The sequence below is a fragment of the Mytilus californianus genome, unplaced genomic scaffold, assembly GCF_021869535.1.
Source record: "Mytilus californianus isolate M0D057914Y unplaced genomic scaffold, xbMytCali1.0.p SCAF_7, whole genome shotgun sequence".
Taxonomy (NCBI): Eukaryota; Metazoa; Mollusca; class Bivalvia; order Mytilida; family Mytilidae; genus Mytilus; species Mytilus californianus.
In genome coordinates this window covers 85,326,843-85,387,469 of record NW_026262723.1, presented here as the reverse complement: position 1 = coordinate 85,387,469, position 60,627 = coordinate 85,326,843, and the positions used below count along the sequence as shown (strand labels likewise).

General features: G+C 32.0%; 1 protein-coding gene across 5 annotated transcripts; it reads right to left on the bottom strand.

Moving 5' to 3' along the window:
• Positions 1-5,365: 5,365 nt before the first annotated feature.
• Positions 5,366-39,456, bottom strand: LOC127707697 (uncharacterized). Of its 5 annotated transcripts, XM_052212365.1 has the most exons (16): positions 39,294-39,456; positions 32,892-33,111; positions 24,918-25,010; positions 22,785-22,919; positions 22,289-22,402; positions 21,785-21,864; positions 20,206-20,311; positions 19,821-19,973; positions 19,331-19,483; positions 18,269-18,428; positions 14,841-16,724; positions 13,829-13,942; positions 12,955-13,273; positions 11,785-12,686; positions 10,148-10,176; positions 5,366-7,481 (listed from the first exon to the last, which is right to left on the bottom strand). In XM_052212365.1, exons 2-16 carry the CDS (start codon positions 33,042-33,044, stop codon positions 6,906-6,908), a joined length of 4,971 nt encoding a protein of 1,656 aa, XP_052068325.1. In that variant the 5' UTR covers positions 33,045-33,111; positions 39,294-39,456; the 3' UTR covers positions 5,366-6,905. The 5 variants fall into 5 exon arrangements, with proteins under 5 accessions (XP_052068325.1, XP_052068327.1, XP_052068326.1 ...); XM_052212367.1 differs by lacking the exon at positions 10,148-10,176 and having other exon boundaries at positions 12,110-12,686; XM_052212366.1 differs by lacking the exons at positions 32,892-33,111; positions 39,294-39,456 and adding an exon at positions 25,113-25,220.
• Positions 39,457-60,627: the final 21,171 nt, after the last annotated feature.

The following is a 60,627-nucleotide window of genomic DNA, read 5'->3' as shown; positions in this document are numbered from 1 at the left end:
CATTTGTTCCGCCGGAACAAATTTCATAGGATGTTCCACCGGACTTTATATCACAGAAAATATGTTCCAGCACTGTAAAATTTGTTCCGGAACTAATTTTATGACCAAATGTGAAATAAGTTCCGGAACAAAAATCATAGCTCTATGAATTTTGTTCCAATTAATATTAAGAGTTTTAAAAAGTTAAATAAGTTCCTGTGATATTTGTTTTAAACGAACGTGTACATATTTCATCGAAATCAATGAATAAGTTCATTAAACCTATTTTCACAGAAAATAAGTACCTTTGCAACAAATTGCAAGCGAAACATTTTCTTGTTACATTTAGATTATAATGCAAGCTGAGTGCTGTACTGAGTGTGCTTGCATGGAATACATTTGCAATTGAAGGCATGACTGTAACTAAAGGATGAAGATAAGAAATAAAAGCGATTGTAATGTATCATAATTTGTATTTATGTTTTATGTGGTATTCCTCCTTGGTTTTTGTTAACTGTCATGGCCCCGTGTTCTAGTCATACATGTAATTAGGTCATATTACAGTTTCAAAAGAGTGTGTCTTTTGTTTCTACATGTCTTTTGATATAACTGATCAGTCACTTTGTCCTTTTCAAATAAGTACATATGTTCATCTTTAACTATACTTTTTTTCTGAGTGATTGATTTTTCTTATTCTACTCTTTTCTGGCTGAAAAGTGTCATTTTGATATTTTTTACGGAGTATACAATTAAACATTTGCTATACTCGACAGGATCCGAATTGGATGATTCACACTTTTTACTTTTTTTATTATTGATATAATACTTATTTTTATAATGCACTTGAATGATAACTTTAAACTCACTGATGACAAATGCTCAGTATATAAGATAACTTGTTTAACCAATGGAACATATTTCACAGACAAGGAACTTATTTCACCAGGTGAGGAACAAATCTCACAAACCCAGAACTTATATCACCAGATAAGGAACAAATCTCATAAACCCGGAACTTATTTCACCAGGTAAGGAACAAATTTCACCAACCGGTACTTATTTCACCAGGTAAAGTGTGGAACTTGTTTTATAGAGATGGAACAAATTATATAGATATCATCTGTGAAAAAAGTTCTCCCAGAACATATTTCCTGTGATATTAGTTCCACTGCAACTTTTTTCACAGGTACAAATTTTGGCTCACAGTTATCCTACATCATTTATAGACCAAGCATGGAAATTAACTACATTTAATAGATTTCTATCCTACAGCATTTACAGCTTAAGTATGAAATTTGAAAACAACTAATCCTACATCATCCATAAAGACAATTTAAGGAACATGGCCTCCTCATTTAATTTGTTACCCAGCAGCATTAAAAAAACAAGCACCACATCTCTTTTTTGGTTTTCCTACAGCATTCATAGACCTAGCATGAAACGAGACCACAACCATTATGTTGTTATCCTGCAGCATCCATAGACTAACTATGAAACCTGATCACAACCATTATGTTGTTATCCTGCAGCATCCATAGACTAACTATGAAACCTGATCACAACCATTATGTTGTTATCCTTCAGTATTCATCGACCAATCATGAAACATGACCCAGCCATTATGTTGTTATCCTGCAGTATTATAGACCAAGCATGAACCTGATCACAATCATTATGTTGTTATCCTGCACCATTTTTATTTTTTTATTTTTGTTAGTTGCTATTGGCTTTGAACTAGCTGTCAGTAACTGCGAGTACTCTCAGATCTGTACTTCGTGTCTTTTTTTTATGTTAGGGACGTATAAATACCCTGCCTCATCCAGTCTGTGTTTGTGTTAGATGTTTTTCTGCATTGTATCGATCTGACAAGTTAAGCCCTTATCAACTGATTTGTCTAGTTTGTTCTTATGTTATGCTGGAACACCACTGTCCCAGGTTAGAGGAGGGTTGAGCGCTCACAAACTTGTTTAACCCCCCTCACATACTTTATGTGTCTGTCCCAAGTCAGAAGCCTGTAGTTCAGTGGTTGTTGTTGGTTCATGTCCGTCATATTTGTTTTTTCGTAAATTGTTTTGTTATAAATTAGGCCGTTGGTTTCTCAATTGAAATGTTTCAAATTTTTCATGTCAGGGCCTTTTATAGCCTTCTATATGGTATGGGTTTTCTCATTGTTGAAGGCTGTACAGTTGCCTATAATTGCTTACATCCACTTCATTTGAACTTTGGTGGATAGTTGTCTCATTGGCAATAATACCACATCTCCTTATTTTTATATAGACCAATCGTGGAACCTGATCCCATCTGTTATATGTTGTTATCCTGCAGGATTCATAGACCAATCATGAAACCTGACCACAATCATTATGTTGATATCCTGCACCTTTCATAGACCAATCATGAAACCTGATCCCATCTGTTACACGTTGTTATCCTGCAACATTCATAGACCAATCATGAAACCTGACCACAATCAGTATGTTGTTATCCTGCACCTTTCATAGACCAATCATGAAACCTGACCACAATCATTATGTTGTTATCCTGCACCATTCATAGACCAATCATGAAACCTGACCACAATCATTATGTTGTTATCCTGCACCTTTCATAGACCAATCATGAAACCTGACCACAATCATTATGTTGTTATCCTGCATCATTCATAGACCAATCATGAAACATGACCCAGCCATTATGTTGTTATCTTGCAGCATTCATAGACGAATCATGAAACCTAAACCCCATCTGTTCTTTGTTGTGTACCTTCAGCATTCATACACAAAGCATGAAACCTGATCACAACTGTTATCTTGTTATCCTGCAGCATTCATTGACCAATCATGAAACCTGATCCCATCTGTTACACGTTGTTATCCTGCAACATTCATAGACCAATCATGAAACCTGACCACAATCAGTATGTTGTTATCCTGCACCTTTCATAGACCAATCATGAAACCTGACCACAATCATTATGTTGTTATCCTGCACCATTCATAAACCAATCATGAAACATGACCCAGCCATTATGTTGTTATCCTGCAGCATTCATAGACGAATCATGAAACCTGACCCCATCTGTTCTGTGTTGTTGACCTTCAGCATTCATACACCAAGCATGAAACCTGATTATATCTGTTATATGTTGTTAACCTGCAGCATTCATACACCAAGCATGAAACCTGATCACAACTGTTATCTTGTTATCCTGCAGCATTTATTGACCAATCATGAAACCTGATCCCATCTGTTATATGTTGTTAACCTGCAGTATTCATACACCAAGCATGAAACCTGATTACAACTGTTATCTTGTTATCCTACAGCATTCATTGACCAATCATGAAACCTGATCCCATCTGTTATATGTTGTTAACCTGCAGCATTCATATTCCAAGCATGAAACCTGATTACAACTGTTATCTTGTTATCCTGCAGCATTTATTGACCAATCATGAAACCTGATCCCATCTGTTATATGTTGTTAACCTGCAGCATTCATACACCAAGCATGAAACCTGATCACAACTGTTAGTTATCCTACAGCATTCATTGACCAATCATGTAACCTGATCCCATCTTTTATATGTTGTTAACCTGCAGCATTCATTCACCAAGCATGGAACCTGATCACAACTGTTATCTTGTTATCCTACAGCATTCATTGACCAATCATGAAACCTGATCCCATCTGTTATATGTTGTTAACCTGCAGCATTCATACACCAAGCATGAAACCTGATCACAACTGTTAGTTATCCTACAGCATTCATTGACCAATCATGTAACCTGATCCCATCTTTTATATGTTGTTAACCTGCAGCATTCATTCACCAAGCATGGAACCTGATCACAACTGTTATCTTGTTATCCTACAGCATTCATTGACCAATCATGAAACCTGATCCCATCTGTTATATGTTGTTAACCTGCAGCATTCATACACCAAGCATGAAACCCGATCACAACTGTTATCTTGTTATCCTGCAGCATTCATTGACCAATCATGAAACCTGATCCCGTCTGTTATATGTTGTTATCATGCAGCATTCATAGACCAAGCATGAAACCTGACATTTTCGGCTGCTTTGATGTCCTTGTGTCGAACACTGAATGTCTGACTTATAGGCAGGTATCAACAGGATCTCAACTTTTCTTCCAGTGACAAATGATTATTGTAAAAGTCAATACGATACATTAATTTTAAGTCCATTTTCTTAGACATGTTATTTGTGGTGTCCGAGTGAAGGGCATAAGTGGCTCTCTTAAAGGCCAGACCAGTAACTAAATCCTGTTTTATATTTCAGAGCAATTATGATAATATCTTGAACATTTTATTGACTTCTGGAGGTGGTTTGTGAGAAATTCCCAATCTGTAAAGGAATTTCTATGCTTAATGAAGGTACAAAGAGCAGTGAATAGTTAAGGTGTCGGACTTAAGGTTGAGTTAACCCTAGATGTCTTTTAGTTTTTTGTGGTGTTGGGTTGCTGTCTCATTGACATTTATCCAACATTTCTTTTTTTTAATATCACATTAATTGCTACCAAGCTATATTAGAAGACCAAGCTTGAAATAATCAAATATGTTATCATCCTACTGTTTTTCAAGATTAACATAGAAACAAAACACATGATGTTACCTTGCTACAGTCATGTTTTCTTATATGCAAATAAGGAGATATTGTATGATTGCCAATGAGACATTAATCAACCAGAGACCAAAGGATTACTATGTTTACAACCATAGGGCACTGTACAGCCTTCAACAATGAGCAAGGCCCATCACCATATATAGTTCTGACATGACAAAATGTAAAACAATTCAAAAGAGAAAACCAACAACGTGATTAATACTATAATAGATAAATGAAAAACAAATAAGGCAGACAGCAACCAACAGCAACTCCTGAGTTACAGGCTCTTGAGTTACAGGCTCCTGAGTTACAGGCTCCTGAGCTACAGGCTCCTGAGCTACAGTCTCCTGAGTTACAGGCTCCTGAGCTACAGGCTCCTGAGCTACAGGCTCCTGAGTTACAGGCTCCTGAGTTACTGGCTCCTGAGTTACAGGCTCCTGAGTTACAGGCTCCTGAGCTACAGTCTCCTGAGTTACAGGCTCCTGAGTTACAGGCTCCTGAGTTACAGGCTCCTGAGATACAGTCTCCTGAGTTACAGGCTCCTGAGTTACAGGCTCCTGAGCTACAGGCTCCTGAGTTACAGGCTCCTGAGTAACTGGCTCCTGAGTTACAGGCTCCTGACTTGGGATATGTGTATTTATCTTCTTTCTTCTTGAATGTATATCATATTGGGTTTTTTTCTGTTTGTTTTGCATATATTTAAACTTTGTACTTTGCTGAATTCGTGTTAATAATGAAATAGAACAAGCAAGTTTCATAATTTGTTTTTATTTTGATACAAATGATATGTATTCTATTGATGATAAAGAGTTTAACTCTGTATTCAATGGAACAATGTTAACATAAAAGAAGTTTTTTATAAACATGATTATCTAGGTCTACTATCTATATATACAAACCATTAACATTTACATTTAATTTCTTGTTATAAATTTCTTTTAAAATGAGATCACAATTGGGTAACAAATGAAAAACTGGCAGTTTCATAAAACATGTTAACAAATTCACAATCTTAACAATTTAAAACAACTTTATAAAAATGCATGATTTTTAACAACATTAAATGCATGAAAAAATAAAAATTCTTTGAAAGTCTTATTAATATTCCTAAAAGTTATGTTGCACATATGAAATGTACATTTTTGAAAGTTATGTCCAAAATAATTCTTAAAATGTTTTTATGAATATGACCTTTAATTTTATCCATAGGTAAGCCAAAGCTTTATTTTTCACATTTGAAAAAAAAACTGTATATTTTCTATACCACTAACCTTTCCCAAAATGGACGGAATCCATCCTATAACTACAAAATAAGTGTTGAGAAAATATTTCTAAATTGCATATTCATTTTTTTAATTTCATTAGTTGTCTTTCCAAGAAACCGAAATACTAGAGAAGAAGTTTCGAAACGAAAGTGAAAAAGACAACCTTGGTTTGATGGGAATCAATATCCCATTATCTAATCTAAATATCAAATTTACCTTTTACAGAGATATATCAATACAAAAAGAAGGAAATGTTTGACTAGATCTAAATGTAATGTAAGTTTATGGGGATTGTCTCCCTTTCATATTAAACACAAATTGAGACAGTCAATAAAAATCTATGAAAATATTTTCATCTCATAAAAATTTGACATTATCCATAACAATAAACAACAACATAAATGGTACTTGTCTGGCAGTATTAGCTTGGATAATGATATAGGAATGAAATTAAACCATTTTTGAAAGAAGGGCTGTTACAACAAATCTTCATATCTACAATAATAATTTATAAAAATTTGTAATTCTAAAAATACTTTGTTTCAAACTTCTTATGCCAAAAAAAAAAAACAAAAAAAAAACTTAATTTATCACAGAAACATAAATAAATAAGAAACATGTTCATATTAAGAGCTGAACTGTGTTTCTTGTTTTTTTCTTGGATAAAATATATTAAACTAAAATAAAGTAGTTTTGCTTAAATCTTTCTAAAATAATATATCTAAAAAAGGGAAAACATTTATCAGCAGTAAAAAAGGAAAAAAATTCTACCAAAACAGTAGATAAAACATCTATTGCTAGAATTCAATATACATAGAAGGTGAAATTAGCACTATGAGCAAAGCTGCCTTCAAGAAAAAAAAAATTACTTGAAAATTCTACAATTCACATTTGTAGAATAAATAAATAAAATTACTTTTATTTACAATATCCAATAACAAAAATAAATGTCTATTTTATTTGTAGTCTCTCAATAAATATTTCATACATGAAATAATGCTGATTTGATGTCACTGAAATCGTTTTGTCAGCATTCACTTGGTTGAAACCGACTCATATATAACTGACATTTTGCACAAAACTGAGATCCTTGTCCACAACCATGTTTGTTACATAGACAACAACAACTCTGACCAGGATGTATATCTGCCGGGGACTCAGTTGAGTTAGAGTCATCATCGTCTAACTCATTGTCTGAATAAGCACCACGCTGATATTTATATTTTTCATCCGAATCACTCACATACCCTGAACACAAATCAGTGTCTGTTATATAATCTGTGGCAGAAACCATGGCAATATTTTCTGAAAATGTCACTGATTTCCTTGGGCGACTTGCTTTACATTTCTTTCTTTTCGATAAAACCGATTTAGGTTTTGAATCCATTCTTAGAAAGTCTGATTCTGATTTACTTCTGTGTCTATTGTCCAGATTTGAGTTCATCGGTGGCAGTTGTGTAGTGGTTTTTGACTTACGACCAGATCTATCAAAGCGTGATGCAAGAGCCTTTACACTTGGACGAACATCTTCATTGTCTGACATTTGTTCTGGCAAGTTTTGAACACGTTGGTTAAACTGCTGTAATGGTAATTCCATCGATTTCTGAAATTAACAAAGATTTTTTTCCATTAACTTGTGATAATTAACCACATATTGCAGTCATAAAAGACAAAATTAAAAATAGAGATTTGACAAAAAAATGATTTCAAATTTTCTAAACTCACAAGTTACTGTTAGCAAGTGGGAAATTAGTGAAACAAGTTCTCTTGAACATTAGTGAATGACTAAATCACTTTTTATTAACAAATGATAAGACAGAAAATTAAATGGCTTCTAAGAAATATCAAAATAGAAATGTTAAATATATTAAATAAATGTTATGAAACATATAAAAGGCAAAATAGACTGAAGCTCTAGGCACTACTGCCAAACACTGATACCATCACCATCTGCTGTGACACATGTGAAGGGAGATAACCCCTTGCCAACATACAAACAATATGCTGTGCTCATATATACATGTATACAGTAAGTAAGACCAGAAAACAAAGTACAATGATGATCCAACTGTAAGATGTTGGTTATATATGGAAAGGTATGATTTCATTAGTTGATGTATATTATTTGTACATAGATATGCACTGAACTTGTGCAATGAATCTGACAAGTTCACATTTATTGCTTTTATTAATGAGGGAAATAAATTTTTTGAAGTAAAATTTCAAGGAATACAGAAAAAATGTATTAAAAATCAATTTCTGTGCATACTGATAAATTTTAGAAATATTTTAAAAGTAATTAACATTGGAATAATTGGAGACTGATTTTTATATTTATAACCTGAAAGAGGTATTTTTAAAAACATCAGAATTGGATTGAATAAGATTTCATAGAGTCAAAACCTCCAACTTCTATGACATTCTATTAATTTAATTCTCAATCAGCTGATAATTTTTTATCTCAAGTCTTCCTTATTTTAGAAACTGAGAGTGATCTTTTTATATAAAATAAACAGAAAATTCCCTCTAAAACATTTGCATGTAGCACAATGTATCATTAGTGGTTTGATGATACATCAAAATGTTCATATTATAGATTTTCATCAGATAAAATAAGTCAACTGTTACTTTTACTTTAATTGATACTAAAAAAGTCATTTCTTTTATTAATTCTTTGATCTCAATCAATCAAAGCATGACTGTTTATAAAAATAGTGGATATAATCTAAGTGCAATGCAGCCTTAAGACAAACTGAGGAATTATTAAAATGGATATGACTTTGCATTATTTTTTTTCTTCATCTCATTAAACTTTTTATCATGGGAGTTCATTTTATACATCACAAATTAAGAGAACCTACCAAGTTGTTAGCAATCAGCAGCTACCACTAAAGCTTACTGGATGACAAAGCAGCTTTCATCTTAATACAAATATTTGTATTTATTTATTTGATGGTATTTATTTACTAGTAACACACTCAGAGATGTAAGTAATATGATGATGACAATGCAGTTCTGACAAACCTACATAACTATTTCCAGAGTAAACTAAATATGTCCTTTAAATTCAAAAGCATCTATAGGTCATGGTGAATGGTTTCAGATTTACCTATTTTGAGACTGAAAATTACAATATCGAAATTAATCTTTTTAATGTTTTTTAACCTATTGCAGGAACTGAAGCATTACCTGCCAACAGCAATACTATATTTATTATATATATGCATTTGGATGAAAGAAAGAATAGATTTGTGTGTTTATTTATTTGCAAAATGGTGCGACATCCCAGACTATTGATAAAGTCTCAAATTACAGATGCAGTATTACGTCAAACAATCGATCTATTGTGAGAACAAAACCGTTAATCTGTTTTTGGCGTCAGCCAGTTTTAAATTAACAAGAGGTTACAAGTCACGGTAAAAAGAAGTTTGTTTTCCTACTAGGAGTCTGTAGTTTCATTTTACACAATAAAAAAAGTATGTTTACATTGTAAATGAAATAATAATTTGATAAAAGTGTTTTCATGGTTTTTGATAAAAGTTAGAAATCAATAAAAACACTGATTACAGATAAAATTAAAAAAAAAAATTCTCATCGAAATTATTTAACTGAAGATTTACAAGATTCAAAAGGAAAAGGTTATACCTTCTTTACTTTATTATTAAATTATCCAATTTTATAAGTGGATTTAGATTTTAGTTCCCAGTCCCTCTTTTATTACTTCACAATAGTAGATTAATTATTTTTCATATAAAAATTATTTAAATGTTCTGAAATAATTTTTAGCATTTTATAACCCTTTAATTTTGAAGGTTCTACGATTTTATTTTTACCTTAAGTTCAAAGGGATGATGATCAAGGTTGAACACCTGTGTGTCATTACCCTCATATCACTAATGGATATTTTATTACTTATCAAAAGATATACAACTCTTTCAAAAGTTTATCACATCATTTAGCAAATCATATTTGAAATATTTCTGCTTATTTCACAAACATGTTTACCTTTTCTGACGTTTTCAATTTGAGTGTTGACAGTTGAACATTCAGCTACTGCTTGAAATTCATAGCCAGATTTACATATTTTTAAATGGGACAAAAGTGCTAAAACTTAAATGTGACTTCAACTATTTCATTTCCCTTCACCAGTCTGCCAATCCCTAAAGCAACACAAATCCTTAACCCTCACAAATCACAACATCAAGTAGTGGACAAAGCTAGACCAATGTATTGTACAAAGGGGAAATAACTCATAAACTGGATACTTACAGGTGTGTTAGTACATCCTCTAGAGTTATCTTGGTTAGGGAGATAATAAAAACAATATTAGGATATATTACTAGCCATGTCATAGTTACATAGCGTTATCTTGGTTAGGGAGAAAAGAAAAACAATATTAGGATATATAAATAACCATGTCATAGTTACATAAAGCAAAACCAAATTAGATTAGGGTATTCACTTTTACAGCTTAAATTATTTTCATAAAAAAAAAAAATCCTTAGGGTAATAACTTTTACTGCTTAAATTATTTTTATGAAAAAAAAACATTCCTTAGGGTAATCACTTTTACTGCTTACATTATCTGTATGAAAAAAATATTCAGATTTTCTTATTAATTAATTTTATTCTTACATGATCTATTTTTGATTCCCCTTTTAATATATAACTTAAATTTATGTAAATATTTTAATGTATAAAAAATTTATGTGAGGGACAAATACAAAAAAGAATATTATATGATGTACAGGTAAGTATAAAGTTTGCCGACATAAAGGTAAATATTTTTTCTATGTGGAAATGAGGTCACAAGATGAATACATTGGCGTTTGTTTGTACAGTGAAGTTACTCATCTGTAAAGATCTTTAAAACCGTCCCCAGGACAGTATATATTCACGATGTTATTAAAATGATGGGTTTTCATCCATTTCAAAAATATTTATTTAAAACTACGATCAAAAGTGATTAGAACGTTTAAATCTAAAATGAAAAAGAAGTAGAGATTTACCCCCACTAAATTATTTTCTTAAGAAATTTTCAACATGCTAAGTCATACTACACTCTGTTGATTAGAAAATTAAATAATTTACTGGGTCCAAAATACGTAATGTCGACATGATTTAATGACCTTCAAAATTTATACTGCAACAAAAGATTTGTATTGAGTGCTTTGGTTAAAGAATTATGGTAAAACCGATTAGGAAGCTATCTAAATTGAACAGTTCTAACAAGTTTGTGCACACTTTATGGAAAGTCTTTTGAAATTAAAAAAACAGATAACTATAGAACAAAAAACTCTGGCCTAAAAGAACTTTACTTAATCTCAATTTTGAAATCAAAGTATTATTTGAACATTGATTTTTACAGAAGAAAGATAATAATTAATTCAAAGCGTTATCTATTTTTTTTTCTTCATTTTAACCCTTACTTATTTGTTAGAGGTTGTTATAAAAATGATTAAGAAATATCCCCATTCTGAAGTAGCAATGACAAATTAGTAGGTGTTTATATGTGAAGTATCTTTAAGTAGCAAGCACAAAAGCTCTAGCATTAATGATTATGAAAGAAATGATGAAAAGTATAATTATATTTATCTGATTAAAAAAAAATCATATCTGACATGTCTTAACTTTATCTTAACCAATTGAAGGTATTGAAAGGAATTAAAAATAAAATAGATACAACCAGTTGGTTACAAAGCCAATTCATTATTCTAAATGTCTTTTTCTAAAGCTTACAAATTTTTTGTAGCACTGTGAAATTTTTAATTATCTGACAAAATAAAAAGTTTGACAAATTATCTTTTCCAAGGAGTTAACAAACAGAAATAAGTAAAAGAAGCAGAACCTTTTTTTTCTTTTTTGCAGACCAACTGTTTGTACTGAAGATGGGGAAGGGTTAGTACCTGCTATATTAGACTGTATATATGAGCGAGCTATTGTCTGGTTTTGCTGACAAGCATAACGATCTAAAGTGGCAGCAGCATTCACAGCACTATTGCCACTACTACTTAAACCAGCAAAACTGGCATGTCTCATCACGCTGGCCTTTTTAATTTTATTACATGTAACAGCAGATGGTGATGATGTGTTTTCCACTTTTCCCATCATGCCTTGCCCTTGGTTGGTTGGTTGACCTCCAGATGAAGGCTCAACAACTATTCCTGGTTTGGGCGGCACAATTGGTTGTGACTTGGCAGATAACGCTGGTGTTATCCTAGTTCTACAAACCTCAGGTAATGGTTTCCCGTGAACATGTTGTTGATGCTGGGATACCATTCCTCCATTAGACTGCTGGTTTCCTTGGCGCTGAACCATGCTATTATGTGGTAATTGTCTGATTTCAGCTTTGTTCATTTTGACTTGTTGATGAGATGGAATCTGCATACGATACTGATCTGATGCTTGACTACTGGAGTCTGAATCACGACATTCTGATGATGGTGTACTTGATCTTGATGAAGGTTGATGAATACTTGGAGAATTAGTTCTTTGCTGTCTATTCAAACAGTTTTTAAACAGTTCAGAGTTCTGACTATTTTGATTCTTCATAGCAAGTTGTCTTCCCTTTCTGGGTAATGTAGCATACATATCAACATTGCTAGTATCGACACTACTACAAGTCCTTTCATTCAAACTATGACTAGAATTAGAATGTAACAACTTTTGACCATCAATTTCATTGTTAACTTTGTCTTTTCTATAGTTTTTATTTTCAATTACACTGTCAATTGAATCTCGAGAACTTGATCGTGAGTGAACAACATTTTGTGAACTTTGTTGTGGAGGGTGTTGAATGTTTGATGAACTGAAATATACAAAAAAACAGAATGTTTTAAAAGCAGTGCAAAACCAATAAAATTGAACAACCATATAAAATAATTACATGTACATTAATTTGAATAGCCTTCATGTCACTATAGTTTTTATCTGTTTCCGTGCCTTGTTTAAGTTATGCATTTTCAATTGTGACATTTATATGCAATTGATGTAGTATTCATAACAGGTTTTTGACAAGAATGCTTTGAATGTTTTTTTTTTAGATTAATTAATTATTTTAATTTGTCTTTCCTTACCTATTTGGTAAACCACATGGGGAAGATCTAGCGCTGTCAGAGCTGTTCGTCGATGAATTGGATTCTTGTCGAAACATATTTTTCTTCTGCAAGCTGCGTAGCTTCAGAATACAAGAATTGTGTTTCATTTGTGCAAACTGATAGGACTGGTGGGAAATATTGGTCATCTTCATGGCTTGTTTCAGGCAGTCAATGGCCGAATTACAGTATTGAATGGCCTGGTGACAGTTGCTGTCTGTCTCATACAACATACATTGATCCATGTAGTCCTCAGACTTGTGGCACAGAGATGCAAATTCTTCAATGCTAAAAGAAACCACTGGAAAGAAAGATGGAAAAAACGTTCTTCAGATGCAAAATTTATTGTATATGAGTAACTATTGTATTAACCCTTCTATACAACTGAGTTACGATTTTGTTGCAAGAATAATGTTATAACTGATCACCAATTTTCTGGATATTTTTTTTTATGGCAATAATAACTTATGAATAATGAAAAAGATAAAAACTTGTTTCAGTTACAATACTATAGCATTGTTTAATATCAGTTTTAGTTAGTATCCCGTGTATTAATCAGACATATAATATACTCATATTTGAAAGCAGAAACATTGAAAACTATATATACTCAAATTTGTCAGATGGATAATATGTACCTCCCAGCATATTTTTCCCAATAAATGATAAACAGTTAAAAAGGAGGAATTTCTAAATTCTGTAAACGGAAACAAATCATATGGTGTATAAAATTCAGGGAAAAAATCCCTTAATGCACTTGACAAAACCAAAAACAAAGATCTAGCTTTTTTATGCTGTTCTTCATGTCAAAGACACAGGCGCACTAAGTTATCAACCAAAATGCTGGTATATATACCTTCATCATAACCAGGTGGTCCGCTCTGTATGAACATCTGGTTATCACAGTTTTTTGAATTACGTTCTTGGTTATTAGGATCCAAATTTTGGTGCATCGGATGTCCCATGGTATCTAAAAAAAATTGTTATTTCTCTTTATTAAAGCTAAGAAGAAAGATTGAAACATTTCAATTGACCGAATATAAATCATGATCAATAAATATGTAATGATTGTCAATAAAAATGTACTACATTATCAGCTATAATCATCTTAATATAGTTCTCCTACTATTATAGTCTTTGATTAAAGTTTTTATTACTACGGTACATGTGTTGCCCTATACACTCCTTCCTATAATCTTCTTATTGACTTAATCTTTTTATAACCGAACAACTTTTTTCAATGAACACTTTGACAAAGACACTTTGGAAATATACAACCTACACATATTATGAAAGGCTTAAGACATGTATCATATTAAATATGACCATGGAAGTTTAAAACGCAATTAAAATACCTGGTTTGTTTCTATTTAATAGTATTTAAATTATACCATTCTATAATTTATAAGGTACACACCAGTTATCAAATGACAGTTAAAATACATACAATAAATGTAGATAATTTTGATCAATTAATTTGTGGTCTGTCATGGCACAATGCCAACACCAGCTGGTTTTTAATAATTATCATCATAAATTATAATTCTATACATGTAAATTATTGGTTATGATAGATTTATTTCCAAAACATGGCTAATTACAGTCAAAATTTTAAATAAATTATAGGGTGTGTTTCTATTATAGGCTAATTTAAAAGCATGTTCATAGAGAAGAAATTGTTTTGATTTCTATCAAATTTGTATACTCCAATTTCATTTTTAGAGTAGTCATTTATTGTAAAATTTGCCAATTATATTCTCACAAATTGAGTACCCATAGTTAAAATTATGAGACTCAATCAAAGGTAAGTTCAATACATAAGCTGAATAATATAATCTCTATCCATGCTTAATAATATAATCTCTAACCTTTAGACTGATGTGACTTGACAATGGCAGGATCATACAACTGTTTTCTGTCACCAGATTGTTCATATCCTCTCTGATAATGCTGATTCTGCTGTTGCTGGTTTCCATGGAAACTATTAGTTTGGTACCCAACAGTGTACTTCTGATCAAAGCGTTGGTTTTCTCCATAGCCAGGATCAATAAATTTCTTTATGTTTTCTGCCACAGCTTGCTGATTGAATGTTTTAGGAGGAATCATACTTTTACTGAGGAAGTATTGCGTGTAAGGATCTAAGGTAGTGCTGCCAGTTGAACTGGAACTATTTCTGTCACTCCCACTATACCCTGAATCTTGTCGTGATTCCAAAGACAGTCTGTCAAAAGGAATGTTTCCTTCTTTTGAACTTAAGCTACAATTGTCTGATTCAAAACTTGTATTGCTGGCTGTACTTGCATTACTTGATATGCTTGCGCAGCTCATGTTACTATTGGTTGATCCTTGTCGTGATAATTTCTGATACGATAAAATATTTTCTACAGTTTTTCTGTTTATATAACTCTCATGATTTGGGGACGAATTGCTCAGTTTACTACCCTTTTTCTCAGGTAATGGGGGAGGCTGTTGTCCTCTACTATTCATACTCTTCTTTTTCTGTGCTGCAACAGTATTAATTTTCTTCTCTGGTTTTGCAGGTTTTGGTGGTTTATCCTCTGGAAGCCTCTGATTGGATGAAACAGATGGTTGATTTCTATATTGAGACACTGATTGGTTATTGCTGCCCTGTTGCCAAGATGACAATGAATGTTTTGAATTATCTGAAATTTGACTGGCTAATGAATTTTGTCTGGAATGTACATCATCAGGCACAATAGTATTACTAGAACTTTCCCTACTATGTGATACCTGCTGTGAATACCCAACAGTATGATACATATTGTTCATTTCTTGTCCTGATGTTGGACGATTGTGTGGCGGATAGCCATCATTGCTCTTTAATGAATTTTGACGAGAATGCTGACTTTGAGATTGCACTGAAGAATTAGATTTTTTGTTTCGTGGAAGTGTAGCAAGTCCTGATTGCACAGGTGTATGTGAAGAATTTTCTAAGTTTTCATACGCATGTGAATTGCTTGGTCTAGGTTTCATGACTACATGCTGTCGAATGTCAATATTATCAGCAGATATATTAGCTGGACCTGATTCAAGATCATAGTTGTGACAAGACTGACTTCTACTGATTTTAGGTGGAAGCTGGGGTGGAAGAAGTGGTGGAGTTTGTGGTGAATCAGAATCGGAAGACTGAGATTCCCTCCGTGAAGGATCCAAACTTCTAATGACATCGGCTCTCACTTTATCTTTTCCTTTCTTGAAGCTTTCTTTTCTCTGACAGTCATTTACTCGAGAAAAGTTAACTTGAATTGGAAGATTGTTTGGTTTGGGTGCTGTGATTGTGGGTCTTCTGTACTGATCACTCGTTGATAAGGTGTAATCATAACCATCTACAGCATCTTGATTAGATTTCTGTTGGAATTGCTGCTTTTCAGCATTTGAAGGTTCATAAAAACAGTGTTTGAGCATTCCCTGTCTTTGTGACATGTCAGTCTGTCCTCCACCTGGGACAGATTGTTTGATTGGATTGATTCCTTTAGGCACAGCGTACTCGGAAGAATACTGCCGGTTTTTATCAGTCTTGCCAGTAACAGCTATTAAAAAGCTAGACTGACGATGGTGATCAATGTTCATTTTTTGGGGTCCATTAAGATCTGGGGATAATTCGTCAGGACCTGGAGTTATTGCTCTCCTTCCATTTGAATGACTCATTTCAATTTTATCAGGATTAGGAGTTAAAGATCGTCTGGATGCTTTTTGTCCATCATTTTCTTGTCTTTTCTTCTCTTGGACACCTATTAATAAAAGACAAAGACAACATAAAGCTTTTTATGTTGTATAGCTATCCCTCAAACCACATGCATGTATATTGTATGAATACTTAAAAGCTTGAATAGGCTATTGAAAAGCCACAAAAGAGACCATCTTACTTGTTATACTAGGGAAACAATGTTTCCTATCAAGTAACAGATTTGTCATAAAGACATAAAATCATGATTTATTGTGTTTGCTCTACATTGTGTTTACTGATGATTTTAAACACCTGACTAAGATCAGGTAATCAATACCTTTTTCACCTTTTTTGTTTGCCTGAATAATACCTTTATTGTTTTAACGTTAAATTGTACCTTCTTAAACCTTAAGTAGTCATCAACTTTTGCTTTAGTTATGACTAATGGTTTTCATCATGGTCATATCTATACAAAAAGTTTTGGATACCAAAAGTACAAATTAAACACTACTACTATACATTTTATATGACCTACAATTGACACTTCGTAATTTTATTTTTCAATTGCTAAAATGAACAAAAAAGACCATAAAAGTAAATATAATTTAATCATGAAAAATATATCAAGATAATTTATCAAAATTTTGAGAAATGTATCAAGGTCCCTGAAGCATGTACAAATCTTGTCACGAATTTCTATGGTGTGTCATCACAAATTTGTCTTTGTTCAGTACACGAAATCTGATACCTCTAGTTATCTCAAAAACCTTATCGAATTACAACTTTGAACCTACAAAACTACAATTTTAACCAAAATCTTTTTTTCTTGCCATCCTCTGTTGTTTATGATCTTCCAGTGTCAATTTTGACAGTCATATCAAGTTCTGGAACAGAACACTGATTTTACCTGAGTTTTTTAGAAGCAAACACCTGTCCCACGGGACATCAAAGTAGTGAGAAAATGAAGTAAAGAACTCCAAGTGGTGTTTGATGATATATAGAAAACATATGGGGTACAGAATTGTGTGGTTTAAAGTCTTATCAATTTAAATCTGCATTCAATGTCAAAATTAGTCCACACTGCAAACCCAAGAAACTGATGACCTAATGTTAATTTTAACTTCATGACAAATCTTAAAGTGTTAATTCTATAATCCAATTATGAATGAAGGAATTATGTGTTTTACCAGTTAAGCCAATTATAAATTTTGAATTTATGCCCACATAATTTGATTGTTCTGTGCCAAAAATATATTATGGAAACCCATTGTATAATTTCCTTGGTAGAAAAGACATAAACAAGTATTCAATAGTAATGATTATTAGCCTCAACATGCAGAGGTCATGTCCAGGAGTACATCGTAAACACTGTATTACAATAGGCAATCTAAATATGATAATGATCACTTTTAAACAAAAGACAAAATATTTCTTAAATATTGTTAGACAATAGTATTATTTAAGCTGTACATGACAGTTATGAGTTATGCTTTCAAATTATGCTTAAGAATTTACTGACACGCTACGAACTTATGAAATTCTACCCAGTCCAATAGACAAGATAATATCTGTTACTTCTTGTTAAGTTGCAAATAAGACGTAACTGACCTTTTGAAGGCGTTGTAGCATAACCAGGGGCCATAACTCTTTTCTTTGGAGCTGTTTCAGTAGCAATTGGACTAGCGTTGTGATTGGAATAGAGTAACAATAAGGGTTGGTATCTTCCCTTAGAACATTTGTCAACCACATTTTCCCATCTTGGACCAATCTGAAATTTCCAATAAAACAATAAAATCAGACACCATGACAAACAATGTAAATATAACACCACAAGTATGTGACCTTTTTACTTAGGTAGGAGTGGATCATGCATGGATTGATTACAAATATGTATATAAACTTTTAAAAAGACAGTCATTAAAGTATGATTTGGTGATAATTGAATTACTAAAAATGTATTTAAATTATTACATGTAGCCACAAGCAATTATCATATTACTTCTGTACATTAAAAACACTAATAAACTTTTCATTCAATTTGAAAACTGGTGAATGAAAATGGACAAGATAGAAATATGTTGAGATCAACTGAGAGATGTTTATCTAGATTATATAGTCACTTCAGGACAATGTCCATGTTATATATACAATTCATTCTTTTAAGTCACACATTGAAGTAGTGAAAGTCATGAAAATATTGTTAAGAGCGTAAATGGATTAAAGTCAGATTATAAAGCCACTACAGGACAGTGTCCAGTGTTTGCCCCATGTCATTCACAAATTTTGGAAATTTGACAAGTTTATAGAATTCATTAAGAAAAATCTCTTACATTTTGAAAACAAGTCAACTTTCCAAACTGAAAAAAGGCTTATGAGAACAAGTTTTAATGAGTATAAATCTTCGTACAAAACTTAATTTTTAATAATCTAAGCTACATTTCAGACCAACTTCTGTTGTCCCTGGTATATCTTAAACCAAATATACCATATGAAATAGTGCATACTCTGCATATTATTATAATTGTTGTAACAAATAGAACCAACTCAAATATAAATATGTATATTATCTTGTTTTATTTTTGGCAATCATATTTTGATTCACACTGCTGTGAAATTATAAACAAGATTCTAACGAAATAGAAATAAAGGTATTCAAATAGTATTATTTACCTCAGTTACAGTGGCATCATCAAAATAAATCCACACATTTAACTTTGTGTGGTAAACAATTGTGGAGTAATGTTTACCATAGTAACAAACTAAGGCAGACAACTGCAGTTTAGGGAGTTTGGAAGCATCTTTACATACAACAGAATGGAACATCTGAAAGAAAACAACAAATTATAAGTTTTGCTTTTTTCTTACATACTCTGAAAATTTTAAAAATATGACATCTAAGTGCAAAATAAAGTTTTAATACATGAATTTAGTGATATCAAAAATGAAAAATTCTATTTCAACATGAAATGAAAGTTAATAACTTTTTTCAAATTTCTATTAATTTGCATCTACATTTGTTTATTTACAGAATAATTTATTCACTTCAAAAGTGATTTTCTAATATCAAATTTGTCAAATATGTCTGTAGAAAATTTGTTTCCGTTATACTTTTAAAAAAAAACATTTTAAAAAAGCAACATAAAAAAACTAGAATACGTACATCCTGAAGCAAAATAGTTGTACCAATGCTTTTAGCTACTTCACGGATAAGTTTCTCATCAGGTCTGTCTGAATCCCAAACAAGACCAATACTGACAACATCTGGAGTGTTCAATAAAGTTCTTCTTATTTGTACTCTTTTACCACAGTTCCCCTGTTAAAAATAAATCATTTCAATTAACAATACATTACTTTGTTTAATTTGATATCATGAAAAAGGAATAACACTTTCAAAGTCTTATAACTGTGGTAACAATCAATGCATCATTATTCTTTTTTCTGGTCGAAATCACAAATATTGCTTTAAATAAATATTGATATTCTAATCAATAAGTCATGAAGGCAATAATCATCTGCAGATGTTTTAAGATGTTTAATTTTCTTACAGGGCAATCTCTAATATCTCCTGATGTCCCAGCATTCCTTAACAATAACCCGAACCGATCTGGATGAAGTACATCTCCTGTCTCTTGCATTGAACGACAATGGGATCTGAAATGATTAATGCATAAATAAGTGGAAGTTTAAAAAATATATATTTTAAAGACACTACATATTCTATTGACAATGCAAACTCATTGTTTTATATTCAAACTTTGTATAATAAATATGTGTAACTATTGTTACTGTAACCCTCCCTATGGTGCCTTATTAGTTCATACCTGCTGATTTCAGGTAAAACCTCCCTATGGTGCCATATTAGTTCATACCTGCTGATTTCAGGTAAAACCTCCCTATGGTGCCTTATTAGTTCATACCTGCTGATTTCAGGTAAAACTTCCCTATGGTGCCTTATTAGTTCATACCTGCTGATTTCAGGTAAAACCTCCCTATGGTGCCTTATTAGTTCATACCTGCTGATTTCAGGTAAAACCTCCCTATGGTGCCTTATTAGTTCATACCTGCTGATTTCAGGTAAAACCTCCCTATGGTGCCTTATTAGTTCATACCTGCTGATTTCAGGTAAAGACATTTAAACATTATGCAAGTGACAAAGTGGAAATATATTTCCGGTGACAAAGATGGTGGCTTATCAATAGGAAAGTCGGTAAACCTCAATCAATAACAAAAAATAGGAGAAATTAACAAAAAGCCCTGATAAAAAAAGATTAATGTCTGATAATGGCTAAAAAAGATTCAAAGACCTTGCCGCTTACATTAAAGTTTTATAAAAAGTCTAAAATGAGATGAGTCACAATATATCATCATTAGAACTGTGATCGGCAGGTAATGTATTGGTAGCTAGAGCTATCATGCAGACAAGTACCGATTTGTACTGTAACGGCATCATTAGTAAAGTTAATTCATCTACTTATAAGTCCATAGAGAATGATTTATGCTTTGTTGGCTTTTCTGTTCATGAAATTAAAATGATCCATCACTGATTATTGTCACGGGGAAAATTAAAATCCCTCTTGACTTTATCATGTCATACCAATCATGTCAAACTATATTTGTCTAAAAGTGACTTATTTTCTGTTTAAAGTTAAATAAGGCAATCTTATTTTAAACTATTTGGTAAAAAGCATATCAAATTCAGCTTTCTTAGAAAAAAAACTACTTGTTTATCAATTTTTTTTCTAAGAAAATTGTAACTTATAATATTAGAATAAGTACATGTACAAACCTTCTATTTTCATTAAGCTTACAGAAAACAAAAGAACAGAATATATTACAAATTTTAATCATGCAAGATGCAGTGTGCATTCATATATATTAAAGTAGACCTATTCTCACACGTTCTCACATGTGAATATCACTTATTTTATTACATTCAAATAATTCTACATAAAAGATTTAGAATAAACAACCACACAACTGTATGCATACATTTGTACACTTTACTTTAGTCCCCTTTGTAGTTTAATAAAACTTATATTTCCTTCTATTTTTGGCAACTTTTTAAGTTTTGCATTTATTCAACTCTTTTTGATGTTCAGGATAAAGTTCTCCTGTTATACTTACAAAAGGGAAGTCGTTGAGATGTAATGTACAAGTTCATGGAAGGTTAAAGGATCAGAACTGGCTCCACAGATACAAACAAGCTGTCAAAGAATTAATTTAATATTATAACTCAGATTAAAAGCAACACAAAGTCTAATAATTTAATTTAGAATTATTTAAGTGTTAAAAATTCAAGGCTGTTCAAATTAATTTTGCTTTGCAGGTAGAATGAGTAATTTTATGCTTGGATTCAATCTGTAATTGATTCAGAATCTGAAGGCCTTGTTCAAAAACTTCTTATCACAATTGGCAAACAAATTGTTTGATATTACAGCAATTAACTTGATACAATGAAATAATATTCCAATTCTTTTCCTATTAAGTCAGACCATTTGCATTTTAGTCTATTGATTTCAGTTAGCACTAATGACCTGTTTCAATAATTGTCTGACCATAATCAATAATCTTTACCTGAGTCAGGTGTGACCAAACCTAGATTTTAATTATGGAAAGGAAATGAATTACCTGATCAAATACAGTCATGGCAAACTTCTGGTGTGGTAAACAATGAGGGGCCGAACACGAATCTTCATGATAGGCATTAGCAATGTGGAAATGAATTCTTCGTAAAATGTTTTCCTGAAAAACGATTAAAATTTATTTTTATTTCATACCTACTTTAAATGAAATGATTTTCATGAGAATATATTACAGCATATGAATCAATAAAATGTACCTATATTAATGCAGTATTAATGATCTGCCCTTTTGATATGACAAACTATTAAGCTTTGAAACTTGAGAACTGTTTTCCAATAAAACTATATGATTTTATTGAACTAAATTCATTTTGAATATAATAGAAAATACTAAAGTCAAATATTGACAAGCAAATAACACATGGCCTTCTGTTTCAATTGCTTACAATATGAACATTGAAACTATTGAATTTTGTAGACACAACATGGTCTACAATTGCAATGATTCAATTTTAAAACTAAAATGTTTTTTCGTAACTTACAAAACATTCAGCTGCATCATCCATGTGACCAAGCTGAAATCGCTGTTTGTTCATGAAAGTTTCTGCTAGTGCTTTACGCAATGCATCTGGCGGTAGTGATGACTGGTCACTATACTGGTACTGGGTAAAAATTACCTACAATACAAGATAGTCATATCTATGAGTAATGACAAAAGCAGATATAAGGTTTAACTAGATATGATTTTAGAACTCCTTTTTTCGAATTCAAGACAAGAACATATAAGTTTTAGGAAAAACTGCCAGATTTGTCTCATTTAAATAACTAAATTGAGTTTAATATGACATATTCAAATTGAAGAAATGTCCTTTCATTAATGCTTGCCAAACACAATCACACTTTTTTGTTGATTTTCACTGGAGACCTGACAACAAAATGTTTATTTCTTAAATGTTCGGTCGGTCACCACCAGGAGTGCTTTCACAATTAAAAGTGATTGAATTTCAGATTTTTGTATGAAGTGATACTTGACCATTCAAATGACATCTCCCTGTATGAAAAGTTTGACACCTGGATCAACAGGCTGCTACACCTTTTAAATTTACAGGTGACCATTAAAGGTTTGAATTGACCAGATAAAAAGACATTCATTTCAATACACAGTCGTGGATCTCATTTCATGGTTATGCTACTTTGGAGGGTTTTATTACATATCTAAGTATTAAATCGTGACTTCAATAGCTAGGATAGTTAATTTTCAGTGGGAGAAACTATCAAGCTTTGATTTTCCAATTTCTGTACCTACATAACACTTCATAAAATCAGTCAATATCCGTAAATTAACTGTTATATAGACTATAAAACAGATCTAAGAATCTAAATACAGATAGGTAAACTGTTTTCTTATGACTACCAGAACCAGTCATTTAAGTGTTGACAGGTAATTGTATTTTTGGCACTTTCCTGACAATTTTCTTGTAATCTCAATATTTTTATAATTCAATTATAGGGTTTGGTGTCAAACAGACTACTGAAGGACATTTATGGACCAATAATGGCAATTTTACATCAGATATATTTTCCAATGTCTCCAAAATATCAGAGATAAATTACATGCTCCTAGTTGTCGGCTTATCAAAGCAGTGGAAGTGGACCAGGTTGATATGCTTTTACTGTTTTCTATTTAATAACTGAAGTTTAGTGCATTAATTTCTTTTTAATTCAGCTTACTGGCGTTTCCTTTTATAAATATGCTTGAATAAGTTAAGCAGATTGATTCATATTATAAAGAAGTCCTTTTATTAAATCCAATAATAAATGCAACTATAAATTCATTATTAATGAGAAACCTGTTAAAACATATTTTTTTTACATACACATCAAATGAATTTGAAAAATAAAATCAAACAAATCTTTCACGTTTTGACATATACTAATCAAAGCTGAACTAATTTTTGCACATTTAAACTAGAAATGAATTGTTTAGGTTTACAAGAGTACAATATGATCTGGATCAATTGCTATGTTTAGACATGAAATTTGACAAATAAAAAAATTAAAAAATTAAATGTAGATACAGCACTATCAATAACACAATCTGTTTTGATAGCTGACTGACATCTATTTGATGTCATATTCAAAGCACAAAAAAGTCAGGACTATTTTATGTCAAAAAGACTATAATAAGAGTGTACTGTAAACTGTTACTAATGACCATTCGGTATAGCTCAAAGCTCCTTTTTTTCTCAGTTTTCCATTTAAAGTACAATAACGGGTTTGTTGCTTGTACTTTGAAGGGAGGTAATTAGTGTAAAAATGGGCAGACATTTGATAAAAGACTTAAATGACTCACTATTAAATCAGATAAGGTGTTTTTATTTATCTATCATTCCCACTCAGGTATATATTAGGTAGATTTAGTTAGATTAAAATTAGTTTTAGACAGTTTGACTTTGTTTGGAGTTACTCACTGGAGCTTAAATTGAGGTGACGTGTGCCAAAAGAAACAGCAGTCTTTTAAGGACAATTTTTCCAATTCAATTGGATAAATTAATCAACAATATTTTTTCTCTGCCCCAACCATTTTGACAGAAAAAAAAAACTTTTTAAAAAATCGTAAATCATTAATAATCATTAATAATGACCATTTCAATACATGTCAAATATGAACTCACCTTTAAAGCACAGAATATACAAGAGTTCCCCATGCATAAATGTCCTGTTAGGCGACGATAGCTGCGACGGAATACATCCAAATGCCAAAAAACCTGTAAATAATAAATATACAGTATTAATTAATTACTAAAACTTCATTCACATTCTGTCAATATCATTCTTGATTCAATGTGACACACACAAGTTTTTTTTACCTTAAAAATAATACCCTCTGTACACATTTTGTCTGATGTGTCCATCATTTCATTCATGAAAAATAAAACACAGAATAAATTAATTCCATAACCTAATTCATGGACTATTTCACACAACTGATTCACTGATAAATTGAATATTGTCTCTGACTCCTACATGTATTACTCAGTCAGGAAATTTGCAATATATACCTGCGTTTACGTTTTACGTAGAAAAATTGAATATTGATCGATTCAGCATCAACATCTGTGTTTGTATAATGACCTGGGGATATTCATAAGTTATAGTATTATACAAACAATGTTGAAATCTATTGGGGAAATAGTTCGACAATAACTTTATTTCTAATAGACTTGATAACTGAAAATAGCTAGAACAAATTATACTAAAATAAAGACTAGGAACGAACATCAGACTTCGCTTAAACATTACGTCAATGATCATTTATACAATCTCGCATTCTATTTTAATTACAGAAGAGAATTAATTTTTACCAGGTAGAAGAATCAATTCTATCAGACTATATGAAGACAATTAAAAATCCCGGAAGTGCCGATCATTACCTGTGTCTCATCAGGTTCTTATATTTCATTAAGTAGATACTTATCATGTTTTTATAATGGATAGAATCTCAACAAAATCATGCATTGTTTTTACAAATTACTTTGTTGGCAAAATATTTCGTCAATAAACATTGATCTCCATAGTGATTTTTCAAAAATAGAATTCAACTTAAGATACAACTCACGATGCTCCACTTATAAAGAGAACTACTGATCATGAAAAAAATACATTAACTGTTACTTTCACTATATTTGTGTTTGTACAAATGATGACCTACAGTTAATTCTCAAAAGTGACATTTAGATCATGCTGAAAATAACATTTAAAGATTTTGGCAAAAATAAATAAACCCAGTCCTTCAAAATCAGAAAAAATGCAAAAATGTAAGCTTACCTCACTGCAAAGATAAAATGAGAAACTGGTATAAAACTGTGTCACTTGGTTTTATGAAAGTACTAAAACAGGTAATTTAAGGTTTCTGAGGACTTAATATTCATAAAACTTGTTAAAAAGCCTTAAAAAAGATTGAAATTAAACCTCTCCGGAAATCATTTGTTGATATTAGGCTACAGGTGACCTATTTTGGTACTGTTATCTGAAGGGCACCTGTTTTCACCAGTTTTTAATAGATACACTGTCTATTTCCGCCCTCCCACTCCTGTTGGATAGAGTCAATATTATACAACTACTTATAATTTATTTATTGAAATTTTGTCAATTAGGCCAGAATCAGTGACAAAGGTTAATTTTAGCGCTTTACGTTTTACTCCTGAACTGAAGTATAAGCAATCGATCATCTCAGTGAAGGAACAATGATAGAGTAATTTTATCCCAAGCTACCATTACCCAGCTTGAAAGATTACAGCTTTTTGAAAAAAAAGGTCTTAAAAAATCCTGTCTTCTGAAGAGTTCTTTTATCATTAAATGCAGTGAAGGGTATATAAATAGGTGTCATAGACAGTTATAAATGAGAGAAAATGAAAGGACCCGAAGGACAACCTTGACTGATGTTCTTTCAAGGTATAAAGAGGATTACCTAAAAGGAAATAAGACTTTTATTTTTACCTGTTTTATAAGGTTTCGTATAATTTTGGATGATCATATTGTTTAATCAAGGTTGTGTAGTTTCCGGTTTGTAATGTTATCATTTATTATAAAAAGTAGTTTTTGGGTCATCAGAGCACTTCAAAGTTACTTTCAGCAGGAAACAGCTGACGAAACATAATGTAAAATCTTTTCATAAAATTATGTCATTGAAGATGAAACTAAAAAAAACAGATTTACTTTTTAAATAGATTTAAAATGGTGATTTTTACAGAAATGGAACAAATGAATTGCATGGGTTTGCAAGAGTTAAATTGAATTCGTTCAGAAGTGAGGAAAAAAGTCTTTTTTAATGTTTTATAGATGAACCGTTATAGAACACATCCTGCAAATTTATGCTGTAAATGCAAAATTTAAAAGTCACTCTGGCATGAAAAATAGATAAAATTGATGTAAAAATGCCGAACAGAACGAAACACAGGATAGACTGCAGAGGAGAAAAAACATTGATACAGCATCATAGAATGCAGGGCAATGTACCAAGAAGTTTAATTCAATTGAAGAAGGTATATACTCTTATTAAAAGTGATATACTCCATTGAGAACAAAAATATCTGTATTATGGGTAAATGGCAAAAGTTTACTAGTTCAAAAAATGAACAGAAAGCAGAACACAGAGAATATATTATATAGTTATGTGTTCTTAGTTTATGTCACAAACAACAGCATCTCAAGGACGCTGTTAAGATAATTTAATCTACTTTTGAATAAGTTTTTTATCCGGAATTATGTAATACAATACTAAGAGCAAGATATTCAGACATAATCTCCTCAAAATGACATTCCATAGATAAAAAAATAACAATACACACAATTAACCTATAAATATTCTCTCCTCTGCTTTGTGTTAAATTTTTTTATAAGTCAGTCTACTCTAGTTTTTGAAGGCTTAAACATTAGAATAACCAACTGCCTTTAAGGAAACCCTGCAAGCTGTATGTCTATGACTAATGAAATATTTTCCTATGAATTGTCACCATAATATTCTTCAAATGTGTCATTTGATAAGCAAATATACCCCTAGCATAGTGGTTTCAAGCCTCAATAAAACATTTATATAATTTAAGTCACTCGATCTGTTACAGACCTGTCACATTACGTCATACAAACATAACACACACTTGTAGTATGTTGAAAATTTTTAAGCATGTCAATAATTAAACATTTCATGAAACTGGTGATAAATGTTTGTTTTCTTTCTCACAATCTTGATTGTTGACATGTTTTTGTTGTTTGTTTGTATATTATGAACAATTGGAAAATATTTGTAAAACCTCATACAGACCACTTCAGTTCTTAAACCGAAAATTCTTTGAAATGCTTAAATATTAAAGGGAGATAATTACAATGATAATATGGATAACTCATTCCTTGTTTATAATCTTTATTTACATCTACAATACCAACAAGGGATTAGCTTGGTTCTAAATTTTAAGTAAACATGGTTAAAAATTTAAAATCTCATTTGTACCTGTAAGGATTGTGTCAATACCTTTTCAATAAGATTTCTTGAAAGAAAATTAGAATACAAGTACCAAATTCAAAAGAGACCCCACTTTTATTTTTATTAACCAAGTGTCAAAGAAAACTCTACATTTTGTATCCATAAAAAGAATATGCCATTTAGTAATCATTACTAGACACCAATATTTATTTAATCTTGTCATACAAGAAACTTGTATTCAATTACCATCTAAATCTTTATGACCATAAAATGACTTGATGTCAACTAAATGATATACACTAGACTATAATTTAACTGTCTGTCCAGTGTATCAATAAATTAAGAAAAAATCTGTTCCTTGATTTTCAATTTAGACTTATACAAAACCTATAATTTGCCTCCTAGGCAAAACTTATTCATAAGGTGCAAATTTGATGGAACAGTGATGTAATGTACTGCCTACAGGTAGACATGAAACATGCTAATATTTGTCAAAATCTGACCTAATTCAATAAGATTCTATATTATGAGTATGTTACCTTCCTCAAATTTGGAAATTTCAGTCAGAAATATTTCTAAGAAAGAATATAAACACAATACACAGTATTAAGTCTTTAGGACTGATAAATGTGCATTTGATCTGGGAATAGTATTATTATTGCCTGCATTTATTATTGCAATTTCTGAAAAATGGGCGAAAATGAAAGACTAGTTATTGCAATTTCAGGAAAATTTGCATACAGATATATGTATCTGATATCAGAATGCGAGTTCTTATTATTGCGATTCCTCACCGAGTCGATTTATTCGCATGAATTTAAACCTCACAATAATTTCTGAATTTACAGTATATTATGTCCCAGATTTGATATAATGTTGTTAACTAGGGTAACAAATGACTAGATTGTAGAGAAGTTGGTCGGAGGCAAGCTGTTGTATACCTCAAGAGACAGCAGGTGGCAGAGACTATTCTGTTATAAACGAGTTCATTGACTTTTTATCTGGGACATTGATTTAAAGCCAGAAATTGATTTTCTCTTTTCATGGCAGTAAGGGTTTATCAATAATTTTATAAAGTCTTAAAACAAAGCTCTTTATAGAATTCCTTTTAAGTTGTCAGTCTCCAACATTTAGCAAGGTTTTGAAAATTAGAAATTTATAATCTCAATATTGACAATACACAACAATATTTGTAAAAGGATTTGCTGGAACCAACACAATACAAGGATTATATCCTAGGACACACAAGTCTGGACACCTGTATTGTTATATCATTTTATTAAATGTCATCTGCCAATTATTAATTAGGGATTGTATTCTTGGTTTCTAAAGGATTTATACAACAAAAATCTCTTTTTCACTACACTATTTATTAAGACTTTTTCTTAATTTTTAAGTTTACTTATTCAACTTTGATTTAAAAAAACATAAAGGGTGCATCTTATTATTGGATACATAAATCCTTTAAGGGTTTTTTTGTCAGATATATTCACATATCCTTGGCTTTGCTTTGTAAATTATCTGTACTGGAATGTGTAGAGTAAGAATACTTTATTATCTTTCCAAACAAGAACATTAAGCATTATGAAGCATCAGTTTTTTGTTGGAAACTTATTTAATCCATTGTAAAATCACAGTTTCCTTATTAAGACAATAACTGAAAGCACAAACAACAAAGTATATTATTTAGCAGATTTGATCCCATGCTAGGTACTGTTCTACTATGTGCCTTTTTACAAAATCAAGGATGGTATTTTTATTAGGATTGAAAAAGGGACCAAATAAGGCTAAACCAGCAAATTTGATTAACCTGCACAACTCTAATAATTAGCCATCTGAACAAATGTTTCAGAAGAAATTTGCAAGATTTTTTAGCATGCATTTAGGACAGGAAGTTGGTATACAAATGTAATGTGAAAAGACCTTCCTTTATCTATATAAAAGCTGTTATAGATGGGTTTTTAAATCTTAACAGATATAACAACCTAAAATCTGTAATGCTTAAGTGGTTTGTTTTGATCAGTTTGTGTTTAGAAATGCTATGTCACTTTTGAAGTAAAAAATAAAAGAGGAACAAGGTAGTTTTTAAGATAGTTCTATCTTTCTCCAATCTATTTGTTTCCTTGTTAATGTCAGAATTATCTATAGATATACTAGACACACAAGTACCAGGAGTCTAACTGGGTTCTTTTTATAACTTAGGTAACAATTTTTGTACACCAAAGAGCACTTAGCACTTTCGGTCCAGCCAGTCCTCACAATAGAGTGTAAATTCTCCTATTGTAGTAAAACTGTCACCCTCTAGGTAACAAATAGGTATACTTTTGTTTGGGTCTAATTGGATTTTAACAAGTAGCCAATTTTCATGTTGGCTCATGTCCATTTTGTGACACTTTAAATAGAAAATAGGATTTTCCTAACTGTAATATAAATGATATTTAAATACTACCAAATAAAAAGAAAACCTAGTTTTAAGAATATAATAAATTATAATTAACACATTTCCTTTTCAGTTTTAGTTTTAAGGTGGTTCTCAGGAAGTTGCTAAATATAAATTTTGTTTGGAAAAAACAATTTTCATGTCTTAATTTGAGTTTTACCTTTTTAGGTAGATCATCAATAAATGATTTTTCACAACTGTCATTTAAGGTTCACTATCCTATGACTAAACCATAATTTATCAAATACTAACAAGATGTCAAAAATGAAGATCCTATTCAAAAATTACATCAATGAATTGTAAAAATCAGTTTGATGAAATAATTTGGGTATGACCAAGAATGGATGACAAATTTTTCTGGTTGGTGTCAGTTCTGTCAAATCATACAGATCGGTAATTCTCTGGTTTGGGTCATCATATAATCGTAATTATACCTGCACGTTTTTTATACTTTTCATTAAATCATTAAGGTAACCTTATAACCAGAACAAGAGTCATCCTGTTGTTTCTCCTTGTTAACAAGATTTCAAGACCTATTAAGTAGTGCAAATTATGACCAATTATGATTTACAACCAACCCATAACAATAAATATACAAGGAAATAGCCATGTCGGAACTCTGAAATTGTCCATTTTCATAAATGTATGATATTCTATACTTGTTTTGTCAAATAAGATAGGTATACATAGGTATTGCTTATTTAGAATTTCTTAACAAAACTAAATTACAAAATATGAAGTATTCTATCTTTTGTTAGTTATTGTTTCCAGCATTTTAAATACACCCATTATTACAATAGGACAGATGTAAGTAGATGATAAAAGTTGCTTAAACAATAAAAATATGAAAATTGAGGTATTGTATTGAATTCCATTGCTTCATGAATGTTTTATGCAAAGTAACGACTGCATTGTTGATTTTTAGTCATAGTTTTAAGATAGTATCAGCAAAAACTTGTTAAAGTGTCTCCTTTTTCTGACACAAGATGGTGTCCGATCAACATTTGTTCAACAAGTGCAATATTTTCCCCGCTTTTTCTAGTCTTACAAAATACCCCTGATGTCCATTTTCTACCCATTCAATATAAAGTTGTCTTATAATGCAGGGCAGAAAACTTTGTAGAACAGTTATTGTTAATGGAGCTATTGTGAAAGCTCTGTCTAGGTGTATCACTTTTTCATATGACAATGACTTCATTTCATTTGTTCTCAGCAACTCAGCTGAAAACTGAAATAATTATACACTTATAGGACAAAGATCTCTAAAAGAACTTTAAAAACACCCCTTTGCTCGTGTCTTTAATATGAAAGAGCACCGATCCATGTTGACCTTGTTTATTTGTCAGAAGTTTGGACATTTTAACGGCAATGTAATTTGGACATCTGCCTGACCATACACAGCAACAGGTTAAAGTGACAAAATAACTAACTCCATTGACCAAATTAAAGGATTATTTCTATCTATTATTAACTATCAAAAAATATTTCAGATGAATTGACCATTTATAACTCTTTCTTTCATATACTATAAAAAATAATCTTTAAAAGAAAAGTAACTAATGTTCATCACAAGTTCATAATTGGCTGTAATACTGACTCAATGTGTCAATCATTATTGTACTTCTTGACCAATGTGTAGTAAACATTAACAATATTGGTGTAAAAGATTAAGTACAAGGTTATCCTTTTAAAACAAATCTAGGGGGTAAAATATACAAAATATTTAACTTTTCTGACAAGGGAGATAATTTAAGATATAATATATATTAAGCTCAGCAGGATGTAGATGAGTTTTTAAGGATATAAATATGATAAGTGAATTGGAAAATATTTTAAGATATAAGTTTGATTCTTTGGCCTTTTACATGTATGACATTTATACATTTTAACTTTTTATTCTAAAATTCAATCTCTGAAGTAAAATTCAGAAAAATACAAATACTGGTCGATGAACAGATACAAATGTATTATGGAAGGATAAATTATTCAAACCAATGTTTTGGTATATACAAAACCTCGATAGTTTCTTACACATGACATTCCCTTCTTTAGAGAATCAAAACATGTACATTTAAATTTTTCTACATCAAATATTATTTTTTAACAATTTTATGAAGGAGATTAACCATTGTACAAGTTTCTGAATGCTCAAGCCTCCCCTTAATCTTGGCCAGTATTGTAACAGCAAAACATTACATGAGGTAACTTGTAAATTTAAGGACTTACCTGCACAGCACTATTTAGGAAGCAATTATTTTCTCCTGGTGCATTTCTTAAACCTTTTGCTGAGAACTGTACACTCTGATGCCGGTCCAATGTGTCATACCAATTAGGACCGCCCTGCTTTCCAGGAGGAAGGGGGCCTTCCATATTATCCATACCAATTTATTATAAACTTTATACAAAATGTCCAAGTTTTTTTATTATGCATGAAGTCTTTAAAATTCTGAAATGAAGTAAAATTGTACATTTTAATTTTAACATAAAAATGTATCTTTAGTAAATATCAAGCTAATAATATCACAGTAAATCATATAAATGGAATCATAGTTGTTTAAATTAACCTTTTTCTATAAATGAGTCAAATTTATTCATGTTTTTAACAGATCGGTTGCACAATAAAAATCCTATATTGGAGGATGCTTGATAAATTATTCATAACTTTACTCTGCTTCAATGATCTCCTAACCTTTATGGAATTTGTGTTCATGACCTGAATCAAGATTCACTCCTTAAAATAAAATTAGAAAGGCGAAAAGTTCTTGATTCTAGTATATGCACAAGAATCTTAATCTAATATTTTGAATAATAAGTATTTAATGGTTGCTTCTTTTTACTAGTTCAATACATTTAGGTGGAATCTTAACTTGCTACCTCAAAAAGTAATAGTCAGCAGTAAGACATATCAAACGTAACCCTGAGTCCAAGCTGAAAAGCCTCTTAAATCTAAATGGTGCGTGCTTGACAGAGGAGCAACAAATATTAGTTAAAAAGCTTCTTGTTCAACCCAGCATGAGATAGAACCAAGGAGCTCCCACACTTGAAGTGAGCACCCTATCACCAGTCCATTGAATTGGTTTATATATTTTAAAAAAGCATCTACACATACTTATTTCTTTTCAAGTCAGATTGTAATTCACAACATCCACTTCAATGTTTGCCATCATTTAGTCCATAACATTATGTCATCTTCATGCTATTCACCAAACAAACAACAATCAATCAATCTTCTTCAGCTTTTTTTTTTTTAAATATGTCTCTTCAAGACCTTTAAACAATTGATATAAATATCTATGAATCCTTATGATAAAAATCTAGGAACTATAAGTTATCTCCCCTTTAAAACCTTGTGTAATATCTTGACTGGTATATTATATTATCTGATAATTTAATAATTTTATCTTAATCAAACTTTTAATTGAATTAAAAATAATTTACAACTCATTTCTTCCTACTTAACATGGATTTAGTAAGATTTTCTATTAAGAAAAGATGCATGGCAACACCAACTATGCTATCTTTATAAAACCTCCCAAGCTTAGTAAAACGAGGCAGGTCATCCCACTGAAGGCGAGAAGTAGTGATAGGACATTGTTTAGTATCTAAGTTTGGACAATTTACTTATGTACCTGACCTCTATTTTAATACTTTTATATTATTTATCATTGGTAACTGTATGAAGTTGTCAAATTGAAATTAAAACTTATCAGAAAAGTCCATTCTACAAATGAATATATCAAGATATACGTTTCTGACCCTGAGTGAGTGCAAATAAAGAAAAGATTTTTAACACAGATTAATCGAAAAAGGTCTTTGCATGTAGTTAAAAGTTTAGTGTTCAAAACTTTTATTTAATTTAACAAATTCTCCTTTGATTTTACAAAATGTATACGAAATCATTTTTTTTAATATGATTAAAGCATAAAAACATTTAAATATAAAAGTTAAACTATACATTATTCCGGGTATCACATATATCCAAAAGAGAAAGCACTTTCAAACAAGGAACCAGGATATTAAATGCAGTAGTAATTATTCATATATAAGCCATTTAAATTAAATCTTCTACCCACCTACAGATGAACAATTTTCCAAAAACATATCTATCTACCTAAATGATAAGAATCAATTCAATACATATAATGTAAATAAACTCAGGTGTCAAACAAAAAGTAATGGGTTATTCAGTTCAAAGTATTTTTAATCTTCCACCTTTATTTTTACCTGTGGAGTAAATGCAGAATAAGCCACACAATGAATGCTGTGACTCACTTCCTAGCTCACACTTCCCCTCACTCCCCACAATCAATTAAATCCTGATTATACTTGAAACAGTGATATAGAAAGGAAGACAGTCACAATTTATAATAAATGGCCAATATTTAAGCCATATTTTCATAGGGAAATTTACGGGACATAAAACCAAAATGGATTGAGTTTTGATTTATTTGTAAATCATATATCTGTAATAAATGACAATAGAAAGTGTTCAAATTGAAAAATGAGAAGTTGTTTAGAAGATTAAACTATTACTAACATCTTAAGAGATGTGACATGTTGACCTATTTTGGTACGTCAATGCTCTTAATAGATCTAGTTCTGGAAAACAAGATGTTGCAGTTACTTATTCATAATAGCAGCAATAATTTATGAAAACCAAGCAAAACGATTATAAAAGCAGGCGCCAGAGAATCAGAACAGAGTTTGGAAGGTCTCCCTTCAGAATTCGCTATCAAATAACCTGACTGGAAAGAATTATTCTCCATAAAAAAAGTTCAGACCTATACTGCATGGTCTTGGTACTGTTACTTTTAATTGTCAAACTGGTCTTGTCATCATCAACTTATTGTTTCATAGACATATATACACCCTACATGTACATATCTTTTATTCATATCAGTTCAGTACAATTATTAGTTACTTCAGCCATGGTACCTGTATCTGAACAATAAGCAGCAGTGTAGGGATTATTTCTGATCTCTGTGTCAGCTTGAAAGGACATTTTAACATACATGTAGGAACTTGTGCTATGATTGATTGATTGGTTGTTGGTGTTTAATGCCACTTTCACTACTTTTGAAGAAACACCAAGTATCATGGCAGCAAGTTTATATTGGTGCCGTGGGTGAAGCTTGAGTAACTGTAGAGAACAACACACCTTAGTCAATCCTAGACTTTTGAGGTTGGAGTCAAACACACCTTGCCACGAGCAAAATTTGAACTCACAACCTCAGCTTTGACAGTCTAGTGATCACTGTAGATAAAGTAGCTTTTGATAATTTATGGGAGGTAACTTTGTACTAATGCATTTCTGTTGTTGCTTTCATTGTGAGTAGATGGTAAAACAACTGTATTTGTAAAGTGAATACATTTATCTTCGTAATTTTAACTATACATGGAAACTTTAGATTTTATTAGGCCTTTATGTAGTGAGCTCCATGTTTATTTGCATAATCTTTCCATATAAGGTTTGATGACCTTGTAATTTTTACTACCTATGTAGGTAAGTAAACATGGCAGATGAGCCCAGGTGTAAACAACTTTTACAAATCTGGCAATATTCCAAATTTACCTGACCCTAATTGTCAACCAGCTTACAATTTGGTTTTTTGTATAGTTTAGTGGCACTTTAACAAAACTTAAAGTAATGAGTTCCAAAAGATGACAAATAAATGGTTTAAAATCTATATCAAATATGAATTATTATGAAGAAGTAAAGTCATTTAATTCAATTATAGTATAGAACTTGTAGTAATATTTATGTAGGTAATCTACCATCTCCATATATGCCTGACAGGTCAGTGTCTCTGTATTATGGTAGAAATATCTCATGCGATAATTTATCTGCAAAACAAAATCTTTTCTTTGGACAATTCCCCCATGCAAAGAACATTAGAGTCAACACTACATTGCAAGTTAAAATGCTTGAAACTTCTGACATAGTCGTGTTGCCTTGATTTACAAAAAAAGTTTTTGAAAGCATAAGATCTTGAGTATAAAAATTAAAAAAACATGGATAAAAATTGTTGGCATTTGAATTGGACTTTTGTGGTTTTTTTAAAATCCAAATTTAAAACTGATAAACTTTTTGTAGTTTACTAATGTTTATGCCTATTTTAGTCAGTTTGAGTATATTTGCTTTATTTTTTTAACTGTGAGTCTACGTCTTATTCTGAAAGATTGTTTAGTGTGTTGTTGTTGAAAATTTTTGGTTGTTTTTTAATCCAATTTTGTTTCATTAAGGTATGTTGTGGTGCTTTGCTTTTTTATATATTGTTGGTTACCATTCATACCTTTTGTCCATTGACTATTAACTTACATAAGACACATACATCCATATTGTTTACGAGTTGTTTTCATTTAAGATGTTGTTTGGTTTTATTCTTATCTTTTCATTTTCAATTATGCATTTGGTGGGTTGTTGTTTGGATATATGTAATTATCCACATCGCTCAATAAATTACCATTCCCTTCAAGTCTTTTGGAAGCAAAAGTGTTGATCCTAATTGGATGAGGGGACATTTGAGATAATTTATTTTCAAAATCATTCCTTAGATTTTTCCAATTAATTGGTTACAAACTACACACAGTCTGTGAGCTTGCTACAGGAACTGGGGATAATTTTTTATCCTAGTGTTGGAAAGCCACACACAAAAATAAGTTCTCTTCATTTTTGTCGAGCCTTCGACTTTTGTCGAAAAAGCGAGACATAGCGATCCTACATTCCGTCGGCGTCGTCGGCGGCGTCCACAAGTATTCACTCTGTGGTTAAAGTTTTTGAAATTTTAATAACTTTCTTAAACTATCCTGGATTTCTACCAAACTTGGACAGAAGCTTGTTTATGATCATAAGATAGTATCCAGAAGTAAATTTTGTAAAAAAAAAATTCCATTTTTTCCGTATTTTACTTATAAATTATGGACTTAGTTTTTCTGCCAGGAAACATTACATTCACACTGTGGTTAAAGTTTTTGAAATTTTAATAACTTTCTTAAACTATCCTAGATTTCTACCAAACTTGGAAAGAACCTTGTTTATGATCATAAGATAGTATCCAGAAGTAAATTTTGTAAAAAAAAAATTCCTGTTTTTCCGTATTTTACTTATAAATGGACTTAGTTTTTCTGCCAGTTAACATTACATTCACTCTGTGGTTAAAGTTTTTAAAATTTTAACAACTTTCTTAAACTATCCTGGATTTGTACCAAACTTGGACAGAAGCTTGTTTATGATTAAAAGCTAGTATCTAGAAGGAAATTTTGTTAAAATTTTGTTCCATTTTTTCTGTGTTTTACTTATAAATGGACTTAGTTTTTTTTCCAGTTAACATTACATACAGTCTGCAGTTTAAGTTTTTAAAACATTTATTAGATTCATAAACTATCCTGGATTTTTACCAAACTTGGACAGAAGCTACTTACAATCAAAAGAAAGTATAGAGAGGAATATTTTTATTAATTTTTTTCCTCATTTTTGTTGAGCTTGTGATTAACAGCAAAAGTAGGCGAGACACTGGGTTCCGCGGAACCCTTACGAATTTTATATAATAGATTCTTAAATCTTTTTTAGTTGCATTTACAGTTTGGAGGATTAGACAGAATTTACCAGACTTTTACATTAACTGGTGACATTTTGAGTAATTAGGACATTCTTGGAGATAATACAATTATCTTTTGGCAGGTATAAATTAACCAACTAAATTGATATACAAATAAACATCAGATGTATAATGGCCACAAGTGGTGACATTTCACACTTAACAATACACTATATGACAGACCTGTGATAAGGACTTATTGTTTCTTATAATATCTATATATTACCTACATTCTATATAAATAAAATGACACTTGGAGTTGTGATAAAATCCATCAGATCATTTTACTCTTGCCACTGATAAAGACTGACCAAATCTGAAAATTAATCTGTTTCTGGAAGCTTATTTTACACCTGTTCTTTTTCATACTAAGTGTCATAAAAGACAGATTCTCTGACTATTTTTAGATATAGAGAATTTATCCAAGCATGTTATTCATTAAATATTTATTTTCTTATTATGTTTTCTTTTATCTTTTACCTGTAATTTGCACAATTAATAGACATACAAACAATCAAAGCAATAATCCAATTAGTGCTAAGAAATGTTTTGCTGTTATGTAATAGTAATTAACCATCAAAGGGACCGACAACAAATGCCTTTCACCTATGTTCAGTTAAAAACATTGGCGTCACATTAATGACCAACCAACACATGGTATTATATTTTTAGTTCAATTTTCAATATAATATGAAAAAAGGAAAGAAACAAATAATATATATATATTCTATATTGGTCAAAGTTACAAAATAACACCTATTCCGCGTAAAAAAATATTTACACTGTAAACAAATTGCTGGTTTTTGTTCATACAAATAATAAAATAATTTATATATACATTAATATAAATTATATATATTGAAGCAAGTTTAGATCTTGAATCGCTATTTAACAAGCTAGGTTTCATTTGGTGGCGTCTATAAGATCGACGTGACTCACCTGGAAAATCGATAATTACCTGAACGGTGATGCCATCCGTCATGTGCATGATAAACATTCAGTTTTTACGATAATATGAAAATGTACATACCCTTAAAAATCTTGATCTTCTGTAACACAATTTAAATATTTTTTTCTAGTCCAGTTTCTTAATATTTTACGAAATAATCCAGGTAATATTCCACGAGGACAAAACTTAGCGGTACTTTCATAGTCGCCATGTTATTTGTGTATGTCAATAGACGGCGGAGGAATACCTGTCTACGACATTAATTATAATTTGCATAACAATGAAAGTAGTGCCAGGTAAGACGTAAAGCGTCACTATTTTTACTATAATAGTAAAACGTTCCACCAAACATATTAATTGATAAAACATAAGCATACAAAGGTATAAAACATACACTGCCCAGTATCATGCAATGTTTAAATCTTAAAAAAAACAGGAATTTCATCTTTTTTTCAAAATAAACACCTTTAAATTGCCGATGTAGATCTTTCAAAACCTCAGGCTGTATATAATAACAGATTAAGATCAGATTTGCCTTTACAGGTTTAACCATAAACAGGTGAAAAAAAATCCAAAGAATTATAGATATTTATTTACCTTCAAGACATTTTGAAACATTGCAAACAATAAGTATACTGATTTAAGGAAGTTATGGAAATATTTTGCCCCAGTCGGGACACCATACATATATTGAATAATTAAAATAATCTTAAATATGGTATGCATGAGATCTAATGATTAAAACAAAGTTAACATTGAATACAACCCATTTCTGTTTTTTTTTTTTTTTTTACATATTTGCAGATACTGTTAAATTTATTGCATTAATATTACAGGGCTATACATGAAAACCTATTTTGTAGGGACCTGTCAAAAATGTATTTGTAATAAAATCTTATAACATGAGACTACTATATGTGTTATAGTAGTCTCAGTTATGACAGAAACACATAATAAATATTAATACGAATTATCTATATTATATATGTGCCTGAGTGTTTCAAATAAAGTATATAATTTGCAGTAACGGATTACAATCCTCATTTTTATTTTCATTCTCTAATTTATTACTGAATAAATACGTTATAATGGTTTTTTTTTTGGTTTTTTTTTTAATTCGTAATATCAGATAGTAATTATGTAATATTTATAATAGCGAATTTGGGAATTTCGTTTTCACAAAGTCTACATTTTTTATGACGAATTCTTCAATTCCTGATCGCAGATTTTATTCGTTAACTATCAAATTTTACTGGTGAAACTCTCGGTTGAATTTTTTAAAAATTTGATTCACATTTTTTTTATAAAGTATGTATCATTTATTCAGATAGACAGGCCATTTTTTTTTTTCGAAAAGACTAAGATAATCCGATTTGCGGAATAAAGCTTTTTGCCTTTTCTTCACCTTTTCTTGCAAAATACTCAATAAATGTGCTAACGATAAAACAGTAATACAAGAAACCCCACGCAGCCATCAAGTTACGATTTACATGCAACTCCTTGTTGAATTCAGAATTTTGTTCATAACCTCAGACAGATACCAATATTATTAATTGCAATCAATAGACAATACATAGCGAGACAACAGAAAATCACAAAACCATCGTGTGATATAAAAGACATCTAGTTTTGTTTTTCATAATTTTCTTAACGAAAATTGATAACTTCTTTTGCATTTGAATGTAACATAAAGAAAGCAGACAAAAACATGTATTCATATTTGGGATTATGACATAATGATTAGGTATAAACTTTGACCCGAGAGTAGAAATATCAGCATTTACAAGTAAACAATACATGAAACTCATCACCTATTCCCTCATTATTATATTCATTATTTATCTTCTTGTGGATTACCTGCCCATCTACCAGTCTCAGAATGTAGCTTCAAGCTTGAACTTCGAAGATAAGAAATATAATAGTTTCCCACGTGTAGTTATCTAAATAATTGTGGTTCAAAACAAAACTCTGGTCTGACCAAAGCATAACATTCACCCCTGGTAAACATATATCTTCCATATATATGATAACCAAGCTGATAGAACTGAGTTGTTCTGTACTTTCCTACCAGTCAATATCAAGTTATATCTAATCTCTAATTGTTCGTTTAAATGACGCCATCCGAAGCTTTAGAGAGAAATACAAAGGACCAAATTCCCGTAAACCCTAACGTTTGGTTTACTAACCAGAATCGCAAGAATATTTGTTCGGTACAGCAGATGCATTGTTTTCAAGATTTTGTTTGTTTTCGAACCCCCAAAAACTAGGAGGAATACATATGCAATCAAAGCATCAAAAAGTTGCAGCTGAATATCAATAGGTATTTAAATATGCTCTTTCTGTATATAGCAAACAGTGCTTTTTGTGCTTGGTCAACATATACATCTGATTGTATGGCTTCAGGTAATTTGTGATGGCGAGTAGAAAACATTCTTCTTCTTTCACTTCAAACAGATATGTTTAATGTGAAAGGTCTAAGGTGATTGCTGTTATAAATTTCCACCATCTGTCTGTTACAGTCATCTTCTCCGACCGTTCGTGCGGCCATAGAACTTGCAGAGCAGGGTGGGCATTCAGACGTTATGACTGCAGTGGATAAACGCCTTCACCATGCAGTGTCTAATACATCCGGTGACCCCAGTGCCAATTCTTCCTACGTGGACAGGGTGGTGTCTCCATTCTCATCAGGTTTGCAATATCCTCGGCACTTTCAAGAGCGACAATTTCCTATCTCTTTTTTGAATTTATTGAACTTTTAGCAAGAAAAGCTTAGGTTGCGGTTATTCCGTTCAAATCTCTTCTATGATAACTCCTTTTTAGCACACCTATAGCCGAAAGGCCAAGTGAACTTTTCTCATCACTTGGCGTCCGTCGTCGGCGTCGTCTCCGTTGACAAATTTGACAAAACTTGGCCACAATCATCATTAGGGTATCTTGTTTTAAAATGTGTCCGATGACTCTACCTGCCAACCAAGATGGCCGACATTGCTAACAATAGAACATAGGGGTAAAATGCAAGTTTTGCCTATGCTCAGAGCTCTTGCCTATTATTTTTGAAAACCGCTATAAAAAGGGAAAATCTGACAGAGGCGTGAATGTTCAGAATGTTGAGTTCTATATATTGCCACGGCCTATATTTACGTCAAAACTGTCAGACGACTTCTTATAGGAGTTTTTTTTTTTGGCTTAAGTGCCTTTTATCTTAAAAACTATAATATAAAAAGGCAAAACTGATCAACACTGCAGGATCTACAAATAATTCAAATAAGTCAAAACATAGTAGAAATCTTTAGTCGACTCCTTATTAGAGTTATTGCAATTTATGACGATTTTTACCATTATTTGTGTTTTTGCCTATTTTCTTAAAACTATAATAGATAGATAGAAACTTAAAATGCAAAAATGACCAGGAAGACAATATCTACAAATAAGTCAACATGACCTAAATCGTTAGTCAATTCCTAAGACCCCGTTTACACTTGTACGAAATTGAACCGATCTTTAATTGAATCGATATTAAAAAGACCAGTTCGCATTTACATTTGCACAAGCAAGATCGATCGAGATCGATCTTATTTAATCTAGTGCGTTTACACTGCAACATAAAAAGAACTGGTCTGACCTGATTACTTTACATTTCGTTAACAAATAATCGCAAAAATAGAATAGAATAATAACGTGTGCATTTCGCGCGGACTATCACACATGCACTGCAAAATTATGGAGAAAATACTGTTGGATCATTGGAATTTCGTATGCAGTTATCAATTATCTTTTTGGTTCACACGTCACTAGTCATTAAACCGCAAAGAAATGTGTGAGAACACTATTACTTAAAACAAACTGTCAATGCGTTTGAAGATTAGGATTTGCAGCAAAGAAATAGAATTTATCGATTCAGAAGAATGATCCAAAAACGGCCGAATCTATGTTTACTTTTCTTATCCCATCCATCGTTTTTAAACACGTGTGTTTTTGCCGTCGGAACATGTGCAGATTTATTTTCATATCTAAATATAACATTCACTCGAAGAAAGATCGATCGCGATCGATCTTAGCGTTTACACTTGAAGAAAGATCGATTCAAATAAGATCGATCTTTTTAAAACCACCTCTGGAGGTGGACTTTTTAAGTCCGATTGAAGATCGATCTCTCCCGTTTACATTAGACTTTAAGATCGATCTCAGAAAATATCGATCTTTTTTACAAGTGTAAACGGGGTCTTACTGAAGTTATTGCCCTGACTATAATGACGATTTTTCACATGTAACCACCCACTCACCTATTTTTTTTGCCTATTATCTTGAAAACTGTAACAGATAGAATAGCACAAATGATCAGCAAGACACGATCTAAAATTAAGCCATAATTTTTTACATTTTTTTGCATGTTTTGCCTATCACCTTGAATACTATTATAGATAAATAGAAATTTTAGAAGGAAACATTAACAGCAGGATAAGATCTAAAAATATGTCAACATTACTGAAATAGTCTGTAACCTCTTAATAGAGTTATTCCCCTTTAATAATGATTTGTTTTTACTAAAAAGTGACCACTGTTGAAGATGCAGGTGAGCGACACAGCTCTTTAGAGCCTCTAGTTTTGAGTTGTTTTCTTTTATTTGCTCATTCAGACTGTCGGGGCTTCCATTTTACAGTCAACTTAAAACCTCCATTCCTCGCTGAAAGTATCCAGTCGGTAACCTAGTCTGCAAGTACAGTAGATGTAATATCGTAATGATATATCACCAGCCATTAAGGGCTGGTGCTTAATGGCTGGTGCTGACATGAATCAAGTTCACCATCATCGTGTATCCGCAACTTCTCCTAATTCGCACTCTAGATTTTGATGAAACTTTCTCATAATCTCTCTGACACAAGGTAGCAATACACAGTTAGGAAAAAAACTTAAAATTGACACTTATAATTTTTAACCACCCTCTTTCTCTTGCTTACTGTTTGTGTCATGTATGTGCATATTCATGGAAACAGCAACTTACATATTTTTGATGTCTAACGGTGAAATATAATCTTTTTGGTGTAACCATGGCAACAATCTGCATTTATTTGATACAAAATATTGCAAAAAGGGGGGGGATGTCACAAATGCCCCAAAAATTTAATCCAAAGTAGAATTTCAATCCATTTGAGTGATACTTTTCTGAACCCATTGACACTCATCTAGCAAGAGATTAGTGAAAAGCATTTTTTTCCATAAAAGAAAAGTTCGAGCATAAAAAAGGGTCGTAAGGGGGGTGGGTACTTTCATGACGAATACCGGTAAAAATTCTTGCCAAATGACGTTAACGGTAATTTTTTGTGCATGACGATAAAATGTACACTTTCTTTTAGACGATAAAAAAATCGACTGATTTTGACGAATCACGTTAATTTTTTCCCAAAAATAACGGTATCGATAATTATTTGAGACCTCTGACGAATCACGATAAGGATATTTTGATAATTAGACAAAGTTTGGAGTGGAAATATAGCTCCATAAAAGGGGACAGGGTCCCCCCCCCCCCCTAAATCCGCCTCTGCATATAGCATGCAAAAACAATCTTGATGTACATATAAAACCGACTGTAAAGGTTATATTATTCTCCAGCTATCTATAATTAATCTTATTGCACAATAACTTTCATATTTGAAAAATTCACCGGGGCCAAAATGCGAAACCAAACTCCTAACTTGTATTGCTGACTAATATCCTCATACAATCCCATTTCTTTTCTTTGTCCAGTTGGTTGTTGTTGGTTGCCGTCTGTTATTGTTTTTTGTTATGTTATTATAAGTAGTATCGGAGACTTTCGCCATCTTGGATTGCAAATGATCGGTCGATGAACAAGTCAAATTTTGGTACAGAAAGGCATTTGTGAGAATTTTCATTTAAATAAAGAAATCTGTTTTATCTTCTGCTTAAATTGTTAACAAAATACAGCAAAAAAAAATTTAGTAAAAATAAAATAAAAATGCTCCATAACGAGAGATAACTCAGATAGTTTTGTTTTATAAAGGAAAGTACAGTAAGTGGTATGACGATACCATTGAGACAACTACCCACCAGAGACCAAAGGACATGGGTGTAAACAACTATAGGTCAGCTTACGACTTACTACAAAAAGCAAAACCCATATACCGTATAATCCTTGGCATGTCCAAATAAGTAAAACCTATTTTGTTATGTAGCTTTAATAGGAACAATCTTCTCATATCTCATTTAAAATTCTATCATTTAGTTTAAGTCTATTTACATCATAATGCTTTTTTCTAAGTTTACTCTTTACAAAAAACTTTTCACACCCGATAGCTTAAAAACTAGCTATGTGACCTATGATTTTATTAAATTATTACGATATGAACTACATTTTGGCCAAGTGTGAACAAATTCTATCATCTTTCAATTATATCCTCCACATAATTTGATATTGCTCTGCCGTTTGATGGCCTTATTTAGATATTGCCGGAGCCGTTGGACCGTCCAAGGCCCAAACCAGTTCGAAAAAAGACCGTCAAACGATAAACCAATCTCGACTTAACTTGACACTACCTTAAACCAGGCCGATAGTTTATTCTTCTGAATTGTCTCATTTTTGTCACTTTGTCGTTCTTAGATAGATCACTCATTGACATTCATACGCCACCTCTTTACTTTAATATAATTAGTTTGTAACAAACCCGTAACAACACATATCAGAGAATAAACTAGGATATGCTTAAACTAAATATCGACGAAATACATAAGTATTAACGACATGTCAACAAGATTATACATGAAGATAGCTGTATACAATTCAAACGTTTTTCGAGGATGGCGATTTCAAAAAAGTTACTTTATAAATCAATGTTTTTATTTGTTGTTGGTTATACAATTTTAAAGTAATTGACAGACAATGATGTGTTAGATGTTTTACAGATATGGGAAGAATAATGGTTATCTCATATTGTAAAGGATAAATTTTTAAATATATCAAAACTCAAATGACATAAACCGGTACTCGTAGAAGTTCAGACTTGAGAAATGTGTCGCTGGATGCTATTATGACGTCGGCATTTCATACGTTAGTAACAAAGTGTAGTTTTAAGATTGTTGGCGTGACAGAAAATGAAGAACTCAAAGACAAAAACTGTGCGTCATGTACCAAATGATAAAGTATACTGCAAAGCCAAATTGTTTCCACCGTTGTATGTAACTCTTGAGCATTCAAACACAGAATCTGATGCAAACGTTTTCCGACATAGTAAAAAGAAAAGATCGAACCAGGTAAACAGGGATTTAACACAGGTTGAGACCATGCGATGGCTTCAGAGACATTCTATGAGATTTAGAACGGGTAACTATGATGTGAATGATGATCATTCCCGAGAGGACCCTGATGGAGAACGGGAAGCTAAGCCACCGGAAAATAAATTTCTATGCTTTACAGAGAGGATAACGTTAGCTGAAAGAGACGATGTGCTTGGTCGGCGGTCTAAGGCAAGTCATAAAGGCAAAGATAAAACTCATGAACGAAACAATTCTAACAGTATGTGTCGGGCATGTGGATTTCCCGATAAATATCAACAACCAAGATCTTCGTCATTAATTATCCATCCAAGGGTCCAAAACTGTGAGTGTTGTCTAAGGCACTCTTTCTCAAAAACAAGTTTATTTGAAAATATTTCAGGTAATGCTAAAACTTTTTTCAATAATTGTTCGATGCCAAGAGTTTTTGAAGCAGATCTCGAAATTAACGGAAACGGATTCGGAGATAACATTAGTATTGAACCAAAGACGAAAATTAAAGGTAATAACATTCTTAGTTTACCGAAGATAAAATTGAAACACAACGATGTACAGAAACCAACCAATCAAAGCAAACCAGTTCGATTATATGTGCTGGGCAAAGAACGTTGTCGAGCCATGAACGTTGCTGCCATCTAATTTGCTTGATTGTATATAAATGCACTGTTTTATTGGAACATCTATATATTACAAAACATAACAAAATATATTGGCGAAAAAAAAATGTAAAATGTTTGTTACCAAATGTATACGAGTATTCGAAGATTCAAATAAAAACAAAAACAAAAAACGTGTTTTTTCTTTCTTTTTTTTTTTATAATCCAACATGAAAATCGAGAACTCGTTGATATTTGCGTTGTTATTTCATATTTTGGGATATTTTGTGAAAGTTGACAATAAAAGTTGATATAAAAGGGGCATTAGCTACGATTTAGACAAAAATTAGAATACGATTCTTTACGTTTAAAGTATCATAATGAAAGCGAAATTCTGAAATAATATTCCGTTATATGCAATCTGTTTGGCCCAAATTGATCAAAATAAGCTAAAAAAAAACAAAAAAAAACAAGGCTGGTGTATTATTGACTTGCAAGTTAACAATTTAACCTCAATTGAATTCGTATTCATGTGACCTTCAATTTAACCCCTTCAGCTTGAGATGGGTTACGCATGCAGTCAGGATTCTACTTCGTCAAAATTATCTCCCCATTACGCAAGTTCATTTTTATAATTGTAAAAAGGGAAGCCATTGTAGAGATGACGCGCTGCCAATTTAGCTCTTGAAAACCGATAAATTTATCCACATAGCACCATTACGATCCTTATAAGCCAGTTGCATTTTAAAAGACAAATGTATACACTAGCTAATGAGCATCAGTTAATGTACTTGTCTGCATGCAGTCAACTTAAAACTATTATCTGATCGGTTGTCAGGTGGAATTTTCGAAAATTTATAAACATTTAAAAAAAATTGTAATTAAATATTTCGTGGAAGGGCAGACTAAAAATTTTCAGTGGTTGATCGAAGACTATAAACCCTTATTATCACACACAAAAAATGAAGTTTTTTCGAAGATATGCATTTTTAAGATCCAACTTAAAAGTCTGTCGTCAAGTACTTTAAGTAAAAATTTGCTATTCGAACACACCTACTCTGTTTTTGTGATTCATCAGAAAGGTATTTGCTTGACCCATATATTGCATTTTTTAGTACTGTGAATTTTTGATGTTATAAAGTCAACCTGTAGCCTTGATATATAAAAATGATAGAATCTGAAGCGATATGATGTATCAAATACTCTTGCTTTATACGTTTTCAAGACAAAATATACAACTCAAACACACCCTAACATTATAAGGTGCACTCGATTTTCTCTTTTCGATGCAAGTGTTACCCATTTTTTGGAATTTTTTATCGAGTCACATAATGGAAGGGCAGAAACGAAAATTAAGGAACAAATAGATTGATATGTTCTACGTCCGTGATAATTTTTTTTTAGGAATCGGAGGTTATGCATTTTTTAGATCCAACTGAATAGACACCCATGTCGTCGACTTGATATCTAATTGTTCTGCTTAATTATGTAATAGATAAATTGAAAACTTTTGCAAATGGTGTTTTATGATAAAATACTTCGTAATTTAGTCGAAAACTGTCATATTAGTTGTTTCTATTAACTTTTAAATTTTTTGTTACTATAGCAAACATTACAGTAAGCATTTATCGCCTTCTCTAACAAAGAGCTTCGATTCTTTTGTTCTATTTCAACTGGGTTTCCGCCTGCATGTATTAGGCATGTTCAGCTATTAAAAAGAAAAGAATGTCAACATTGAAAGTGAGACATGGGTGAACCATTTCGATGACTGATTTGATTCACAAAAAACATTCTTATACAGGTAAAAACGACTATAAACATATTTGTTTATTCTAAAACATGAAATCAAACAGCCCTAGAAGAATCCATTTGCACGTGCTCAATATCTATTTTATATTTTTATATCGGTTTATATGACCTTCGGCAGTCTTTGAAGGTCATCTCGATGGTTAATTAGATGGCGTGTAGACTATATTATACACGAAATGCTGATACATATTATCAGTCCATGCATTGTTACTTGTTTATTTTAGACTTTTTGTAACTTGGATATACATTTTAGTAAGTTATAAATCAAAAATGAGAATTTGAGTCAAATCGGTGAACAGCAATTTGACAGTTAATGCCCCTTAAACTCTATGTCGTGTAATTTTCTTATTTTTAAATATAAATCTGTGCTATTATCCCTTTTATGATAATCTTGCCAATATAAAAATCAAAGGCTCCAAAGAGCTTGTATTGCTGACCTGGCATTGTTGAACAAAATTAAACACTAGTGCTGTGAAAGGTGATATGGTCTATTGTGAATTGGGTAGATTGCATATGTACACTGAAAAAATGCAATATAAAATATAAAAAATATATGAAATCATAAGATATAAACTTTACATGTTGTGTACAGAAGATCTGCTTTGGTGAAAGGCTTGAAAAGGTTGCAGTGTTAACAAACGATGAAAGAACAAACTTTTGATTATATGTGATTATATGCCGCATTGAAAAAAGGGTCACCAATGTTTCTCTCTTTCCCATTTTTTTTTTAAATTTATGAATCCCATAAAATTTAAACACGATTTATAACTTGTCAAAGTATGTATTAATGCTGAAAGTAATTCCCAGCTATTTTTATTTCCTTGTAAAATACTGTAATAACATTTTCTAAGCCGATGTAATCCAATCTTTATAGGAGCACGTTTGGTCTGTAGCAGACATAATTACATTTTGTATGCATACTATAAACAAAAACGTTAAAGATTGATAAGGCAAAGTTTCTGTTGGTTATTTGTTTTGCGTACAGTTGATAGTAGGTTTTTGATGGTCTGAAACACATAAAAAAATATTTCAGAAAATACTTGAAAAATTCAGAAATTATGTTTTTCATCTTGTGACATTTCATCTTGAGAAATATTGCTATAAGATACTTTTATCTCCAACTAAAACCATTTTTATACTCAAGTTTGTTTTCTAGATAAACTGAGTGAACAATAATGATGTTATAAAAATGGCGCCAAAATCCATAAAGTGTTTATGGATGTGTATTTATTTGATTGTGCGTTTTTTCTTTTGCTGACTGGTTAATCATCTGGTGGAAGCGTCGTCTCGAGTGCGCGGAAAGAAGTGTGTTCAATTCCAGGCTCGGTCAAACCATAGACTTAAATTTTTATATATGCTGCTTATCAGTCCTTCATGCACGTATCATATAGGAGTAAGAACATCTAAAACAAATTAAATAAAATCGCCTCCGTACGCTCATTGGTATTTTTACCGATCTGGACAATAACATTCTCTTCTTCTGATCCTTGACCCTTCAATGGCTAAATGACAAAGCACAGCCAGAAAGAAAAAAAAGCTAGATTTCAGATGCGGAGAAAGAACGGTTTAATGTCTGTTTATTTTGTTCACATTTGTTGTCAATATAATGGAATTTTATGCGACTGTCATACAAGTGAGAGGTTTAACTAGCTTTAAAACCAGGTTTAATCTACCATTTTCTACATAAGAAAATGCCTGTACCAAGTCAGGAATATGACAGTTGTTTTCTATTCGTTTGATGTGTTTGAGCTTTTGATTTTGCCAATTGATAAGGGACTTTCCGATTTGAATTTTCCTTGGAGTTCGGTATTTTTGTTATTTTACTTTTTAAAAGATATAACCGCAGTTTTCCCAGTTATGTTAAGTAAAAAAACACTTACCCTACAATTGAACAGACTTGAATTAATTCCAGTTCAAAATTGCCTCAATTGAAATTCAGATTATATGTTATATGTCAAAAGATACTTTACAAAGGATTATACTTTAAAATCTTTCCTCTTTCTCACGGTAAAGCAAAAGAAATAAAAATCATTAAACTGCAATATTGAAAATTTGAAAGTTAAACCTTTTATTTATTTTCACTAAGTACATAGTTACTTACTTTGAAACAACTTTTTTTGCAAACACCTGTTTTGATTTAAAGTACATATATAAGGTAATCGAAAATTCTTTTGGTTTCACTAAACACAAACCTATGAAAACAATGTGCTTATAAAGTTGAAGTTAGATGCAGGACTGAGTGAATTGACAAATAAATAGATAAGTGATAATGGCAGTTGGAATTCTGGTGACGAAAAAAAAACACCATTCCGACTTTGAATATTTCAATGTTTGTCAGGAAGCATTGACTAGTTCTAAATCCATTTGAGTGGTCGATTGATTGATCGATTACTTGATTGGTTGGTTGATTTACATCCAGTGGTCCAACTTAAGCTACTCAAAAGATCACCGAACGGGAAACACCCATACCGCTATATGGCTATAAAAGGCCCTGATATGAGAAATGCAAAACAATTCAAACAAGAAAACTAACGGCCCGATTCATGTACAGACAAACACACGAAACACAAATATGATATACAGCAACAAACGAGAACCACTGTTCAAGTTTTTCAAGTTTTTATTTCTCAAAGACCATAACTGCCAACTCGGGTATGTGAGTAGTAGCAAACAAATTGATATTCATAATATTACAAAGTAACATAGTAATGGAGTGAACATTATAGTTATTACATGTACATGAAGTAATATTTTTTTAAGGAAGACAGCCAAATTGAAATCTACATAGTATGCGTTTGTAAGAGTATGAATACAGTCTTCCGACTTTGGACAGGCACATACGGAAAGTGGTGGGATTAAACATGTATGGGGCGCCCAATCCTCCCCTTACCTTAGACAGCGGTGTAACAGCATAAAACAATAAAAATCAATAATGCACACATAATAAAAAACAATAAAAAGACCTAAGACACAGCACTTGCAGCACCCGAAAGTCCCGTAAAGAAAAACCCATCCCCTATAAAAGATAAATGTTTGGTGCTTATATTGTGGTAACTAACATGACATTTTTTTAAAGTCTTTTTACTAGTCTTTCAGGTGGCTATATCCAAACTTGTTTAGAGCTATTGTCCAAGTCTGATAACTTAAGTAATACTTATTTTTTTCTTCACAACTTTTCCCGCTATATTATTTTCTTATGTGCAATTGTTTGTTGTGCAATCTGATAATTTTTTTAATGTGATTGTTGATAATAACTTGGTTATGGTGAGCTTTCAATACACTATTTGAAGAATAGGCCATTTATATATAATTTATTGAAAAAAATCGTTTAAAAAAGATGTAAAGTAATGTCTAGTAATTAACTTTAAATCATTTATATTCCTTCAGAACCAGTCCATATTGAATTTTACAACAAAAAGAATCACATACGAATTGCATTTGTATGGACATACAGGCAACGTCTTTCAATATCGTAAAATTCAACAACTCATGAAGGCCCTGTCCGACGCAAAATATATAAATTGGATCAGGATCTAGGGCTATATTGATTGATTGATTAGTTGGTGCTTGCTTTGGGTCCAGCAGCTAAAAAACATATACAGCAAAACCTATATAAACAGCTTAAAATTACACAAGTTTCAATAGAAGACACTGTGACAGTAGATTCGGAAATAGTAGTTGTGAATATAATTCTCATAAATATACAGAACACGTCCGTAAGTTAGGTAAAGCGCGATAACTCATGTTGCCCCGCCCGACGAGAAGCAGAAAACACAAATTCTAAGTATTCGAATTTGATGTGGACATGGTACACTTGCTATGAATTTTATTTTAAAAAGTAGGAACTTTTTAATTAACCTGCACATAACAAAAAGTAAAATATATGAAAAATTGTCTATCCTATATAGTCGGATAACAGCCATGTCTAAACTGTTTTTGTATGTAGCCGCCTGAAAAATTAAAAAAAAGCTAGAGACAATTACTAAAAAGATGTCACATTAGTTACCATAACATGGGCACAGAACTTTTATCTTTTCTAGAGGTTTGGGTTTTTATTTACGGGATAAACTTTTTTGATCAACATTAATCGAAAACAATCTATTTTTTTTAAACATATACTGGAACAAGGTTTTTTCAATGTTGTTATTTTGTCTATTTTACTAGTTTTCTATAAAATAAACAATTTTTACCTCTTCCCTTCTGAAACAAATTATTTTTATTTTTTTCTTGAAAATCAAACAAATTATTCAAAAAGCATGCCCCATCCCACAAAAAAAAAGAATGGTAGATTCCTTAAACATATTATAGAGATAGGATCATATAAAAATATTCCAAAGGCACATAAACTATGTAAAAGTTGTATTGAAGTTTTAAGTTTATGATTTACGCTTTCGATGTCATACTTATAAATAAAGAAAGAAGTAAAAAAAAAAAAAATTACCGATTTTTTTTACACAACTTTTTTCCTATTATACAAATACAATAAAATCTTAGTTACACTAATCGAATTAGAACATGTCATCCAATATCGCAAAGTGCAACAACCCATGTAGGCCCTGTCCGACGCAAAGTAGACCAGGGCCCAAGGCAATCTTGATTGATTGGTTGTTGCTTGCTTGCTTTAGGTCCAACATCAAATATTTCTGGCATCTTCAGGACGAGAAAAAAAATTATCAATCAACACAACAGATAGGTTCTGCAGAGTGAGTGGATCGGAATAAATGGTGGGAAGTTTGGAATGGAATATAAGGATACGTTTGACAGGTGCGAAAACTTTGCCTTATACAACAGGCCCTCTACGCACCCTCAAAGAGTGAAAGAGCGTATCGCAGAACATTCTCTCGCAGGACAATCTTATCCACCGCGAAAGAGCGTAGCTTTGTCTACACGAGGTATCGATTTTAAAGTTCCCTTCTGACCGGACATGGCATTGTATTTTTAGATTGTACGACAAACAAGTGTTCCTCTTCAAGTATTAACAATAAATAAATTTTAAAAAATATTAAATGTATTGGTTTTTCGGGAAATGATGATTGAAAAGACCTTAATAGAAAACAATACAAACATTCATATATCTAAGATTCACCAGAACTGTATTGTCCAAAATTTTCGAACATTATGAACATTTTTCATCGAATTTCTGATTTTGTTTTAAACTCTTTAAAGACCTTTCGATTGCCAGTAAACGTTAAACATGCCAAATTCGTATGCAAATCATTTTGTATGTAATTGACCATATTTAATGGAAAAAGTCAACAATTACCAACAAAAAGTCCGACCGAGATTCCTACTTTTATGAATCAAAATAGCAACGTATCCACATTGGGACATATCATCGAATAGAAAACAACAAGACAAACAATTCATACATTTAAGATTCACCACAACTGTATTGTCGAAAGTTTTCGAGTACACCGGGAAGCCGAGATTTTTAATAGGTATACCACTTATTAAGGTAGAGTTATTCCGCTTTACTTGTTAAGTAATTCACATATTTCAGTTTTTTTTTGCTATTACAGCTGTTATCGTAGCAAGTTAAAGGTTTGGTTGGCTTGCTCGCTTTGTTTGTATTAAAGTTTGCTCAAGCATTGTAGTAGACTAAGATTGACATCTTCAAAGAATATAAGTAGGCGGAGTTAAACTTGTATATAGGTAAATTTGATGATTTGATAATGTCCAATCAAATTTAAATATAATGTATACAAGTTTAACTCCGCCTTTTTATATTGTTTTCATATGTCAATCTTAATTACAATGCTTGAGCAAACATTAATAGCTGTTATTATTTATTATGTATTGATAGTACTGTTATGAATAAAAGGAGATAATGCATATACGTCAATGAGAAAGTAACACGGGCAAAAAATAGTAAACGATCTCTAGAGGACAAGTTTTCAACAAACAAAAAAAAAAACGGGCATCTATTCGATATAGTATGCTCCCAAATCTATACAAGTAGTGAATAAATATAACACAATCAAAGATCTGCCAGTTAAAACCCATTTCTACAAATAAGGAAAAAAATTTAGTTATAAGAAACGACAGCTATTGACGGGTGCTTGGAACACCACTGGAAAATAAATTGTAAGAAGGGGGTCTGGGGCGGCAGTCCCTCAGAAGCTGAACGACTATAGTAAAATTTTATGGAAAAAAAAATGTTTTATAAAATTGTTTGTAAGCATATGCTTACAATACTACACTGGTGCTACGCCACTAGACTTGGTTAAACTTTTTTTTTTTTGCGTGAACACCTCTATATTGGTGAGTTTTGGTAGCTTCTATGGGACATTAATATATCCTCGGAAACAAGATTCTCGGAACGTCTCTAAAATTTTCGATCATTCATATAGGTAGATATCTCTGTCTTTGATACTGTCCCTCTATGGATATGAACCGCCTCGATGGTCTCTTGGAAGCGTGTTCGCCTCGAGTGCGAGTGGTCGTGGGTTCGACGGGTCAAATCAAAGACTTTGAAATTGGTATTTGCTGCTTCTCCGCTAAGCACGCTACATTGACCAACTGCCAGTTAAAACCTATTTCGACAAATAGGGAAAAACGTTAGATTTAAGATACGACAGCTATTGACGGGGTGCTTGGAACAAGCACATGTGACTTCAGTAGCCACTGGAAAATAAATTGTAACCAGGGGGTCTTGGGGCGGCAGTCCCTCAGAAGCTGAACGACTATAGTAAAATTTGTAGAAAAAAATGTTTTACAAAATTATTTGTAAGCACATGCTTACAATGCTACACTGGTGCTACGCCACTGGACTTGGTTAAACTATTTTTGTTGGCGTGAACACCTATATATTGGTGAGTTTTGGAAGCTTCTATGGGACATTCATATATCATCGGAATCAAGAATCTTGGAATGTCTCTAAAATTTTCGATCATTTATATAGGTAGTTATCTCTGTCTTTGATACGGCCCCTCTATGGATAGGAACCGCCTAGGTGGTCTCGTGGTAGCGTGCGGGAGGTCGTGGGTGCGAACCCCGGCTGGGTCAAACGAAATACCTTAAAATTGGTATTTGCTGCTTCTCCGCTAAGCACGCTCATTAAGGAGTAAGAACAAAGACTGGTCGGCTCGGAATCAGAATGATGTGTCCAGTTAAGGTGACATGTCTTCCTGCGGACTGTTGTTACCTCCTCCTCCTCCTCCTCCTCCTCCTCCTCCTCCTTCTCCTTCTCCTCATCATCATCGTCATCGTCATCGTCATCGTCATCGTCGTCGTCGTCGTCGTCGTCGTCATCGTCATCGTCGTCGTCGTTGTCGTCATCATCATCATCATCTTCTTCGTCGTAGTCGTCGTCGTTGTCGTCGTCATCATCATCATCATCATCATCATCGTCATCATCGTCATCATCGTCGTCATCATCATCATCGTCATCATCGTCATCATCGTCGTCATCATCGTCATCATCATCATCATCGTCGTCGTCGTCGTCATCATCATCTTCTTCTTCTTCGTCGTCGTCGTTGTCGTTGTCGTCGTCGTCGTCGTCTTCATCATCATCATCATCATCATCATCATCATCATCATCATCATCATCATCATCATCATCATCATCATCATCATCATCATCGATATGGATAGGCTGCACTTAACATTGTATAGTTCAACAATAAAAGTTTATTTGTTGATCGGAACTTTTGACAGAAGATATGCGTTTTGATGTAAATGTTTATTAAATATGAAGTATAATGATAAGGCAATTATATAATTTATGTTTTGAGACCGTGTCCCTGTGGGCTTTGTGTGTGTAGTGTTTATAATACAACGTATTATGATACCGTTTTAGTATGGTTTTATAAGTCTCTGCTTATATATATATAATGGAAAGTTACTAATTAAACGTTAAGAAGAGATTGCTTTGACAAAACACGCTGAAATGTCTCCCCTGCTTTACTGACCATTGCTTTTATGTTGAAAGTCTTAAAGATAATGGTTTAACTACAAGTATCAGATAAACTAAAATTTTTAAAAGATCCATGACAATGAGGTCAAGGTCAGATAAATCCTGTAGGACAAACATGCACACCTTGCAACTATTCCATATAAAGTTGACCTACTGCTTATAGTAATTGAAAAACAGACGGAAACACAAAAAACTGAACATTGACCATCGAACCATGCAAATGAGGTCAAGGTCAAATGAAACCTGCCAGACTGACATGTACCCTTACAATCATTCCATTCACCGCATATAGTTGACCTACTGCTTATAGTATCTGAAAAACGGACTTAACCACGTAACTTCAACCTTGATCCCTGATCCATAAAAATTAGGTCGGGGTCAAGTGAACCCTATCTGACGGATATGTAGACGTTGCAAAGAACCCATATACCAAATATAGTTATCATTTTACTCATAATTAGTGAGAAATTCACCTGACAAAAAAATATTTTTTTCAAGCAGTCGTTGAACCATGAAAATGTGGTCAAGGACATAGGACATATGACAGATGGAAACTTCGTAACATAAGGTATCTTAATACAAGGAATGAAGCGTCCACGTCTTCTACCTTCTGAAATATAATTCTAATTTCAAAGTTATACAAATAGTTTACACCGCCGCCGCCGGATAGTAATCCCTATGTCTTGCATACTGCGACGAAAGTCACAGGCGAGACAAAAATGTCCATAAGTAAATACATTGTACTTGACTTTTGTGTTTATTAATAGTATATTCTAAATTGTCCGTATATATTAGAGGCTCTAATTTATATTGCGATTGGTCTGTGCAATTTGCCTTTAATTAATTAGACATCCGATTTACAGAAACTGGGAATTGCAATAGGATTAGAACTCAGTATATTAAACACGAAGAAAAAAGGATGTACACTCCCAAGTAATAAATAAGATAGTCAAGCCTTAAAAGGTAAATTCAAATTGTAGCTGTATACATTTTTCTATTTACAACTAAACTCCAACACTGATTTTAATTGACCTGTGCAAGAATCTACACAAAATCACACATTTTCAATAAAGGTGTTTTAACATCATTACCTTTTTCTATTCACAATATATTATTTCAAATCAAAAGCAAAAATTTCAGCAACAACTTTTTTGGTGACCAGTCAGCAGTCTCGGGTTCACGTATTACTTTTTTTTTTTTTTAAAGAAATCAACTTGTTTTATATCTCAACCCTCTCATTTTTTAAAAATCTTTATCAGTAGATTAACAAAACTTACAAAAAAGAACAAACAGAAAAAGCTCTTAACTATAAATCAATGGTATCATAAGTAACAAAATACAAATAAATGACAAATTATATACTTTGTATAACGTATTACAGTCGATTTCAATGAGTGTGTAGGCAAAGGTAATATCTTTGGTTAGCTTGCTTGCCGTGAAGTCATTGTTAGGTTAGGTACCCTCCTTTAAGAGTAGACTAGTCCGACAGATAACCAATTTATCTGTTTATATGACTAGGCTACTTCGAACGGAGGGTAGTATACCTTACCTAACAATGACTTCACGGTTCAGCTAGCAAGCAAGCTAACCAAAGATATTACCTTTCGCTACACACTCATTGAAATCGGCTGTAACGAAAGCTCGAGGTTAATGTAACAAGCATCATGTCAAAATGCACTAAATAGGTCATGTCACAGATTTTTATAAGATTTTGTATTCAACTTCGGTATGTTGAACTACAACTAAAAAAACGAACAAAATCATTTATTTTTGTTTATTTTCTGAAATATATTTGAATGGATTACTTCGAAATAGATGTACATTTGTATCGAAAACACGCAAAATCGACAAAAACATCCTTTAAATTGTCTTAAATGACCAAATCTACTACCGTATCTAATGTAATTGAGGCAATAGGGACTTGAGGGAGGGGGGTATGCCAAACAACGAGAGATGTTTTTGTTTCTTCTTAAAATCGCACTAAAAAGTGGCGTTTTTGTCTTGAAAGGACATAAATGAAATGGTCAATATAAATATACAATTTGTACATGTCAAACCAGAACTACAAATATTAAAAAAAAAAACAGAATAAGGATTACACATTCTAATGGCCAGGTTGTGCAGAATGTTTCATATCAATTATGGGGCAATTACATATATCGAAATACAAAAATCTTTTAACAACTTTACAACGGAAGGTACACAGCCTCAATTAAGTGTGCAAACTTAAGATGAAGTTCCAAAGATCTTGGTTAAAAACAAAAATGCAACCATCTTTTGAAAATGTACTGAATAAATGACTCATTTCCAGTCTTTAAAACATGGGACACAAAGTCCTCAAACAATTCCATAATAATAAGGGCTCAACTTCAATATGTGCAATCATTCTGTGAAGTTTCAAGGATCTGTGTTGAATACTGTAGTAAGAATAAATCACACAAAATTGGTATCGTGATTTGTAAATTTTGCTGAAAAAGTGACTTAGTTCCAAAGTCTGGAATAATGGAGAACATTTCCTCACAAAATTCAATAATAAAAAGCGTACAACTTCAACATGTGTGCAATTACATGTGTGCAATTACATGTGTGCAATGTTCCTGTGAAGTGTCAGGGATCTGGGTTGAAAACTCTTGGAGGAGTTGATTACAAAAATTAGGCACCCACTTTTCCCTCCCCTACCACCAGCCAATCCTTCCGACATAACTATACTACATGTATAAGCCTGTTTGGACTTCGTCCAGCGAGGCCTAAAAAGACTAAAGATAAATAACTCATAAAAAGCAACAGGGATTTTAGAATTGCAAGACATTTGAAAAGACGAAATCACGAGCAAGAAAGTCAATTATTAATACTTAAGGATGACCTGGCTTTCAGATGCAAATGTTATCGAGATTAAAAACTATTGAATTCGCTGTTGCAATTTTTAGAATATTTTTTTTTATCAGGATGTGTAGATGTTAGAAATATTCAGGACACAATTGTTCTGCAATACGGAACATCCGAGTACGGCACATCATTGCACTACCTTCATAGACAAGGCGGTATGTACAAGTTTTTGAAGTTGTATTTTTAGTCACTGCATGATTCATTCGAATAGCGTACGTTGTTCAGCGACTTAGTAGTGCAAACATTAGTAAATCGATAAGTAATAAGCTATCATACTTTTAGAGGTGTTTACTCATAGATAAATCTTTACTTCTATTTTTCTCTTCACTGAACCAGTTTGCGGGCAGTTATGAAAAGAAGTTTTGAAATTTTAGCTTTCCGCAGAAACTGTATTTAAAACACTATAATACTTTTTCTACTAGTGTGTTGGTAAATCTACAACCGCTTTGTTGTCCAATGAAGAAAAAAAAAAACACCGTATATAGCAGTATGAACTTTAAATAATGTATTGCTTAAACCTCACATATTGATATAATTTAAAATACAAAATTCTGCAGAAAAGAGATGTTTCTCAAGCCTGATCAAAAGTGAGACATTTGCCTCCCGGCATTATGCTATACAGTCTTGAAAGCTCCAAAACCACTGATAGATATTTCTTTTTAAATTGATATAATGCTGCTTCACAAATTTCCGCTTTATTGAAATAAAATAACAATTCGTGTTTGATGTATTACCAATCTGTTACCGTGAATAAGTATTGAAAAACGTTAAAAACGACGTTTTGATGGCTTTACAACGCATAGAAGTTATGCTTATTTCGACGTATTGTTTTTTGGTATTTATACATAACTTCGACTAATATATACTACAACAAGAGAGCACACGCTGCTTTACTGACCATGATTTATTTTTATGTTGA

What these genes read in the sequence shown, in the direction of transcription:
- LOC127707697 (XM_052212365.1), bottom strand. Translation starts at nt 33,044, where the DNA reads ATGGATAATATGGAAGGCCCCCTTCCTCCTGGAAAGCAGGGCGGTCCT. An exon ending in GTATATTCTGTGCTTTAAAG is followed by an intron (nt 22,920 to 24,917) that starts GTGAGTTCATAT and finishes CTTGTATTGTAG; the next exon opens with GTAATTTTTACCCAGTACCA. An exon ending in ATGATGCCACTGTAACTGAG is followed by an intron (nt 18,429 to 19,330) that starts GTAAATAATACT and finishes TGGAAATTTCAG; the next exon opens with ATTGGTCCAAGATGGGAAAA.